We start from the raw sequence: 69746 nt of genomic DNA on the forward strand, positions 1-69746 counted from the left end.
TAATTATGTTTATTTTGCAAAATTCAAAAAATAAAATTCAAAAAATGATAAAAATTTGTCGTCAAATAAAATGCAAATTGTGCAGTTGTACGCAAACACTTCCTTTCCAAGACTAAGAAGAAACACTTGATTTTACGCACAATTAGGAAGAAAAAGAGATTAAAAATTCATAAAAATAGAAAAAATTCATTTGAACACCTAAAATCAACAAATATTACTAAATTGCTCAATAACACTATCCCAAATATCACAATACATTTGAATGACACCAAACACCCAAGCTTCATCGGATTTCGCCATTTTCATCAATTCGCTAACGGTGAGATCGACTTCTGTAGTTCCAATTTGTTCTAGCTGAAATAAAGACATGAAGATATTGAAAGAAACATTTAAAGCCTTACCTTATCCTCACACGCTCTCAAAATATGGAAATGAAGGTGATGCATTTTGTGAAGTAAGTCGATTGACATGGAGCATCTTTCACATGAAATCACATTCACTACTAGCGGATCTTGGTTTTCTTTTTCAGAATTATCCGTTGAAGAATCAACTGTTAAATTAAGATCATACTCAGTTTTATCGAAAAATTGAAGAATATTTTGGGATTTTTCGAGGTTACAAATCTGGCACTTGGTTAGACAATGGTAGGAAGACTTTGAGATGAAAAGTCTCGTATACGTTCCAATCCATCTTCTGAGTTTCAAATCTACCCGGGTACTCTTCTGAATCAGATCTTCGCATCGTGCGTTGTTCTTCTCAATTTCAGCGGTTGCATGGGTGTAACTCCAGTCTGGAATTAGAAATTTTAAAAAAACTTGTAGATTTAAAAATGATGAATTGAAACCTACCATTTTTGTCACGAAGACTCTTCACATAATTTCTTGTCAAGGCCTGTACAAGGCAGATATTGAGAAGGGTGTGGAGAGCTTTTTGTCTGGGTTCTTTGAGAAAATCCGAGTCGGAATTTTTTGTGATGGGTTCTGGAATGAAAAATTTTGTTAACTTTGGAGAGGGTATCAACATAAATTGCATGGCTGGAAAGCTGATATATCGAAGATTCTGATTTTTCATTAGTTTTCCAGGAAGTCGTTTAACATCATCCTTGTGAAGGCCGGCTTCATTTTTTTTTTTTAATTTAAAAAAAAAAGTGATTTTCAAATTTTGGCCCCCAATTATTAGACAGAACATATTCAGAATCCCCAAAGTCGACTCTTCAATCATTTAGGTCCCCAGAAAGAAAAATGAAAGCGTCCCTCAAGAACAAACCTTCCGTCAAAAAACATCTTGGGTTCTTGAACCACTCCATCGCAGATGCGCAAAAAACTTCATTCAGCGGAATCTCCGGTTCCAGCACCACCCCGTAACGAGAACTCTTCATAACTCGAACGGAGACTCGGAAGTATTGATGTTTAATCTGCTCGTACCATCCGGAATACTGCAAAAATGTATATTTTGGATTATTTTTCAAGAAAATAACCTACCGTGGTAGTGCTCGTATAGACTAATTTTCCAGTATTCTTTGCTCTCAATGGTGTAAACTTTCGTAGAAGTGTCTGATTGTCAACCTTCCAAATCGGGCAGTCCCATTTCAAAATGTCTGATTGCAAGACCAGATATGCATCTTTCTGAAAATGATGAGATATTGGTTTCAGTAGAGCGCATTATCAAACTCACAGGTAGAATTCCATCAGCCGGTCCAAACATATCCAGTCGTCTCCTCTCCTCTCCTGAAACCCCCGGTCCTACTGGAAAATTCAAAGCAGATGGGCGGGTCTCAGATGTTCTCAGAATCGAATATACAACTTCCCCAGTCTTCTTACTGTATCTCACATCATCATCATCCGAGATACTATCAGCACTTTTCCGTTTCTTGCTCTTTATCTTCCGCTTCTTATTCATCACTTTCAACTGATCAATTTTAATAGTGAACTTTGGAAGTAACGGTTCCTCTGCAGTGACTTTTCTCATATTTTTCGCACAATCCGTGTCAGAAAGTTCCATGATTTTGAGAAATGAGCAACTCATTTTAATGTCTCGCTCGGCTCGGATCTTGTCAGCAAGAGAGAATTCAGGATGATCTGAAAGTTTGGGAAAATTAAATAAGAACTAGACGCCTGCCTTATTTGACAGTACCGCTCAAAAGTATATTAGACTTTATCAGTTGAAATAGTCTATCTTTGAGATTGTGCCATGGTAAAACTAACTGTCCCACAAAATAACTTTTATGGATCAAACAGACCAAGAGTAGAACTTTATTTTTGTAGTTGACAACTTTTTTATACGGACATTCCCAATTTCAGTGCAAAATAGTGCAATTTTTGAGTTATCCCTTTAAAATGACCATAACTCTCTAGGGAGTGCTCGTACAAAAAAGTAATCAACTACAAAAATGAAGCTCGACTTTTTATCTGTGTAACAAATTAGAAATCTACTTGATGGGACAATCAGTGTTACCGTAACACCCTCTCAAAGTTGGACACTTCCAACTAAAAACGGCCAAAGTTTACAACCTTTTGACCGGTACTGTAGACTCCTGTCTTCTATACTTACCTGAAATGAATTCAGTCTGATCTTTAGACTTTGCCATCGCTTTCCTGACATTTCCATCCTTTTCATTCTTCACTTCGAAGCCAACTCCAGGAATGTATACGCTTTTCGCCACAGTCTCTTTTTCGACTTTCTCCGGCTTTTCTGCAGGTTTTCCTCCTTCAACAAATCGATCTTCCTCATCAGCCATATCAAAATCAAACACATCGTAATTTGAGTCATTTTTCTTTTTCGAATCTTCAAGTAACATTAACGCTGCCTTTTGTTTGTAGATTGGAACTTTCTTCGGTTGAACGTAGTTCTTGATGAACTCTTCCTCATCCATCTTCAAGTTGTTGGTTGGAATTTTGGAAGAAGAAGGTTTTGGAGGGCTCGGAGCTGAAAATTAAACCATTTTTAAATCTAAATTGGTACCAAAAACTTACTTTTTGCTTTGGGTACCTCTTTGGGCTTGACAGTTGAGCCAATCCCGAGAATTTCGTCGAAAGATAAGTGGTGTTGTGGAGAGTCTGGTGGTGTGAACTGGAAGAAAAACCATATGAGAAAGTATGTTTGAAGACATGGGTGATTTTGACGGAATTTGACGGATTTTGACAAATTTTGAGGAAAAATAAAGGCTTTGGATAAATTTTTGAGTGAAAAATGTCATTTTTAAAGTTCGGGGATGATTGGGTCATTATGTGATAAATGATCGGAAAACTTCAATTTTCGAAATCTTATTTTTTGATTTAAATTGGAAAGCTGTCAGTGCCTACCGTAATCCTAATGGTCGCGTTTACCCAGTAACCTAACAGTATTTTTGAACACACTGTGTTACGGGACAACACTTAAAAATCCGAGATTTTCCACCTCAATCGAGCGTAACAAACAGGGAAGCGCCCGTATCAAACAGGTGTTAACAACAAAAATGTAGTAATTTGAATGATCTATCTACCTTACAAAAATTGGAAATTTCTAACTATTTCTAATGAAGTTAGATACTCCCGAAGGTAGCCACTTTCCAACTTTTGAAAATATGGTTCCGTACAAAAATGACCACAACTCTCTAGGGACTGGCCGTACAAAAAAGTCGTCAACTACAAACATGGAGCTCTATCTTTGTTCTAAATGATTCATTAAAAATTTTACTTAGCGAGACAATTTGAATTACTATGGCATCTTCTCAAAGTTGGACAATTTCAACCGAAAACGGCAAAAGTTCGTATCTTTTTGCCCAGTACAGTATTTGACCCTGTTGAATCAACATTAGTCATTACCCCCTATCCCAAACTCTAAAACTCACAGCAATAGGACTGAGACACCTCTCCTCTCGAGACCCATCTGAACTCGGGCTCAACTCCTTTTCTGAAAACGATATGCCAAACATATTATCCACGTCATCATTCCCTTCATCATAATCAAATCTTGAATTTGAACTCTCAACCGATCTCTCACGATCAGCTGAAGATTTTCCTTCCGGGGAGACAGAGACGACGTCCACTGGTGGTGTGGATTCTCTCTTTCTCTCTTTGACAACTTCCATTGGTTCAGGCTGTACCAGTTGGGGAGATGGTGACTTGGTAGTGATAGATGGGTTGTTGGCTAGTGACAGCGGTACTGTAGGTTCGGATTCTTTCGGCACGTCGATTGGAGGGGCGACAGGAATAGTGGGATTCCAGAGACCAGGTTGTGGTAGCATCATATTCATAGCTTTCTGATTCAACATTGCAAAATTTTGAATGACCGCCGGATTCCAGAAAGCGCCCATCCCATTCGGATATACCGCCTGTAACATGAAAATTGTACATATATTTAAAATAACAATTATTTAATTTACATTCTGCAGGAACTGAAATGGGGTGGCGGAGGAAGAGGGTCCGGTTCCAGGCATAAACATTGACATGGGGAAATTTGGATGAGGGAATTGGAGCGGATTTGTGTTTGCATTCTGGTTGTTATTATTATTTTGCATTTGTGGGATCTGAAAATTGATTTGATTAGCAAGAGAGAAAAAATTACAAGTTGGGGTGGTCAATGGAGGATCAATATTGGGTAGTTATGCGCGCGGTATATAATTTTTTGGTATGTCACAGATGGCTGGTAGGACTACCTTAGAAATTAATGTGGTAAAAAATTTACTTATATCGATCGTGCCAGAAAGAGAGTACACATCTTGTTTGTGAATAAAAATGTAAATGAAGAGATATCCTCATTGCACACAGAAGACAACAATTATTTTGTCGGTATGACGTACATAATGTGTACATCATACTCACACCTTAATTGCCGATACTCTGCGCAACCCGATGGCTCTCGATGCACCTGACAGATGTATGGTTAGATAGATAAGGATCTACTAGGGGGAGTTGTCCCTCACGGGAAGTTGTGGTTGGATTGAAGTTCGCCCCCTCTCTTTAAATCACGTTGGTAGGCGGAGCTTCGCCAAAAGTGTCGATAATTTTGTTCCGCAGTCATTTTTTGAATAACTTTCTTCGTTGTAGAGATTTCCAAAAAGTTCTTTTTCGATTGTTTTTGAAAAATTAATACGGATGTGGCGACTCGGAGGGGGTGTGTTCAGAGTATTCAGACCAAAGTAGTGGGCACAAAACCGAGAGCAACTTTTTCCTCTAAAATAAATGGCTTGAGAAATTCTCTATTTTCGCCGTTTTCTACTTCTTACGGCACCAGCTTTGAACATTTCCGAGGGATTTTCTGGACATAAGGTCTTTAAAAACCTGGCTATCGAGACATGTAAAAATTATTTGGATATCTGGAAAAATTAGATTTACAGCCATAAAAGTTTGAGATCAACTTTTTTTCTCGAATTTTTTACTTTCCTCTCAATATCTCGAGTTGTATTGAACCGATAGCTTTGAAATTTGGTACAGTTATGTAACTTGGCATGGGGAAGATGGCTAAAAAATCAGATTTGAAATAAGATCTGTTTGCTTCGAGTTACACTCAAATAACCTCAAAAATGAGCAAATGTAAAAATTACGTAAAAATCACGTGACGTAATGGATAATGGAATTTTAAATCCCAGTTTTTTTTTTCATTTCTTAAATTATTTCTCTCATTTCTTAATTTATTTATGCAGAATGGTCCGTGAAGCTAAACTTAAGTTTATATGGGTTAGACAAAGCAAATAGGACATCATTTTTGTAGTTGACCATTTTTTGTAAGAGACCTACCTGAAAAGTTACAGGTCATCAAAGTAATTTCTACCTGAAATCGACTAATTTCAATGCAAATTATCGAAATTTTGGAGATTTTCACTTTGACAATCTATAACTTGAAAGATAGCGTTCCTACAAAAAAATATCCTCGAGTCGAAGAAAAATGACGGGTTTTTCGATCGAACACATGAAAAATTGCGAAACCAACGGGTATTTATTGTTTCGAACTCAGAGGCTTAAATTCTTGGTAATAAAGTCAACTTTCACTTGCCACTTATTAAAAACCAACTTTTGAATGTAAAACTTGCTAAGCACTGGGCTCGAGGCGCAGCCGAGTCTGGCGGAGCGAGCCGTTAGGCTCGGGACGCTAGTCATTATGAAATATTGTGCAGTCCTCAAAGTATTCTCTTTCAAGCAATTCAAGAATTTGGCCTTCGGGACTTTCGAGTACGTAGATTCCGAATATGAAATCAAATTCTGTTAAATCCCTTTGTGAGCCAAGTTATGATCCCACAAACTTTTCCAATGGATTAATTTTCCCGCGAAATTTCCGAATCGTCTACCGAAACACACCGTAAAACACTGCAATAGAGGCGCACCTAGCGGTGCCTGTTCGCAACGGTATATCTCGGTTCTCAAAGGAAATATCAAAAAGCTGAAAACTGGCAAAATATGTATAGCTTAATATTCATAAAATATTTCTTCAGTTAAAAAAATTGTCATATCTTCAAAGACAGCCGAGATAGGATGCTTCAATCTCTTGGTAGCGGGTGCGCCTCGATTACGGGTTTTACGGTATCCCCTTTTTATCAACGACCAAAGGTGTAGGGAAAGTTTGATGGGTCATTACTTGGCTTACAGAAAGATTTAGCAGAGTTTTGTTCCAGATTCGGAATCTATGGACTCGATAGTATCAGGAACCATCTTCGAGGACTTCCCGTTGTAAGTTTTTGAAAAACTTATCATCCCATTAATTCTCACGTAACCCTGGTCCAGAAAAACTCTTACTGTTGTTCTCCCAGTATCCCCGTGAACCAAGTTATCTGATCAAAACTAGTATAAAATTCTAAAATTTTCAAAATTTCAATCAGTTTATCAAAGTTCAGAATAATCATCTGAACAATTCAATTAGTAGAAGCAGTTTGGAATAAAACGTAAATCGGTATGACAACGACATTGTCCGCTTTACCGTATTATGACGGATCCATTGATATGTGAGTTCACCAAAATTCAATCAGGTACTTAACCGATTTTCAGCCGTGAATGTCGAGAAATGTTGCCAGATCTCGGTGATTTTTTAATACGGAATGTGGCACAAGAAGTAGATAAAAGTGATGGTAAAGGACAAGTATATTGTATATTAACGACGGCAGTGACGCCGGAACAAGCGTCAGATAACTCAAAAATGCTACCAAAGGAGTACTCATTAAGGGTTAGTTTGTATTATACTTCAAGGACCGGGGCCGGGTCTGGCCTTGTCAGCAAAATTAAAGTTCGGCCTAAAAACCCGGATAATTGGAGCCAAAATTCAAAATTCGAAAAGTTTATAATTTTTTGCGAAAAAGTCAAATTTTCGATTATGATCCAGAATTAGAAGAAATTCGGAAAAATCATTAAAAATTGAAAAAATGACGAAAATTTTTGGAAAAATTTGATATTTTTTGAAGTCGCGCCTTAATAAGTTGGGTTTCTATAGAGTGAGAATCGGTTCATGTTTCTTCGAATTGTAAACTAGACAATCTGAAACTAGGGCCTCATAATCTCAACTGTGTCTGTGTTTCACAGTTTCGAGACCTCCTGGTTTTTTTCGCCAAGCAAATAACGTATGTTTTGCAACTATGATATTTCGCAACTCGCCGTTTTGTAACCGCATCAGACTTTATTTGGTCATTTGGTCACCAACCGTGTTTTGTCAACGTCTACCGTAATCTTTAACGGTTCTTGAATTCCATAATCTTTCAGATTAAGGGATATTTTTTAGGTGCGAAATGACTGGTTCCGAAATGTCGCCTCTGTACCTCTGTAAGATCTGCTAAAAGTTTGGGGAAAAAAGAGAATCTTGAATGCTCGAAGTGTTTATTAACAAAAAAATCAGGGACTAGATGGGGATGCATACGTACGGAAGGATGCAGATGCGGCTCTCGACAGCTTCACGATGCACACGGCGTCCGCGGTGCCCAGCTTTGTTGATGGCTCCTGGTCCCTCCGACGGCTCGGCCGATGGCTGGCTGGACATTGGCCAATTGCGGGCCTCCAGCCCTTCAACGACTCCAACGGCGAGGAAGGCGATGACGATCTGAAAGTGTAAACTATGGTTGAAACCCTGAGAAAAAAGTAACTCACGAGAACCAAGAATTTCGAAGAGAACATTTTTCTCCGATTAAGAATGATAATATTCTTTGCCTGTGAGGCCTGATATTTATAGATAGCGTTATGCTAATCGAATAGAAAAAATGCGGGGGAGCAGGTTGTAAAATTTTATGGGATATGCATAAAAATAAAAATCGAAAAATGGGGGAGGGGGTTGGTGATTCATCTGGGAGATCAACCATCAAGAAATCAATAGATCTGAAAAGAGAAAATGTTTCCTGTGAATCGTCATCACACAGTTTTGTTGAGAAAGTGCGCTCTACTGATAAACGCGGTGGGAAGGGTTACGATTGGGGTTGGCACAAGTCTCCTTTTGGCAATCTGTACAGGTACCTATTAGTGCAGTACAGTTGCGCTCCATGGAAATCCTCAACCTGTATTTTTTTCTCTCTGCGCTTCTTGCGGTTCCCTTCAGTTTTGGTAGGGCGCGGTTGCTAGTACCGTGACCTGCTAAAAAACGTGAACTGGTAGAAACGCACGCGACGCGACCGCAACGTGTCGTTCAGGTCCTAATTGACAAAAGGCACTACCGTATACCCAGGGGTTTGGCTCCGAGACGTTTCAAAACCGGGAAACTGGACAGTTTGAGACACATTCCGAATACCGAACTTTTTTCAACTCACCTTTTCCCAATTTCCCTTTTTCCAGCTAGAATGCACAACTCGTCTAAAATCCTACGCCATCAATCTCAACGGAGGCATCTACTCAGTTCAAGGAAGTACCACAGACGCCTTTCCGACACTCGAAGCTCTCTGTGAATCCTATATCCAAACGAAACAACCCCTCCCAGCTGGTGGAATGCTTTTGAAAGGGGTCATCCATAAACCATGGCAACTGTTTCTCTGTGATGTTGAACTTCCAGAGCCAGAGATTTTGTTGGGAAGTGGAGAGTTTGGAAAAGTGGTGAAAGGGAAATTTCTAAAACCAGGAGTTGGCCCTATTGACGTCGCAATCAAGATGGCAACGGATTTGAAAAATGCTGAAATTGTGAGTCGATCCATTTCTCAAGGAAACTATAAAAATTCATATTTCCAGACATCTGAAATCTACACGGAAGCACGTGTGATGCGTGCACTCATTCACCCGAATATCATCCGTTTGGAGGGTGTTGTCGTCGAGAAGATTCCAGTGATGCTTGTGATTGAGTTCATGGAAGGAAGTAGTCTTTTGGATGCTCTTCTAAAGAAACGAGTTCCCAATGAGATGCGTTTTCCGATTTGTATGGCAGTCTTGTATGCAGTCCTGCACATGCACATCAATTCGTACATCCATCGGGATATTGCAGCACGGAATGGGATGGTCTCTCATGATTGTCGGACTGTGAAACTGATAGATTTCGGTCTGGCAAAACATGGAACTCAGTTTATTGTGAGTTTCTCTAGTCCTTATTTTTCTAGAAATCCATACTTGTCAAGGCCCGGACCTTAAGCCAGGCTCGAAGGCGCGAGTACTTAATTGGCGCCATAATTTAAAATTATAAAATTTGAATTTTTTGATTTTTTACGCGAAAAATCTAATTTTCGACTATGATTCAGAATTAGAATTGGGTCATTTTTTGAAGCCGGACCTTCGGGCTTTTTTAGGCCGGGCCTTGTCAAGTACAGTACCGGACAAAAAGGTATAAACTTTGGCTGTTTTCAGTGGAAAATGACCAACTTTGAGAGTGTGCCATAGTAATTATGATTGTCACACCAAGAAAAATTTTAATGGATCATATAGATTAAACGTAGAGCTCCATTCTTGTAGTTGACAAATTTTTGTACGGACACTCCCTAGCAAGTTACATATCGACAAAGTAATTTTTTCCTCAAATCGAACAATTTCAGTGCAAAATAGTGCGATTTTTGAGCTGTCGTCTTAAAATGGCCATAACTGTCTAGGGAGCGTCCGTACAAAAAAGTTGTCAACTGCAAAAATGAAGCTCTACGTTCAATCTATATAATCCATTAAAAGTTTTCTTGGTGTGACAATCAGAATTACTATGGCACACTCTCAAAGTTGGTCATTTTCCACTGAAAACAGCCAAAGTTCATACCTTTTTGTCCGGTACTGTATGTGGTAATTTGATTTTCAGCTCAACAATATCGGAAAGATTCCTGTCAAACGACTACCTCCAGAAGTGTTGAGAACCAAGAGATTCTCTACGAAGAGTGACACTTGGGCACTTGCGATTTGTTTCTAGGAGATATTTCACGACGGAGCAGAGATCTTCTCCAACGTTGTCCCATCTATCGATTCGAAACCCGACACCACCCCTGTTGAGAAAGAACCGGAAAAAACCATCAAAAACGTCGCAAAGTAAGAACACGAAGGCGTCGATGACTCGGAAGAGAGTCAAGATGGTTGGTAAGTCCGCCTCTCCAGCTACTCCCGTCGCGGCGACTCCTGTCAGCAAACCGAAAAAAGACAAAAACGACCAGCCACTTCTTGTGATCACTCAAAATGTGGAGTTTCTTCCGAAAGAATTCATTCCAATGTTCAATCTGATGACCGAGAAAAAGGGAAGAAAACGGATTGAGTTGGCTGCGATGGCTTATACTGTGGAGACGGTCATCATGCCGACACTTCCACCAGCTGTTCAGGCTGAGTTGAAAGTTCATGTTGATGTGAGTTGAATCTTACTAGGAAAGTCTTTGGAGACGTGGATTTCAATCGATCTATAAATTTGAGCATAGGTACTTTCGACTACAGGGAATCCATTTCTGCCATCAAAACCTGCTAAATGTCTCCGCGAGCCGAGTTATAAGCTCTCAAACTTTTCATATCGTTAAGCTTTATCAAATGGAATTCCAAATCGGCCGCATATACGCCACCGCGCGGTTCCATATGTGTTCTCCTGCGGTTTCCCTGTACTCGTACGTTGAAAAAATGAGAGCATCTTTGCGTATATGTACTATTTGCCAATTCAAAACTCCATGTGAAAATACTTAACCATGTAAAATTTTTGAGAGCTCATAGCTCGGCTCGTAGAGACATTTAGCAGGTTTTGACTGCAGAAATGGACTCCCCGTAGTCGAAAATACCTATGACCAAATTTGTATGTCGTTTGAAAGTGACATCTCCAAAGACTTCCTTGTTAGATGAACTACATCTAAACTTCACTTATTATAGAAACGTGTTCCATTCGACAAGAATTTCAAAGTCGACCTGCAAAATAACGACTCTGTCATCACAGTGCCCACAACTGCCCCTGCCGCCAATCCATCCACTCCGACGGCTGGAAGTGCACGTACTCCAGCTAGTGCTCGAACTCCTGCAACAGCCAAGTCGAAGACAGTGACAAGACGACGAAACAAGGGAATGAAGAGTGATCCGGGGAAGAGTAATGCGCAGAGTAGTGGAAGTGTTCCGGAGAAGAAGACGGATAAGAATAAGACGGCGAGAAGGAAAAAGTAGAGAGGTTTTGGAATAAAGATCACCGGTTTCCATTAATTCTTCTTTGCAACTGCGTTCTCCGAAACTGAAAAAAGTTGCATGAGAAAGAGACCCAGAGAAAACTGGAGCAGTTCTCAAAGCTTTTCCGTAGGGCGCAGTTGCACAATCTATTCTGTGAAAGTGAAAACTATAGCAACTGCGCTCTACCGTTACTTGCCGAATAGCTTTCCTGCCTGTATTAGCTGGAAATCGTTTTTACAACTGCGCCCTACCGAAACCCTCTAGAAATTTTTTTTCGCGTTCGGTAGAGCGCATCTGCCTGCGTATCTCACCTGAAGCGCTTTTTAAAAACAAAGTTAATAGTTTCTTGACAATTTTTATATTAAAAAAAAACAAATTGATTATTAAAAAATGAGGAAAAAAGATCCATAAGAAGCACCAAAAGAAAAGTACAAGAATTGGTCAAAAAGGCAAATTGAAATGAGAAAAGAAAACAAATATAAAGCAAGTATTGTGAGGCGGTCAACATTTCTTCGACTTTTTGAAAAAGTCGAAAAAAATTGAATAGAAAAGAATCCGTATGAAAATTGGGGGTGTGTAAAAGTAGAAAGAGAAATACAGAGATTTTTGAGAAGGGAAAATGAGAAAAAAAACAGAAAATTATTGCTAAATACTCGTTTCGAGCAGTGGTTTTAAGGTCAGTTTGAATGGTATTGAGCATAAACAGAAATTAATGAGCTTTTTTAGCGTACAATGGATTATTGGTTGTTGTCGTGGCTTGCTTGTAGATTGGGTTCTCGTTCTGAAATTAGGTTTTTTTCAGTTTTCAAGATTTTAGTTTTCAAGACTTGAAGAAAAAAGCCACTTACCGTATCCCACTTGGCCAAGAGTTTATCGTTATTAAACTTGGCAAACTCTGCTCTGTCATGAAGTACAGTAAGAAGTTTCCAGAGCAACAAGAGAAGAATTCCGAGGATGACAATTCCGGCGATGACACCCAAGACGATGGCAAGGACTGGAACTGGTGGAGGACAGTCTTTGTGTCTTCTCACCCAGACTGTCGCGTTGTCGGTGGCCTCATCATAATAGTAGAGGTAGTAGAATGTGCAATCATCGGCAGGGTCCACGAATTGGCAAGGTGTTGTTTCGTTGAGTGCTGGAAATTATTGAGATTCAAATTTCATTTTTTTAGAAAATAAAACTCACTTGGAAGCTCGTCCACTGGAATCGCCTTGAATTCACACTTGTCGCATTCTGTCTCATTATGTGGTCCGGTTTGCCATTGCTGACACATCACACAATTCTTGTACTCGACACACTTTGTTGGACAAGTTGGGCAGATCTCACACTTGGCACCAGAATATCTGTTACCATCTGGAGAGTCGAAGCAACGACACCGTCCACAGATACATTCTCCTTTTCCGTTGCAGATTTTTCCGTTGGCTGAGAGGCAGGAGTCCGTGGAGATCGGGCATTCGCATGATCTTCCAGTCCATCCTGGGGCGCAAATACACTTTCCACAGTTGCATTCTCCGTGTTCCGCACAGATCTTACGGTCGTGACGTGGGCAATTGAAGTTGTCACACTCGCAGAATTCTCCGGAAATTTGCTCTTCTGGGTTGGCACGTGGATTGCATTCGCATCGACCACAGTTACAGACTCCACGACCCTCACAGATAGCGGATTCGTTGGTTCTGCAAAAATGAAGAGTTGATTGGAGTGGTGGGTATAATACGGTAGAGTACTATACCAGCATAAATGAATTTGCTGGTAAAATCATCGTTATTCCAGATTTTTCCAGAATTCCAAATGGTAACAGTAGCAACCGTGCTCTGTCGCACTAGCCTTGTGTCATGGAGTCAGTTTGGAGATGTGGGACGTGACCTATATCATTGGAAAGCTGAGAAAACGCTGATTCTAAATATATATTCTGTTTTTGTCCACGAGGCATGGTATTCGAGAAAAACAAGGTCAAAGTGTGGACCGCTGGCAAGTTGCGCGTGAAACTTGACAGCGGTCCAAACGTTGACCTTTTTTTCTCGAATACCAGGCCTTGAGGGCAAAAACTAAATATATTTAAAATCAGCATTTTCTTAGCTTTTCAATGATATAGGTCATGTCCCATAACTTTACAATGACTCGGTGACCTTCCCTAGTCAGTCAAAAAACGTCCGAATTTGAACTGGTCTTATCAAACAAGACGTTTCAAAACGAGACATTTGGCAACCTTGGCATTTTGACATAAGGCATTTTAAAACAATGCCACTTCGCTACCAAAAGTGAAAAAATGTATCTTTTTTTCTCATTTTCTAGAGAGTTTCGCGCGATTAGTGCGGAAAAGTCATCGTTTCAAAATATCTGATGTCAAAATCTCAAAGTTTCAAAATGTCTTGGTTTACAAACTTCTGGTTTCAAAAGGTCGCAGAATACGCTTCTTTTTGAGAACTGTGTTAAACATTGTATCGTATCCTATGAAGTCCGTGAGAACTAGCCTATTATCGGTTCACGAACCCTTGCCGGGAACGTTAAAGGCGCATGGAATTTGTTCGGATGGGTCTCGTAGTTGAAAGCATTAAGAACTGTATTAGAGCATTTAAGTTACAACCGCGCCCCACCTCAAACGAGAGAGTATCGGCGAGAGACGCAGAGTATTTTCTGGCGCGAAACAGATTTTCACTATTTTTGACCTATTTTCACAAGTTTTTATAATCTTTTTTGCCAACTTCCGAGAGAAAATTATGAAAAATAGATCAAAAATGTTGAAAATCAGTTTCGCGCCACAACAAAACTCTGCGTCTCTCCTCGATACTCTCTCGTTTGCGGTGGAGCGCAGTTGTAAGAAAGGTTGGGCTGCTAATAGTAAAATACAGTTCTTAATGCTTTCAACTACGAGACCCATCCGAACAAATTCCATGCGCCTTTAACACCCCCCGGCAAAGCTTCGTGAACGGATAATAGCTTCCCCAAACTTCCAACAAATCAAAACCTCACCTCTTGCACTTCTCATTCAACGCAGCCGTCGACATTCCAGGTCGATTACATTCACAATACTTTCCAACATTTCCTCCCTTGCATCGACACACTCCACAAACCATATCTCCTCCGTGACACTCTGCAGCATTCGTCACTATTCTGTCTTGTCGTTCACAGTCACAATCACAAAGTACTTTCACGTTGACAATCAGTGTCTCATCTAATCCAGATGGTCCGATACGGAGGACAAAGTCACGTTTATCGATACAATGCGTGTTTTCGAGAGTGACTTCGAATTGAACCTCGTCTCCAACTCGGATTCCCTCACAGACATTGGTATCTTTCAGTGTGGTTCCGCTAGAAAATGTTAAATTTTAATTCGTCTGAAATTTTTAAAGAAAAACTCACTCAAGGCACATGGATCTGTAGGTCAATTTGAGTCCCTCCGAAGCATTTGCATTATCAACCATAATAATTTTCTCACTAATCTTCAAGTACTCCTTTTCAATCAAATCCACAATATTTCTGGAGTCATTAGCCAAGACTCCAACAGAAGACGAAACATCTGGAAGAGCATTCGACAATTGAGTATATAGATCTTGGTTGTTTTTGGTGACGGCAAAGATGACATTCGCCTTTCTGTCCTTGATCATTTGATGGAGAAGAGCAATTGAGGGGTAGTCCTGGTTGAGGGTCTCAGTGTAGTATCCTTCTCTATCCAAGTGACATGAACCGTCATTTGGCTCAACGACTCCTGCAAGACGACCGTCTCCGGCGAAATGGAATCCGGCGTCAGTGGAGAAGACGATCATTTTACGAGCACGTTCACGCCATCCGATGGTTTTCTGGAAAAGAATGAACTCAGTAACGTTTTTCACAAATTTTCTACTAGCACGTCAATACTTGAAAGCATCGCTTTATAAGCATACAGTACCGTGCAGTAAGATATACAATTTGGACTTTTTCAGTTGGAAATGATCAACTTTGAGAGGGTGTTACGGTAACACTGATTGCCCCACAAGGTCAAATATGTGTAAACCATACAGAAAAAAGGTAGAGCTTCATTTTTGTAGTTGACAACTTTTTTCTACGGGCACATCCTAAGAAGTTACAGGCAGTCAAAGTAAAAAGTTCAAAAATCACACCTTTTAGCACCGAAAAACAACAAACTGCGAGAAATTTCTTTGACGATTGATAACTTCTTAGGATGTGCTCGTACAAAAAAGTTGTCAACTACAAAAATGAAGCTCTACTTGTGATCTATACACTCCATAAACAATAGATATTGTGAGACTACCTGTGAGGCCGTCTCAGACTCTCGAAGTTGACCATTTTCAACTAAAGACTGCAAGTGACGCATTCCTTATGGCCATTACTGTACTTCAAAGCTTTAAAAACTCACATTACAAGCCAATGCCTGGACAACAGCATCAAATCCTCCTTCCGGTGCATCCAAGTTTCCAGAAATCTCAGCCTTATCAACCTCTGCCTTGAACTTCGCCGTATTCGTTGTCAACGACATTTGATGCTTGAATCCATATGGTTCAGCACATGGAGTTGGGCATGGAGACAGTTGTTTCTCGATTCTTGGGTCGATGAATGGCATCAACTTCTTGTCAATGAAGGAACCGAATCCAAGACGGAAGTTTTTGGTGACAGTTCTCATGCGTTCAGCCAATAAATCTCCCAACTCGGAGAGCTTCTGTTTGTCGTCTTTCATGGAATAGGACAAATCCATCAAGTAGTAAAGATCGACTGGATAGTCGACGGCTTGGCGGTAGGTCACGTTGAAACGCACACGGGATTCTAGAAAAGAATATAAAGCTATTTTACCAGCTCAGAGTGCTCTTTGTCACCGTATTTTTGTCGGTTTCGGCAGAGCGCAGTTACAGCAAAAAAATTTAAATACTCACTTGGTCTAATCTCGACATACATCTGTTGTGGCTTGATTTGAACAGCTTCTTCCTCGGACTCAACTTCTCCTTGATCGGATAATTTACTGTCTTCCGTAATATCCAATTTGGTAGTTGGATCCTCGATATAACTATCTGGACATCCATGTTCCATTAATTTCGATCGGCTGTCACATCGGGCGTATGGCTTCTTCTCATCAAACATCTAGAAACTTTTTTTGTTGATTACTTCAGCATCCTATACAAAAACTCACCGGTGCACCACACCACGCGCACGACTCATGGAACTGAATACAGGCGGAGCATGTGTAATTGTCACGTGACAGACTGTAGCATGGGAATTCGGACTTTTCGACAACTTTTCCGGTGACTTCGCCAGTTTTCCAATCGCCAGCTGCCAGGGCGAGAGGGATTAGGAGAGCTGCAAAGAGCAGCAGAGATGTTGAAGGTGGCATCGAATGCCGGATGGTTGGTGTAGGTATTACTGGAAAAAAAGTGACATAAGGTATACATATTATATGAAAATAAAAGATGAGGAGGAAGAGAGAATCTTAAAAAACTGAAAATTTGGGTCTTGTTAGAAATTAGAATAGAATACGGTACCTAACGGAACTGGAGCAAATGTTTTTTGTTTAGGAGGCGGGGCTTCAAACTCGGATTAAAAATTTTAAGTTTGCTAAGCCTCACTTCTTCTTAATTCGTCAAATCCACTAAAAAATTTACAAAAATTTGAAAAATTCAGAGTTTCACAAGCAAGCTGCCAAAAATTGTCACAACTAAAAAAATAGTTTCGAAGGGGTTTACGGTTTTTGGGTTTACGGTACTAATTAATAACTCAAGGTACCGTAAAACGTGAAAAAGAGGCACTCGTTGAGTTTGGAGCATCATATCTCGACGGGGCTCAAACGTATTAGCTCGGCACAGTTGTTACAACCGCGCTCTACCGAAACCGAAAAAATTGTGAGCGAAATTGAGAGACTCAGAGAAAAAGAGACATTTTTAAAGGCCATTTCGGTGGAGCGCGGTTGTAAGAACTGGGCCGAGTTATTATAAACTTTTTTTCAACTAATGCAATATTTAATGAATATCGATTAATATTTTGATAGTAGGAACTCATATACACCGCTTTGAGCTGGCTCAACAGGATTCAGGATAGCAGCACAACCGCGCTCTACCGAAATGTTTTTCTTACAATTAGAGCGCAGTTGCTAAAAAAGAGTTAAACTATAAACTATTAGAAGGAGGTGATACAAAACAAGTTATTTGAGAATTCAAGTTTCTTACACATTAAAGTTATTTTTTCAGCAGGAGCAACCTAAGTCAGACGAGTGTAATGTTCTAATTGTGCACCCGTCTTCAATATTTGCTCAGAAAGTGAGCAAGGTGTCAATGAACGTGTGAGAAAACGAGGGGGACTAATAGTAGGGTTAGTCATTCAGAAACGAGACGAGAAAAAAAAGAAAAAAGTTCCAAAAACGGTGATTTTTTATTCATGAGCTTTGGGACCACTGCTACTGGATGTCTGTCTGTGAGCTGGTGAATCCGGATTTCTTGGAACAAAAATTCCAGAAGCTTCTACTACTGTAAAACCTGTAATAGAGGCGCACCTGTTAGCAAGAGTTTGAAGCATCATCACCCTATCTTGATTTTCTTTAAAAGTATGGAAATGTTTTCAACTGAAGAAATATTCTATGAATATTAAGCTATATTTTGTCAGTTTAAAGTTCTTTGATATTTCCTTTGGGAACCGAGATATACCGCCTCAAACAGGCACCGCTAATTGCGTCTCTATTACAGCTTTTTCGGTATAATGAAAGCCACGCACACACACACACCCATCCCAAATAAAAAAAATCATATGCAAATCAAGAAAAAATCGATAAAAGTAACAAGGGTACCCCTGGGCCTGGAGGGATGGGTTCGGAACGTGGGCGGATCTGCCAAGTGCTCTCCCGCGGGCTCTTCTGCTCCAACACAACTGCCAATAGTCTTCTCCTCTTCTAACTGAGAAAAGAGAGAAAAGAGATAGTGTAGGCGATTGGAAAACGAGTGAAGAAGTGTAAAAGAGAGAGAGAGGGTTACACCTGCTGGGAGCATCTTCAAGAAACAGAAAGAGTAAAAAGATGGGCTCTCCAGCCAGCAGACATCAGAGACCGATGTGGAGAGAGGGGATGGATTACGAAATGGGGACGGGATCGAGAAGTGTCGAAATTCTGGAGATCATGGAACGTGGATGGGCAAGTTTTCAGATTGAATATGAATTGAGGTACAGTACTCATTGTTTTAATTTCAGAGATTACGGTTGCAGAGAAATATAGTCTTGGTGGAATCAGCAGCATCTCACTGACACAAGGGGAACTTCAGAAATTACGGATTCAGAAAACAAACTTCACCTATTTTCATCGAGAAACATAAAAAAGGGTTCTGAAATAATAAGAGTATGATATTTCTATGTTATCAGTCGGAATCTTTTGTAATTCAAATTGAAAAATAAGAATCTCCTGAAAAATTAGAGTAATAGTGCAGAAAATTAGAAAATTAGGATTTCTTACAACTGCGCTCCACCGAAATCTCCTTGAAAAAATGTCTCTTTTTCTCTGAGACTCTCAGATTCGTACACAATTTTCTCCGGTTTCGGTAGAGCGCGGGTGTAAGAATCGTGTCGTGTTAATAAGTTATCCATGATGAAAATTTTCGAGTAACGTACTCATATTTAGTATAATCTTTCATAATAACAGCTCAGTTTGATTCAGATTAATTCAGATTTAAAAGTTTTAAAAATTAAAAATTCCTAAATTCCTTGAATCAAGTGAAAATGTGAATCTTTAATTGAAAAACTGTTAAACTAGGCCATTTTCCAAATTTAAACTTATGATGTTATTCCTACAACACGGTTCTTACAACCACGCTCTACTGAACGTTTTGAAAATTGCGTGGGAAATTGAAATACGCACAGGTTTCGGTACACAGGTGAGTCGCGAACGACCCGTTACGGATGCACCGCAAGTCGCGCGCGGTCCGCATAGGAATCATATGTGGGTCCGTTTGCGATCAGTAACGGATCGGTTCGCGAACGGATTGAATGTAACGGCGAGCGCTTCCTCCCTTCTATTTTTGTTCTCATTTACTACAAAACCCCCGTTTTTCCAGTCAAACCATACAAAATGGATATTTTATTTTGTTTATTCTGAAAAACGATTACATTTGATACATAAATACATAATTACTACATAAATAAATACATAAAAATCACAAAAAATGGGATAGTTAGGTTCACAAAATTAAGTTCGAATCTGGGACGGAGACGGCGGATGACTTCTGATTTGACCGTTCTTGTACCCCTGAAATCGGAATATTGAGAGTACGGTACAATTTTGTAGCTCCTTTTACCGCATTATTCCATTTGAACTCTGCACCATTTCCCTCGTTAACTGCCGAAATTCTGAAAAAATTGATTAAAATATTATTTTGTATTGGCGATACTTACTTCCATTGTTAGTCGTTTATCCATTTTATGCAGCTGGCGGAGGCCCGAACGTCCATCTTTTCCTTCTGTCGCCGTTAATCATTTTCTGAAAAGTAATAAATTTAGTTCCATGGAAAGTCAAATGTATCGACGGCTTCCGATGCAATCCTCATGCGAGTAAAATTTTTTTAAGCAAGATTTTGAACGATCGCGAATGAAAAAAGCTCAAAATTAGAAAACAAACAAGAAAAATAAATAATTCAGCAAGAAAAAAATAGATGGAAGAGGGTGCAGTCTTTAGTCCCTCAGACCTCAGCCATCGGTAACGGATCCGTACGCGAATCCGTATACCATCCGCGCGCGAGTCAATTGCTTTTCCACGCTAAAGTGCAGAGCCGTATTCTATCCGTTCGCGATTTTTGGAAACGGACCGTACGCGACTGGCCAGTCGTGAAAATAGCCGTAACGGATCAGTTACGGACCAGAAACCTGGTCCATCCGCATACGGTTGAAGCGCACTTTACCTGTGGTAAAACGCGCAATTGTAGAAAACTTGCTGCACTGATAAATTAGATGGCCATTAATTTTCTACCGAAGAAACAATGAAAAACAGAAATTCAAAGTTCAAAAAACACGAAAATGTGATTTTCCATATAAATATCCAAAAATTAAAAAAAGGAATCCCAAAAATTCACAGTTCCCTAAAATCCCCACAGTAAAAACACAATCAGAACGATGACAGAAAAGAATTCCAATTTCAAAACCTTTCTTCAAAAAATAAAACAAAATGACTCATAGACATACTACATTCACCGCCCCCACCCTTCTCCTGGCCTCTATCCATCAAATCGATAACAATCTGATAAACCAAATTGGCCTGGCATAGAATTGAGAAGCCAAAACCAAAAAGAACACCAATTGAAGAAAAGAAAATAGGGGGGATCGGAGTGAGATGACAAGAAGAGACATCTGGTGCATACATATACTAGTACCCTCTCTCTTTCTCTCTCCTTCCAACTGCCCTTGTGTGTTTAATAGCGGAATGGGAAAAGAGAGAGTGTGCAATCGGATGAGAATCAGACACAATGAGAAAAGAAGGGGTCGACTGTGTTGGGGGATGGATGGATGGACGGAAGGGGGCCTGGTACTTTTGTTAGGGAGAGAGAAGCAGTTGGGTGGGAGAGAGAGAGGGGGATATAGAGATCTCTTGGCTACCGGTAACTTTCGATTTAGCCAGTAGGCAGGTTCCAGAATTGATATAATCTAGGATCTTCAGTTCCCGACCACACCCTTCTAGATCCTTGGAAAAGATAAGAACCTTTTTGAAAATTTACTTTTTGGGTAGTACTGGACCATTCTAATATGAGCCATACAAAATACTTAATTTTTGTAGTCGATAACTTAACCTTCCCTTAAAATTATGATAATCACAGTTTTCAGCTAGAAAAATGAAGTTTTACTTCAACTGATCGTAACTTTCCTATAATGCGCTGGATTGAGCTGTAACTTGGCATTTTGGTAGTTTCGGGTCTGGATAATGAGAATTTCAAGTTGTTACCTCCTAGATCCTAGCCGTTTTCGAGATCGAGATCAAAAACTTTCGTTTTTGTGCATTTATCCATTGCCATGGTAAACAAAACTTTTTTTCTTGGAAAAAACCCAACTCATTCCGAAATAGTATATGAAATTAATTAAGGAGGAATTTCTATTTTAGGCTTATCAATTTAAGGCTGTAAACTTTTTTAAACTGGTGAAAATGCGCTCCATCGAAACTTTTCTCAATTAACTGCTTTGCTATCTGACCGGACCACACACTCACCTCTTGAAACACATAGTAAAGCCATGGAACTATTAGAAAGCGCGCCGAAGGTGCGCCAGAAATCTCAATTTTTACGGTGTTAGAGCTATTTGACTCAGATTTATTGAACAAACTCTTAAAAAGCGTTTTTGAGGTTTCTGAGTAAAATTTAAATACTAGGAAATGCGCCCAAGGCGTGTCAGATCTACCTCAAAACTTTCAAAAACCGCGTCAGAGGAACGCCAGCCATCTTGCTATCTCACCGGACCACACACACCCCTTCAAACATCTACTAAACAACTATACATCAGAATCTAAAAAATATTTGAAAATGACAGAGAAGGAGAGAAAAGTCTCTGGAGAGTTATCATCACTCAACATACATACTTTGATGGGGGTTTGTTGAATAAAAGGGAAAAATGCCGACTTTCTTTTGGTAGTTTTTTATGGGTGGGAAGGAAGGGAGAGATGGGAGGAGAATGATGAAATGTTTCTTAAAATCTGAGGAAGATGGAAGTTAATTAGAAAAAGGATTAGAGAAATGGAGAGATCGGAAATCAAGTTCTAGTTTTCCAAAGTTGGGATTCTAGTCCTCGATTTGAAATATTATCGAAAATTTAAGTTCTTACAACCGCGCTCTACCGAAACCGAAGAAAATCGTGTGCGAAATTGAGAGACTCAGAGAAAAAGAGACATTTTCAAGGGTATTTCGGTGGAGCGCAGTTGCAAGAACTGTGCAGAGCTAATAGACACTATTTAAATTAGAACCAATCATTTTAACGAAATTTCTAGAAATAAAAAGCTATAGAATTCCACAAACAATCAATTCGTGTCGATGTCACCTCCAAAACCTGGCGTTATTAGCTAATATATCATAACTTTCACCTCATTTTCACTTTTCTCCGTTGATTTCCACCCTAATCGGTGGATTTCTGGTTTTTTCGAATGATATGCGATGGGAATTACTGTTTCCTCGATGATTACACATAAATTTTCGGGAAAAGTCTCGAAATACTGGTAAGAACCCTATTATTAGATGGTAATTTATTCATGTTCAATAAATATGAAAACCCGGAAACTATGCGGCTCTTTTGCAAAAACCACGCGCGCGCGTTGCAAAAAGGGGCGTGGCCACGGAAAACCGATTATTTTTGCAGTTCTTTTACCACATTTTAACTCAATTCTGGTCTTTTTGCACGACTTTTTTTTGATTTTTTGATTTCTCACGCTCCAATTATTCATTTTCTCTAAAATTACAGATAAATCACTCAATATCGGGTAATTTTAACCGCTTTCATCATGAAAATCACCTGGATTTTCGTATTACTGGCCATTTTGTGCTGCGGGTTTGCGACAGCGGCGACCGATGACAACGAGTTTGCCGAGTTTGAAGATGAATTCATTGAGAATTCTGTGACGGATGCTCCACCAACACAACAGGAGGATAGACGGCCGGTGCCACCAATTGTTGAACAGGTAAATTTTTTGAAATATTTTTTCGCGAAAATAAAAAATACAGGAATAAAAGATAGGTAACACCCTGTTTCAATAGTTTTCCAAGTGTTTTATGCAATTTTTCTGGGAAAATTCAATTTTATAGCTTTTTATACACCATTTTTGCACAATTCCTCGCTCAAAGCCATCTAAAATCTTTTTCTCAGAGAGATGACTTTGATGACGATGATTTCGGAGTTGTCGACGAAGAAGACCACGAAGAAGTGGAGAAAGTGAAGGAGACTGATCCTGATGAGCCAACTCCAGTTCAATCTCTGAAATTCACTGACGTCCCAGCTCATTTCCGTTCAAACTGGGCATCATATCAAGTCGAAGGACTCGTTGTACTCGTTATTCTCATCTATCTTGTCAATTATATCATCGGAAAGACTACAAACTCTTCTATCGCTCACGTCGTTTTTGAAATGTGTCGGCCGACTCTCGAGGAGCAATTTTCTGTGGTAAGTTGGAATTCTAGAATTCTGCTCTCGTTTTGATAATCTAGCTTTTGAATTTAACAAGAAAAACCTCATGTACTTGTTGTTTCTTAGGTCGGAGACGATGGAATCACCGAATTGGACAAACACGAGACCCAATTGAGAAGAGACACCGACTCCACGTTCTCCGCATGGTGCAGTGGACGTATCAATGTGAACTCGATGTTTTTACAGGTAATTTGATGGTATTAGTAACAGTTTCGGCATGAAATAACCATACTTGTAGACCGGGCGGAAACGGGCCGGCGCGTAGCTCGCTACAACCTGGGTTTTATGGGCTGAAAATTATACGAAAATGTAGATCTTAGCGAGCTCTATGACTGTGACCTAATGCGGGACGGATAGCGGATAGGCCGGAAAAAGTGCAAAAAACGCGAAAGTGGCTTAAAAAATCATTCTAGCCCGGCCCGTAATAGGTTTCAGACATAGAGCTCGCCGAGATCTACATTTTGGTATATTTTTCAGTTTATAGAATTGCGTTTTAAGCGAGCTACACGCCGGCCCGATTTGCAAGTATGGAAATAACGAGAAAAATTGCAAAATTTCGAATTTTTCTTTAACTAGCCACATTTTCTCCGTTCCAGATGAAAATGCTGAAGCGCCAAGATCTCGTCTCTCGTGTCATGGACATTTTCGATCCATCCTATGACAAAATGACGATTAAAATCCAGTTGGAGGGTGGAAACGACGTCGATCCACTGATTTTCGCTGTCGGAGAGAAGAAAATCGCCTCGAAAAATTTTAAAGAGATGTTCGACCTGAACAGTTACGTATCCGAGAGAAAGCAGGCGGCTCAACAATTGAATCTTCCTGCCACGTGGCAACTCTACGCCGATCAGAATGAGGTTCTCTTCTCGATTCTGGAGCCAGGAGTGGTGTCGTTGTTGAAGAAACACGAGGAGGCCATCGAGTTCATTCACATCTCCGATCAATACACAGGACCAAAACCAGCGGAGGGAGAGAGTTACACGAGACTTCCAGACCCACAACGATTCATGTTTGTCTCGTTGAATTTGAAGAATTTGGGACAGGATGAAGAGTCGGCAACGGAGATTTTGAATTTGGTATTCTATTTGATTGATAAGGTGAAGAAGATGAAGTTGAGTAAAGATGCCAAACAGAAGGCGGAGAAGAGAAGAAAGGATTTCGAGGAGGCATTCTTGAAGCAGACTCATCAATTCAGACAAGAAGCTGCTCAGGCTAGAAGAGAGGAGAAGACGAGAGAGAGAAAACAAAAATTGATGGATGAGAACGATCCGGATAGACAGAAACGTCTGGAAGCGAAGGAAATCAAGAGAGAGGCGAAGGCCAAGCAGCCAAAGATGAAGCAGCTCAAAGTGAAGTAAATTATGGATTATGTGAAGGAATTGTGCTGGAAATTTGTTTTTCAATTCGAAAATCTAGTTACTTTTCTTGCAAATTACCTGCCTCTATAGTCTATAGTCAGTTCCTCCGTCTCCAACTTTCTTTAATTTATATAGCTTGAATTTATGTAACTTGATAATCATCTCAATGGTTTTAGTTTCTTAATTTTCCACATTCCCTTCCATTATTCTTCTCAATACTGTCAGCCAATCAGCTCAATTAGGTCCTTTTTTGTCTTTATTATTATCTTCTCAAGTCATCATCATTGTTACCATTTCTTTCTCCACAAAATTCGATCTTTATTCAAATTTTTCTCTGTGAATTGTTTCTTGTATATATTTGCATGTATTCCATTCCACAGAGGAATTATGCAAAATAGCGGGGAGGAATCCACTCGAAAAGTGAATATATTTGATAGTATATATATACATGTTCTCTTTTAATAAATTAAATAAGTTATTTTTACTCGAAATAGGGAATTTACTAGATGTTAGCTTCGAACTGAACGATAATTACCCTCTTTCATGTGAATTTTACTCGAATTCTTACTTTTAGTGAAAAAATGTCGAAAGTGAACAACTTTCGACGTTACAATCCACTTATCAATGAGTGGATTATTGTAGCGGTGAACCGGATCAATCGACCATGGCAGGGAGCAAAGACAACGGTCTCTAAGAATTCAGAAGACACGACGTCTTCTGATTCAAGAGCACCACCAGAAAAGAACCAGTTGGCTCCTGGAGGTGTGAGGTCTTCTGGAGCAGTCAATGAGGAATATCAGAGCACTTTTGTGTTCGAAAACGACTTTCCGTCGTTTACAGAGTTTGAGAAGTGTGCCGGGGAGGAGGGTTTGTTAGGACTTTTTGGAAAGGGATCAGAGTTTTCATATTTTTAGAAAATGATGATTTATTCAAACAGCAAGAAGTTCGAGGTGTTTGTAAAGTGATTTGCTATCATCCGGATAGTAAATTGACGTTGGCAACGATGGATTTGAAAGAGGTAAAGGGTGGAAACGCGCTCTATTGAGAATTTGCTCTGAAGCATGGAAAACAGCAAATTTTGAGAATTTTAAAAAATCTGCAAAAAGTGAGAAGAAAATGCGCTCCATTGAGAAATCTAGAACAGGATTTACCGAAACGTCCGCCTTACAATAGAGCGCGAAAAGCAAGTTTGTCCATTGCGAACTTTAAGAATTCAAAAAAGTCTGGAGAAAGTGGCCGGAGCCTGTTTTGCAATGTGGAAAAAGCTTGAAAAAAATGCGCTCCATTGAGAAAGCTGAATACAATAGAGCGCATTTCCACCGTTTTTTTCCAGGTCCGAACCGTAATCGATATTTGGAACCAGCAATATGTGGAGCTGTGCCCAAAATACGATTGGGTTCAAATATTCGAAAATCGTGGTGCCGTAGTCGGTTGCTCGAATATGCACCCACATGGACAGCTGTGGGCGTCCAATTATCTTCCGAGTATTCCGTTGAAAAAGCATCAAAGTCAGAAAGTAAGAAAAAACTGAAAAAAAAACAACTTTTTAGAAAAAAATCTCTCCCAGAAATACTTTGAAAAACACGGCGGAAAAGTGATGCTAATGGACTATTTGGATCAGGAAATTGCGAAAAATGAGAGAATCATAATGAGAAATGAGCACTGGACATGGCTGGTTCCGTATTGGGCGTTCTGGCCGTATGAGACAATGCTTCTGCCGAATCGGCACGTGGAACGCTTCACTGATTTGGAGGAGGTATGTAAACTCACTTGGCTTCACTAATGGGTGATGCTGCTTAGCTCACCCGGTAAAGCTTTTGACTCTCGTGCGAACACTCCCGAGTTCGGTTCCTCTCCGCATTCTTAGTTTTTTTTCTATTTTACTTTACTTTTTTTCTCGATTTCCAGACCGAAAAGCAATCGCTCTCTTCAATTCTCCGAGATCTTCTCATCAAATACGATAACATTTTCGAATGCTCATTCCCCTATATGATGGGTTGGTCCGGCGCACCAACTGGCTCGTTTCTTCAACAAGATTGCTCATTTTGGCAGCTCCATTTGTCATTCTTCCCACCACTGCTCCGTTCGGCAACTGTTCCGAAATTCCTTGCTGGTTATGAAGTGTTCGCTGAGAAACAGAGGGATATCTCACCGGAAATCGCGGCGAAGACGTTGAGAGAGATGGATGGGGTGCATTATTCGAAGAGGAATTGAATTTTATAACAAAATGAAAATTTAAGAAAAGTAGCAACAACAAGAACAAAAACAATTACAAAAGTAAATAATTTAATTCATTTCTCCCTAATAAACCGTGCTTGCACAAAAATCCGTGGCGCCTTTAAATTCTTCTGATGATTGATCGTCATTCGGTGTAAATACTCCTTCCGAACACATCTGAATCCAGAATTCTCAAAAAATCCGGTCAACTCGTCCAAATCGAAATAATAGGCGCGAGTGCCGTCTTGTCGAACATAAAATCGATCGGAAATCCGTGCTTCTCGACCGAAACGAATCATTGCGTGGTCGTTGATACCGTAGTCGCGGACTACAACTGAGCCACCGATCTGGAAAAATAAAAATTGTTCGACTAGTTTTCAGTATAATTGAGCATTTTTATTGGGAAAAAATTGGAAAAAAGCTGAAATTTTCGAAAATTATTAGCTCCGCGCAGTTCTTACAACTGCGCTCCACCGAAATGCCCTTGAAAAACATCACTTTTTCTCTCAGTCTCTCAATTTCGCACACTATTTTCTTCAGTTTCGGTAGAGCGCGATTGTAAGAAGCGTGTCGTGCTAATAGTACAAATTTTGCGCATTTTTCTGAGATTTTGTGCTTAAAATTGGTGTTTATAGCTGAAATATTTGCTACACAAATCCAAAAAATACTAACCTTCACCAAATTTCTCATATTTTCAGCAGCAATCTGCATTTTGTCCGGATGAATTGCAGATAATACAAAAATTAGTGTAGCCAGATCGACTTGTTCGTCAAATGGAGATGAAACTGATGGGATCGACAAATCTACGACAGAAGTGGTGACAGGGAGCTGAAAAGAACATTTTTCAGATTGATTTCACTGAAAAATATTGGAAAATGTTTCATTTTTCGCAGTTCTCACCTTCAGCTCTTTCGCCCTCTCCTCCAACAATCTCACTGCATTATCCGAAAAATCGAATGCAAATAATTTCAGTTTTGGAATTTCAGCGACTAATGGGAACAACATGTTACCGACACCACATCCTGCTTCCAAATATGAGATTTCTTGCTGAAGAAAAGAAAATTTAGAGGGAAATCAACATAAAAACTAGAAAAAACCTCGAAATCAATATCGGGACAAATGATTTTTAAATCTTCTGCACTCCAATTCCGGTCTTTGAAGAAGTTATTCTTGTTTCGATTATAGAATTTATCCCAATTCTTTCGTGCTTCAATTTCCAACTTTTTCTGCTTGAAATCGCTTATATTTGTCTGAAAAATTAAAAAGTTATAGATTTTGAGAATTTTAATAAAAAGTTGACCTGTTTCGCCAGCTTTTCATGATCATCTTCAGTCAATTCTCTTGAATTTTGACTCGAAAAACTATAGAATCCTTCTTCCGTCATTTTTGATGAATGGGAGAGCTGAAAAGAGGTAAATTATGATTTCAATAGAATGATTATATTATTGGACGTGTTTTAAGAACAAAAAATGAGTTAAACGTAAATATCCGACACTAACTGGGGGTTATGCAAACGCGCCCCGTTGCACCACCCACACACCCATATTTTTAATTATCAAAAAAACCCCACACATAGGGAGCTGCCGCACCCTCTTGTTTCAGTGCCTCGGTGGCTCAGTGGATGAGGGTGCGGCTGGTAGTCAGTAGGTGTTGGGTTCGAACCCATGCTACCGAAATTTTTGTTGTTGATATTTTTAAACATTAACTCTCAGTTTTTCAGTAAGTTAGGAACATTTTTTCTGCTTTTAAAGCCTGTCGGATGTCTTTGGAAATTATTATTTCGAGAGATTTTTACTTTGTGCCTTTATTGAAGTTTCTTCTAAAATTTTTGATATTTTCTTGGTGTTTTTTCTATATATGCAGGATTTCTGACCCAGTGTCAACTGGTTACGAAACTTGGGGGACTTTAGCTTTATAATTCTATAAATATAGTCAAAAAATTTAAATTTCGCGCCTGTTTTTAGAGTTCAAAAGAGCGTGTTTGCATAACCCCCAGTTAGTGTCGGATATTTACGTTAGAGTCAAAAAATGAAATATTTTAGTGGGAAATTCAAAAGAAACACGGCAAAAAATTAAATAAAAGTTGGTTGAAAAATGAAATAAAAACAACGACACTCCGATATTCCGCTGGTTTTTGCGCGGTAATTTAAATTGCAGTTTTCAATTAAAGAGGTTTTCCTCCATGGTTTAGCTGACAGAAACCATCGAATGGAGGCCAAATTTGTGTTAGAGTTGAGTACAAAACTAAAAATTGAAAACAACCACGGAACCTTTAAAATCGCATAATGCAATGAATTGCTTAGTTTGTACATATAGAACGGTGAAAAGTTTCTAGTAGCTCTCGAAATGGGACGTCCTACTTTTTTCCGGGAATTTTGTAAAACTGTCAGTTTCTGTCGGTGAATATTGAAACTTTCACAGAATCTGAAGACATAGCTAGGGACGCGATTCCCAAAGTTTCAAAAGAAAACGTTTATTTTTAACCGTTTTATGACAATCCGGGGCGCGCGGGACGGGGACGCGGGACGTCCCAACTCGTCCCATTTCGAGCGCTAGTTTCTAGAGTATCAGCTTACATAATATAATGTTAACCTCCCCCAACGACACTCCGGTATCCCAAACATCCTTATCTTATCTTACCCACAGTAACCACAGTACACCCCACTATCTCTCATGATATTTTGATCTCGCAGTCTACGTGACTTTTAACACTTTCCGTACTAACCTACAAGAATAAAAAACACTATCTTATCATATCAGAGGCACTAATTGTCATCATTTTCGTCAGCCGTTTTAGAAAGGAGGAGTGTTGGTCAGTATATATATTTGGATTGCTTTGAGTTTGTGATTGTGCTCTGCTTGTATTTTTTCCTTGACACTTTTCAGTTCTAACCATTTCATACACAGTTTTTTTCAGAAAAAAATGCCAAAAATAGCTATCGTCCAAGCTGGAACAGTCCTTTATGACAAGGTGGCAACCCTTGAAAAAGTCAAGAAATATGTCGTAGAGGCATCTGAAAACGGAGCGGAACTTGTCCTTTTCCCAGAAGCTTTCATTGGTGGATACCCGAAATGGAATAATTTTGGAATCACAATGGGAACGAGGACGCCGGAAGGGAGGAAGGAATTCAAAAGGTTTGATTTTTCCTTGAGTTTTATTTACAGTTTTTGTATTCTAGATACTTTGAAAACGCCATTGAAGAGCACGGTGAGGAATCCAAGTCGATTGAATCTCTTGCCTCACAGAAAAACATCCATATCGTGATAGGAGTAGTCGAACGAGAGGCGTCTACTCTCTACTGTTCTGTACTCTTCTACTCACCTGATGGTTATCTCGGAAAACACAGAAAACTGCTGCCAACTGCTCTGGAAAGATGTGTATGGGGACAGGGCGATGGGTCGACTATGCCAGTTTTCAATACAAGTGTTGGAAAGATTGGAAGTGCGATTTGTTGGGAGAATTACATGCCATTGTATAGAATGACACTGTATAATAAAGGTGAGCATTGGGAAGATGAAGATTGATTGTTTCGAGAATGTTTTCAGAAGTTCAAATCTACTTGGCTCCAACTGTTGATGATAGAGATGTCTGGTTATCCACAATGAGAACAATTGCATTGGAAGGAAGGTGGGGGTTTTGAATTGAGAGTATGAGAATGGTTGTACAGCAGAGCTGTGCGGAATTCCTTCCTTCGACTTCCTTCTTCCTTCTTCCGGGTTTTTTCCACTTCCTCATCCTTCTTACTTCTTCCTTTAAAAAACTCCACTTCCTTCTTCCTTCTTCCCTTTTCGAAAAGTTTACTTCCGCACAGCTCTGTTGTACAGATTCATAGCATACTTATCAACCGGGTCAAAAAGGGCCGACACGGGCCGGCGCGTAACTTGCTTCAAACTGAGTTTTATGGGTTGAAAAATATACGAAAATGTAGATCTCGGCGAGTTCTAGATCTCTGACTTACTACTGGCTAGAGGCCTGGTCGTTGATGTGTCACGGGCCGGTATAAAGTACCAAAAAACGCGAAAATGGGCAAGAAAGTCATTCTAGCCCGGTTCGTGGCAGATCATGGATTAGGCACCCGGCCCTTAAATGCATAGTTGTCAAGGCCCGGGCCGGCCCGGCAAGGCCCGCGCCGGGCCGGTAGAAAATTTTCAAGGCCCGGCTTCAAAAAATGTCCCTTTTTTTCCTAATTTTTTTCGAAATTTTTTCAATTTTTGTATCGAAAATGTGACCAGTTTTTACTATTTTTCAGATTTTCTTCTAATTCTGAATCATAGTCGAAAATTTGACTTTTTCCCAAAAAAATTCAAAAAATTTGAAAAAAATTGAAAAAAATTGAAAAAATTTGAAAATTTGACTTTTGCGCCAATTTGCCCGGGCCTTCGGGCCGGGCCTTGACAACTATGCTTAAATGTCACAGATTTAGATCTCACCGAGATCTACACTTTGGTATATTTTTCATCTCATAAAACTCAGTTTGAAACGAGTTGCGCGCCGGACCTTGTCCGTCCATGTCGGTCCGTTTCAACCCGGTTGACAAGTATGATTCATAAGAAATTTTACACTTTTCTAGTTTTCTGTTGAAAGTGCAAAATTTTAAGAGTGAAATTCTCGAGAATGTTGACTTTTGTAATGACCAAACCCAAAGCTTCACTTTTCTACTTGATAAATTTTTTGTACCGTTATTTCCTGAAGAGCTATTTTTGCCAAAGTTAGTTATTTCCTGAAGTTACACAGGAAAACTGTTTATCGAAAGTTGGCTCTAGTTTTGTTCGCGATTACTCTTACAAAACGTTTCTAACTACTAAAATAAAGGTTTTGGTTAGATCTACGCAATCAATACTGTCAGATTATGTGTGAAAACAGGGCACATTCTTAAAATCCGTCATCTCTATCTGAAAACTACAAAATTCGACATCCTCTTGAACGATATTGTAGTTTTTGTTACTAGATAAGTAGTTTGGAATCAAACTGTAGTTTTGAGATCAAATGCGTTCTGAATTAGTCCAGCAGTTAGAATTTTAGGTTCCTGTTTAACGAGTTTTCAGTTTAAAATATTTTGATGAGTTACGGATCTTCCGTTGTAGCTATCTGATCCTTATCAACCTTTCGTGTCAATTATTGTACGACAGGTCGCGAACATAATTGATTTTATGACGCATCAAAAATCTCATATCCCAACTTCCAGGTGCTTCGTTGTGTCTGCCTGTCAATATCTCAAAAGCTCCGCCTACCCATCCGATCACCTCCTCCGTAAAGAACATGGAGATGACACTGTCTTGATCCGTGGTGGATCTTGTGCAGTGGACCCTCTTGGAACAGTCCTTGTTGAACCTGATTTCACTCAAGAAACTATTCGATACACAGAATTCGATCTCTCAGACATTGCACTTGGAAAAATGGATTTGGATGTAGTTGGCCACTACAGTAGACCAGACGTCTTCCAGTTGACAGTCAACGAGAATCAGATGAGTACAGTAACCCATAAGGAATGAATTTTTGAAAAATTGCAAATTTATTAACCATATAACTCTATAGTCTTGGAGTGAATGCACAATTCTGACTTTTTACAAATAAATCTTTGATCTTTTTTTTTGTTGAAAATTTGTTAGTTGGTGTGAGTGGGGCACTTCTTTTTGTGGGTTTTTTGTCGATCGCGAAAAAAGTAAAATTAAAGAAATTATTAGAGAAAGGAAAGGAAATAAGAGAAAAAGAAGCGATGACGTGGCAGGGAAAGGGGAAAAGGATCGATCGAAATTCGATGTGAAAAGAGAGAAAAAGAAATGAAGAAGGACTTAATAATAACGTGACCAGCTGGCAGTGGAGCTCGTATAATTGTGTGGACGGTAGCTGTTGAAGTGGCGGAGATTACTGTTACCGTAGTACGACCAGTACCATGGAGCGGATCTGGAAATTGTTCTTTGACTTTAATTGTACCGAAATTTCGAAATGTTTTATTTTTTTATTTTTCAAAGTCTTCTTCAAGTTTTAAAAAACTGTTGCTTAACCAGTAATGTCATGACTACGACCAAAAAAAACTTACGTTGTTCCCAGATACTTTGTGTTGTACATGTATGAGCTCAAACTTTTCGGACGACTTGCGATATCAAAGTGGGTCTCGCTGGCAAGGTAGGAGTAGCCGGAGTAACTGAAACAGGTAGATGTATGGTGATGTTTTGAAGGGTTATCGGATTGGTGCTGTCCCAAATTAGGACTGCGCCAAATTCAATTCGTTCAAATCAGAACCGGTTGAAAGAATGCTAAACGTTATATTTAAGCCATTAGACCTAGATTTGGCGGTTTTGAACTGTACCAATTCTGATCAGTCCGGTTCCGACTTGGGTAGTTCTGATTAGGGGCCGTCGAATTTTCATGTCTCTAATTATCTTCAGCTCGTCAAGACGCTTTAATTGACTATAATCATGTCTATATTCGAAAAAATGGGTCCCACCACAAGGCGCATGGACTAAAATTTTCTGACAAGTTTGAAATCTCCGTGTGTGTATTAGTCTATACACCGATTTTCAGCTCAAAATCTCTCAATGTCGTAAAATCTGGCGATCGGTGTAGCGGACTTGGCGTTTGCACAGATTCGGCGCCACCGTAACCCCAAAATTTGAATGTTGAGTTAAAAAACTCCAAGAAAAAGCTTATAGGGGTGTTTAGATGTGCGGAATCTTAAAATGCGGGATGGCTAGCCCATTTCGAGTAATTACGCGGCAGTTTGCTTTTATTTTGAAACCTTTGTTTATCAAATTTCAGTCTTTTATGCTTCCCACTCACCCTCTTCTCGTCGTGATCGGCCGTGATTCTGCAGCTAACTGTGGTGGTGTGTAGACTGGTGTGAGTCCGTAATTTCTATCGAATGAGTATGGTCGTCTGTAGTCTCCCTCTCGTCCGTATACATATCTGAAATTCAAAGTTCCCTTCAAAACATCTTTCTCTCGTATTCTTTATGAGCCAAAAAATCAGAATGTGGTGCTGTTCCAAGTTTCTAACAACATGCCATTTGACATGACACCTCACAACGGCCCGAATTGTTACACAAAGTTTAGAGGGGTCGGGGAGAGAGCGATGGGGATTACGAACAGAAAAAAAGAAGAAGATGAAAAGATGAACTTGTCAAAAAGAGGATGGCAGAAACCGAATGGCATGTAGCCTCTGAGAAAGTTTCTCAGAGAAACTGAACAGATCAAAGCTCACTTATAAATCGGGTAGCTCCAAGTTCTGAGTCCAAAAGTGTCATATTTTCGGAACGGTTCGATTTCCGATCGATAATGAATATTTGTGTGATACGGAGCGGTGACGGCGGCCAATGGAGTTCTCGAACGATGAAGATTCCCATCGTTGACGTGTTCGACAGAGGCGATGTCACGGACTGGAGTGTAACTACGACGGACGTGAGACGCGTAACGCTTCTCGTTGTCCACTGGCGTGTTCTCTCTGGACCATCTTGACAGGTATTTTTCCCTGGAAAACGGAGATATAGTTGGAACATACTGAGTGGTTGTGCTGACAAACCTAGAAATCGAGCTGAGATCGACAGATCTGCTGCGGTTGAAACGGTAATTGTGATATTCTGGCATGACTTCCAAACTTTCGTCGAGTTCTTCTTCGGTTAATCTGGAAATTGGGAAAATGTGGAAAATTGTCGAGAGAGTGAGAAAAAATTATTTCAAAACAAAAAAGCTTATGAAGCCATCTGCATCTTTCGTAATTTGCATCTGGGTTCACATAGGTCATTGTTTGAATTCAGTGAGAGTTTAGAACTCAATTTATTTCTAGTCAGTATGAAAAGTTTTTGCAACCGCTCTCTATCGAAACTGGGAGACTGAGAGACGCATATTAAACACAGTCATCCAGAGGATTTCGGTAGAGCGCAGTTGTAAGCCCAATGCTGCGCTAATAATTACAAAGGAAATTCGAAAAGGTGTTCAATATTATATCCAAAAATCCATTTGAAAACTCAACCTTTAGAAAAAAAGATAAAAATAATAAAACGGCCAGGCTCAAAATTCTTACCCCGTCAGTGTTACCTCCTTTTATTGATATCAATAAATCGACTACATTTGTTTGCTAATAATGATGCTCTTCATCCATATCCGGTCAGTATGGAATTCTTACAGTACCGCTCAAAACATGATTAACTTTGACAGTTTTAGTGGAAAATGACCAACTTGGGCAATGTATAAGGAATCACGTGATTGTCCGCCAAATTGGATTTTGTATGTGCTGGACAGAGCAAAAATAGCAAATCATTTTTGTAGTTGACCATTTTTTTGTAGGGAGACTTCCTTGAAAGTTACAGGTCATCAAAGCTATTTCTCCCTGAAACCGACTAATTTCAGTTCACATTACCGAATTTTTTGAGCTGTTCACTTTGACAATCTGTAACTTTTAAGATAGAAACCTACAGAAAATGGTTAACTACAAAAGTAATAAGCTACTTTTGTTCTGTTCAGCCCATACAAAATTAAACTTGTCGGACAATCAAGTGACACCAAAACAACCTATCAAACTCGGTAATTTTTAACTGAAAACAGCCAAATTTGATAACTTTTTGAGCGGTACTGTATCATTTTGTATCTTAAACAATTTATTCTCAATTCCCTCCAATCCACTTCTATCTTAACTTTCTAACAATTAATCCCATCTCCTCCAATCCAATAGATATATTTATCAATAAGTCTTGTGTTGTTATCTTTATCCTCCAGCCAGTCAACTAAGCTCCCACTCTCTCTCCCCCTCTTCACTTGTTTACCACCCCCCTTTACTTTCTTCTATCCCTTATCCCTTATCTCATTACCTCTCAACACAAGGTGCCGCTGCAAGACCTAACGTGTACTTTCGGGCTAACTGCTCCCACGATTGTCCACGTGAATCGTCAAGAAGCCGTTTCGCCGCCGCAAGTGCGTTGGCTCTGAAATTGGTGAATTCAGGTTTTAGAGAGTTTTGAGAAAAGTGAAACTTCAAGTATCACAGAAATCAGAAATGTGACGAGAATTTCAATTCAAACCGCCCGTATTACCTAGTTGGTTCCGATTCAAACCGATGACCAATCGGATTTTTATCTTCTGGTAAAGGTGGTAATAGAGGAGCATCTTCGAATATTGGATCTAGTTTTACAGATGATGCCACCATTATTTTTGTGAAGTTATAGGATTAAATGACCAGGAATAAAGTGAGGGAATATAGTTTTTATCTCAAGATTTCTTTGAGTAACAGAGTAACTTTTCTGGGGTGGGATGGTATTGAGAGGAGGGTTTGAGACACTCCGAGCTCTTTTTTCTGTTTGCGGATAAAGGGAGAGAGATAGTGCAGGGGAGATAAGAGACACGGTCATTGTATGTGTTGTATGTACTTTTTTTGCAACAAATGGAGTTTCGAAATTGAAATTGATACGACGGGTAACAAAAGAAATCGGATGTAATATCACTTGTCTGCGGCTCTGCGGGGGATGTTTATCTGGTCATTAGGACTTTTAACATCTTGTTGGCGGAGCAGTGAGTCAGGCAGATTTCAACTTTCTAGAGAATGTAGGCTTACAGTACCACTCGAAAATTTTCCAGCTATCAATTTCGATGGACTGTCATAATTTTCTATAGTCAACCCAAAGAGTAGTACTCCTATTTCAATAATATCAAAAACAACGAAGCACTAAACAAGGAATCCACACCTTTAAACGGGCATGTCATAATGTTTTATTATTCCAAGGACTTTACTTTTGTAATGTTCTTAAAAAAAGCATAAAGCTGCATTTTTGTAATTGACATTTATTTTGAAAACGTGCTTTCTAGAAAAGTAAATCCAGGGTCCTCATCTTTACACAATTTTATTTTGCATGAAAGCGATTCTGGTCGTAGACATAATTGTTCTCTAGGGTAAGTCAACACAAAAATTAGCCAAATACAATAAGAAAGATCTAGACGTGTTCCAAAATACAGTACAAAATACATTGACAGTTGGAACTATCATAGTTAGCTTTTAGAGTTCGTCACTTGTAATAGAAACTGGGGAAAAATGTTGTTATCTGAACCTAGTACAGTATCCAAGAGCACATAACAAACTAGCTATTGTTTAATAGAAAAACTGATCAATATGGAAAACAAGGAGTACTACCTACTAAGTCCTTGGGGTTACGTAACCTCAGAGAAATTTAAAGGTACAGTAACTAAGAGAGAGAGAGAGTAAAAAAACAGTTCTTATTATCGGTTAGTTGAAAAGCATGAAGCCTTGCAGTTTTGAACTTTAACGGTCTGGAAACAGTGCAGACACACACAGGAATAAACAAAAACAAAACTTGTTTTCCGCTATAAGTTCATTTCGAAAAAGCTTCAGTTATGTAGGAAGATTCTGGAAACTTATATAAAACGAAAGAAAAAGGAAAAAGAGCCGTGGCATTGCGTCCATCGAGAGTTGGCACACCGGGGCACATGGCTGATAATGGATCAACAACAACAGGGGCTCTCTGAGCACCAGAATTCCCGTCGCTTCTCTCCTCTTCCTCCTTCTTCTTGTCCCCCTCCTTCCCCCCCCCCCCCCAACCAACACAACACAAAAACGCCTGAAATTCTGTCAATGAGAGAGCATTAAGATCAGAGAGACTGCCGACGAAACGCAGACGGAGAAATTCTTTAAACTCCTGCTTGAGGCCTTCGCACATCCCCCGCGTTTGGTCGATGGAAGTGGAGGAGAAGAAGACAATGATGATATGAAGGGGGATAGAAGGAAGAAGAGAGGAAGATTTTGATAGGTTCTCAGGTGCCAATGCGATTAGTAGTGCCGAGATCATTCGGGGTGCCAATTTGAAAAGAAGATGATGAAGGAATAAAAAAATGAGTAGGAGAGGCATGAAGAAACAGATGTGGGTAGTATATGCAAAGTGGGTGCACACAGATGTTTGGTTGGAATCTGAATCCGGGGTTTAAGTTTTGAAGAAGTGGAATATGTTTAGACACGAATAAGAAGGAAAATGAGTTGATTTTTGAATCTTCAATGTTGTAACAATGGCCTCAAAGTTGGTGTCCATTGATGTTGTGATAGTCCAGGTGTCCAAAAATCAAGTTCGAATTTTGAAAAACCTTCAGATCTGCTAAACTAGACTTGCAAAATATCGGCCCAAAGCCAAAAAATGAGCACAATTGTTCTCAAAACTTTCAAAATTTTCATCAAAAAAGTCAAAAACCCTATGTACGCTTTGTTTTATCGATATGTAAAAACATAGAAAACATTTCAAAAAACAATCAAATTCTCGAATTTTTGTACTGTGACCTGGGCCGAGCCGGGCTAGTGAAAAGTCTCAAATCGGCCCAGCCCGGCCGGCCCGCCCTTTGAAAGTCTGGCTAAAACCGCCATATTTCCACAGAAGCCTTCCAACAATCGGTCTACAAAATCACTCAAAAAATTAATTATTACGTGAATCGACCTCGCCCTTTTTTTGTGATAAGATCCACCCTAGTGACCTTTTCGTGATGATGTGTCGATAATAGATTTGACAAAAATCAGTCTCAAAATTTGAATAGCTACAACATGTCTGAAAAAAGGCCTGCAAGGCCTAACTGTCTGAAAAAAGACCTGCAAGGCCTACCTGAAAGAAGTCCTGTAATTCATCATACCCCTGTTCATAATTCCAAGGTAAGTACCTCACCTGTTCACCTGTTTTTACCTAACTACCTTTTTACCGTACACCTCTTTACCGTAAGCCTAGTTACCCGTACACCTGTATACCGTACGTCTATCTATTTGGAAAAAAATTGAAATGAAAAAATGAAATTATCCTGTTTTTGGATATTTTAACGAAATTCTGATACATGAACAGAAATTATCCTGTTTTTGGTTATTTTTATGAAATTTTGATATATTCTAGATCGGGAGGATTCAAACCCGCGTCTACTGAGGTATCCCTCAGCCCGGATAAGTATAGACCTCACGCAGCGTAACTGACCGTGTCTAACCGGACCCGACACAGATAAGAATGGTGGGGGAAGTTAATCGAAATGAAATTATCCTGTTTTTGGATATTTTTATGAAATTCTGATATATGAACAGAAATTATCCTGTTTTTGGTTATTTTTATGAAATTTTGATATATTCTAGATCGGGAGGATTCAAACCCGCGTCTACTGAGGTATCCCTCAGCCCGGATAAGTATAGACCTCACGCAGCGTAACTGACCGTGTCTAACCGGACCCGACACAGATAAGAATGGTGGGGGAAGTTAATCGAAATGAAATTATCCTGTTTTTGGATATTTTTATGAAATTCTGATATATGAACAGAAATTATCCTGTTTTTGGTTATTTTTATGAAATTTTAATATATTCTAGATCGGGAGGATTCAAACCCGCGTCTACTGAGGTATCCCTCAGCCCGGATAAGTATAGACCTCACGCAGCGTAACTGACCGTGTCTAACCGGACCCGACACAGATAAGAATGGTGGGGGAAGTTAATCGAAATGAAATTATCCTGTTTTTGGATATTTTTATGAAATTCTGATATATGAACAGAAATTATCCTGTTTTTGGTTATTTTTATGAAATTTTAATATATTCTAGATCGGGAGGATTCAAACCCGCGTCTACTGAGGTATCCCTCAGCCCGGATAAGTATAGACCTCACGCAGCGTAACTGACCGTGTCTAACCGGACCCGACACAGATAAGAATGGTGGGGGAAGTTAATCGAAATGAAATTATCCTGTTTTTGGATATTTTTATGAAATTCTGATATATAAAAAAAATTGTCCTGTTTTTGGTTATTTTTATGAAATTTTGATATATTCTAGATCGGGAGGATTCAAACCCGCGTCTACTGAGGTATCCCTCAGCCCGGATAAGTATAGACCTCACGCAGCGTAACTGACCGTGTCTAACCGGACCCGACACAGATAAGAATGGTGGGGGAAGTTAATCGAAATGAAATTATCCTGTTTTTGGATATTTTTATGAAATTCTGATATATAAAAAAAAATTGTCCTGTTTTTGGTTATTTTTATGAAATTTTGATATATTCTAGATCGGGAGGATTCAAACCCGCGTCTACTGAGGTATCCCTCAGCCCGGATAAGTATAGACCTCACGCAGCGTAACTGACCGTGTCTAACCGGACCCGACGCAGATAAGAATGGTGGGGGAAGTTAATCGAAATGAAATTATCCTGTTTTTGGATATTTTTATGAAATTCTGATATATAAAAAAAAATTGTCCTGTTTTTGGTTGTTTTTATGAAATTCTGATATATTCTAGATCGGGAGGATTCAAACCCGCGTCTACTGAAGTAAACCTCAGCCCGGATAAGTATAGACCTCACGCAGCGTAACTGACCGTGTCTAACCGGAACCGACACAGATAAGAATGGTGGGGGAAGTCAAAGTGAAGGGCAAAAAGTATCCTGATTTTAGAGGTTCGAACTCACGTTTATCAAAATGATCCGCACGGGATTCTTCTCGATTGATTGCTTTCTTGTGAACCGATTTTTGCACTCGACCATTACTCATCCATCACGACGGTTTGTTTTCTCTGTCCACTTTACTTCAGCACTGAAAAAGAAAACACTAATTTGTAAATTCAGTGAGTATATAGAGAATAGAGAAGAGAGAGAGAGAGAGAGACGAGAAAAATCATGTTTATGGGGATATCTCAAAGATGGCCAAAAATGAGAAAATAGAAAAGTCACCATCCAGTACAGAGAGTTGGTGGACGACTGAGCCAAGAAGATGAGGTGAGGAGACTGAGTGTCAGTGGGCGGAGTCTAGTAGACATCAACCGGTCTGATAGTATAGATCATAAAAAGTGATTTCTCATGAAGATAAGTGAGCAGGTGGTTTGTGTTAACGGTCATGTGACAATAGGCAAATTCAAACGATAGTGAAATTGGATGAAATGAGACTACCGCCATCTACGGAATGACAGGTGTTTCTTCTAATGCGACCGTTCGAGGTTCCAAGTTTCCCACAAAGACCGATTTCCAAGGGAGATAAGGAGGCAGATGGGAATATGTGAAGACAAAAGTCCTTGTTAATTTATTTTCGTACATTCTAGCCACAACCCCATTTTCTACAAATTTCAAAAAAGTACCAAATTTCACAATTAATCGATTTTCTTAGTTCTATTTTAGTTACCCTCATAGTCTTACAAAACGAGTTTTTCCTGACCCATATTATTACTAGTTTGAGAATTGTCTGGGACATTTGTCTTCACATATTTCCATCTGCCTCCTTATCTCCTTAGGAAATCGGTCTTTGTGGGAAACTTGGAACCTCGAACGGTCGCGTTAGAGGAAACACCTGTCATTCCCCAGATGGCGGTCGTCTCATCTAATCCTATGTCACATTCTTTTGAATTTTTCTATTGTCTCATTACCGTTAACGCAAATCACCTGCTCACTTATCTTTATGAGAAATCATTTTTATGATCTATTTTATCAGACCACCAGATGGCAGATGTCTACTAGACTCCGCCTACTGACACCCAGTCTCCTTACCTCATTTTCTTGGCTCATTGTCAGTCGTCCACCAACTCTCTGTACTGGATGGTGACTTTTCTATTTTTCTGTTTGATCATCTTTGAGATATCCCCATAACCATGATTTATCTCGTACTTATATTCCCAGTTTGCTCACCAAGTTTACAAGTTAATGTTTTCTTTTTCAGTGTTAAAGCACAACGAGCAGAATAGGAACCAACCGTCGTGAAGACACCGGAATGGTCGAGAGCAATATACGACTGACAGGAGGGCAATGGATCGAGAAGAATCCCGTGCGGATCATTTTGATAAACGTGAGTTCGAACCTCTAGAATCAGGATACTTTGTCGCTTTTCACTTTGACTTCCCCCACCATTCTTATCTGTGTCGGTTCCGGTTAGACACGGTCAGTTACGCTGCGTGAGGTCTATACTTATCCGGGCTGAGGGATACCTCAGTAGACGCGGGTTTGAATCCTCCCGATCTAGAACATATCAAAATTTCATAAAAATATCCAAAAAAAGGATGATTTCTTTTCAATTAACTTCCCCCACCATTCTTATCTGTGTCGGGTCCGGTTAGACACGGTCAGTTACGCTGCGTGAGGTCTATACTTATCCGGGCTGAGGGATACCTCAGTAGACGCGGGTTTGAATCCTCCCGATCTAGAATATATCAAAATTTCATAAAAACATCCAAAAACAGGATAATTTCTTTTCATATATCAGAATTTCATAAAAATATCCAAAAACAGGATAATTTCATTTCGATTAACTTCCCCCACCATTCTTATCTGTGTCGGGTCCGGTTAGACACGGTCAGTTACGCTGCGTGAGGTCTATACTTATCCGGGCTGAGGGATACCTCAGTAGACGCGGGTTTGAATCCTCCCGATCTAGAACATATCAAAATTTCATAAAAATATCCAAAAAAAGGATGATTTCTTTTCAATTAACTTCCCCCACCATTCTTATCTGTGTCGGGTCCGGTTAGACACGGTCAGTTACGCTGCGTGAGGTCTATATTTATCCGGGCTGAGGGATACCTCAGTAGACGCGGGTTTGAATCCTCCCGATCTAGAATATATCAGAATTTCATAAAAACATCCAAAAACAGGATAATTTCTTTTCATATATCAGAATTTCATAAAAATATCCAAAAACAGGATGATTTCTTTTCAATTAACTTCCCCCACCATTCTTATCTGTGTCGGGTCCGGTTAGACACGGTCAGTTACGCTGCGTGAGGTCTATACTTATCCGGGCTGAGGGATACCTCAGTAGACGCGGGTTTGAATCCTCCCGATCTAGAATATATCAAAATTTCATAAAAACATCCAAAAACAGGATAATTTCTTTTCATATATCAGAATTTCATAAAAATATCCAAAAACAGGATGATTTCTTTTCAATTAACTTCCCCCACCATTCTTATCTGTGTCGGGTCCGGTTAGACACGGTCAGTTACGCTGCGTGAGGTCTATACTTATCCGGGCTGAGGGATACCTCAGTAGACGCGGGTTTGAATCCTCCCGATCTAGAATATATCAGAATTTCATAAAAACATCCAAAAACAGGATAATTTCTTTTCATATATCAGAATTTCATAAAAATATCCAAAAACAGGATAATTTCATTTCGATTAACTTCCCCCACCATTCTTATCTGTGTCGGGTCCGGTTAGACACGGTCAGTTACGCTGCGTGAGGTCTATACTTATCCGGGCTGAGGGATACCTCAGTAGACGCGGGTTTGAATCCTCCCGATCTAGAATATATCAGAATTTCATAAAAACATCCAAAAACAGGATAATTTCTTTTCATATATCAGAATTTCATAAAAATATCCAAAAACAGGATAATTTCATTTCGATTAACTTCCCCCACCATTCTTATCTGTGTCGGGTCCGGTTAGACACGGTCAGTTACGCTGCGTGAGGTCTATACTTATCCGGGCTGAGGGATACCTCAGTAGACGCGGGTTTGAATCCTCCCGATCTAGAATATATCAAAATTTCATAAAAACATCCAAAAACAGGATAATTTCTTTTCATATATCAGAATTTCATAAAAATATCCAAAAACAGGATAATTTCATTTCGATTAACTTCCCCCACCATTCTTATCTGTGTCGGGTCCGGTTAGACACGGTCAGTTACGCTGCGTGAGGTCTATACTTATCCGGGCTGAGGGATACCTCAGTAGACGCGGGTTTGAATCCTCCCGATCTAGAATATATCAAAATTTCATAAAAACATCCAAAAACAGGATAATTTCTTTTCATATATCAGAATTTCATAAAAATATCCAAAAACAGGATAATTTCATTTCGATTAACTTCCCCCACCATTCTTATCTGTGTCGGGTCCGGTTAGACACGGTCAGTTACGCTGCGTGAGGTCTATACTTATCCGGGCTGAGGGATACCTCAGTAGACGCGGGTTTGAATCCTCCCGATCTAGAATATATCAAAATTTCATAAAAACATCCAAAAACAGGATAATTTCTTTTCATATATCAGAATTTCATAAAAATATCCAAAAACAGGATGATTTCTTTTCAGTCGTCGTGGTATCAGGTCGTATGTTGGTTGCGTTGACATAAAACGTAATAATGGCAATTAATCATTGAAACAATAATAATCCCAAAAACTTATTTTTTGCAATTTTTTTTCGAAATAGGTAGACGTACGGTAACGTACGGGTAACTAGGCTTACGGTAAAGAAGTGTACGGTAAAGAGGTAGTTAGGTAAAAACAGGTGAACAGGGTAGGTACTTACCTGAGAATTATGAACAGGGGTATGTTGAATTACAGGACTTTTTTCAGGTAGGCCTTGCAGGCCTTTTTTTCAGATAGGTAAACAGGTGTTCCTTGCGACGTCACCCGTAGGGTGGGAGGATTACTTCTAGAAACGGGGAGGGAAAGTTCTTCCTCCATTCTACTTGTAGCCTTCATCTACTTCTACTAATATTTCTTGGCCAACTAACATTTATTCGACTTTATCAACTACAGTGAGTTTGAATACCAGTGGAGAGCATTAAAATGTTGCATTCCCCACATATTTTGGTTAGGGCTTCCATCTGGGAAGGGTAAAATTTGGGGACCCGCTACCCGCCCGGGGTGCACCCCCCGTCCCCTTTTCGCGTGGCCGCACTATGAAAATAAAAAAAATTACGCGCAAATTCGAAATGTTTCCGATAAAATTTCTCGTCTTGTTTATGAACTTTGTTGAGAAAATCTTGACAATGACTGACAAAAATGCTTCAAAGACAATTTAATCCTGCTTCCTGGATAAACGGACAAAACGTAAGACAGATTGCCACAATCATATATGAACAAAAATACAAGATTTCAGATTCAACACTCCATGCTAGAATTGTCAACACTCCTGGACGATGCCACTGAAATGTTACGACGACAGCCATCTCTTCTTGAAATCAAGGCGCCTTCAGCAGTCGTCGGAGATCTACATGGACAATATGAAGATTTGATAAGAATTCTGATGATCTTCGAAAAGACAAGAGGAAAGAAAGTGCCTGACTTCACAGAAAGAAAGTTAGTTTATCATTCCATCACCGTTACAATTTCTTATGTTTCAGATCCATGTTCTTCGGTGATTACGTGGATCGTGGAACGTATTCCCTTGAATGTATTGTTCTACTCCTGCTGTTCGATAAATGAAGTGTTGTTACACGCTACAAGGATGACCTGTAAAGCGCAGGGTGGCATTTCGCAAAAATGAGCCTCCAAAAATAAAAAAACACTCTTCTTCAGTATACGTGGTCATATTGATTTCCCGATTTGGATTGCGAACTTTCTTTGGCCAAACGAAAGAATCCTATAAACACAAAAAATCAAAATTGAAAAAATTTATAAACCAGAAATTCATAGAAGTTCTTATTGCCTAAGTGAAACATAAGTAGTCGGGAATCTTCCAGATCTCGGATCAATCGACGAGTTATCCGGTTGACTAATGACATGCCCTATCAACCAATCCTCTCCAATACGGTCCTCAACAAGTACACATTGTCCTTCTCGAATCTGAAAAACGGTTCTATTCTTCTTTTACTAAAAAGAAAAGGTTACCTGAATTTCATCAGAATGCTTCGGCTCAAAATCATAGAGAACTCGACAAATAGTCGGGCTATTTGAAGTTGACTCATTGAATGTTGTAGTAGTTCTGGCACCGCCACTTGATGACGTGTTGGTGGTTGCAGTGGAGTAGAAGCCGTCGTCAGAAATCTGAGGGATTCAATTATTGAAAAAAGTATTTTAAGAACTACTGAGCAATACCTTCTCATACTCCTCATAATCATTGCTTCCATGTGGCGACGGGTAGGCTGTTGATGCTTCAAGTGAGAGACTTGGCGGTGGCAGACTATTGTTTTCACCGGTTAGTGGAATCGTCAGAATCGTCATAGCCAGACCCGACTTATCTTTTATCTTGTGTTGAAACCTTGCCAATCTATGGAAGCCTCGATTTTGACCACCATCCACTATATTTATGGAGTCGTTGATTTTGTAGTAAAGGTATTCGATGAATTCTAGCACGCTCTGAAATTCAGGAGATAAAACTCGAAGCATCTCTGTAAATCCCTCACAATCTGTTTCGAATTTGAAACCATTACATCTGCAGTCTGATTGTTGTACATCCGTTTCAGCTCTGAATCCAAGACACCCGACACTCGTTCCAGATTCTGACGACGTCGAGTGGAAGACATCACCTCTCCGAAATTCTCAGCCTGGAAAAGTTAAATTTTGTTTAGAATTCTTATGATATTGTTTTATTCCTTTTTTTGTCCTTCTCTGTTCGATATTCCGTTGTCGAGACCATTCTCAGAAAGTCCGATAAGTCATGATACTTAGTAAACATTCGTTTGATTAAAAAAATGTTTTTGTATTTTTTTCTGAATGTTTATTTTTCATGATTCTTCATTTCTTTCATTTCCTTTTCATGTTTCTTTAGGTATTACAGTATCTTGGAGAGGCGAGATCAAAAGTCTATAAAAGCGGAATCTGACCTTACTCCTTCCCCACCAGCAGGATCCATCCCTCTCACATGGAACTCTCTCTCAACGAGCGCACCGACCAAACACCTCATCAGACTCCGCCCCAAAATGTTGAAACCACCAATGGAAGCCTTCAATTGTTGTTCTCGCAACTCTTTCACGTTTACCCCATTCTCTATTAAATCATATTTTTTTCGAACTCCCCATTTTCGTCCAACTATAGATTGATGAACTTCACTGACCCATTCCTTATTTTTCACTTTTCTTCAAAAGACAACAGATGTTCGCAAGACCAGATTTTATAGATTCATCATTTTGCGAACCGCACATTTCTCGAATTCGATATAAATGCTAATAAGCTATTGCGAATCACCCACTATTTTTTTCTAAAATTTTGTTCTTTTTTCCTTCTTTTTTAGTGAACACAGGAATCCTAAAAGGGTACACACAATTGCTGTCATTTTAAAATTTTATTAATCTGCTTTCGTTATTTTTATCGTCACCACAAAACTCTACAGTTCATTATCAGTTAGAACTTTTCTTTGTCGAAAAAAGATATAATACTGTGAATTTTTTCTTTCCGTCAACTGTCAAAATTCTACTTTCTATTTTGGTTTCAAAAGAGAAAAAGGTGATCAAGATCTTTTTAAATTAGATTTTTAAAGTTTTAATTAAAATCTGTTTAATAGATGCGAAAAAAGAAAAACGGGTTTTGAATAAGATAGGTTTTCATTTTCCTTTGATCTACCATCATGTGGCGGCGCTTGATTAATTGAAATCTTCAATATTGCATAAATTTGGTTGACCTCATTTCTGTCGGCTTTATGAAGAAGGGGAAGGGAAACTGTAGAGGAAGCTGGTTTATAAGAAATGGTTTGCCAACCTAGCACAAAACTGTGGTCTCGTGATTTTGAAGAGTCTTTTTTCAAAGACGTTCGCTCGAATTTTTTTCTAGAAAACAAATAAAGAAGGTAGGAACCGAGCAAACGTTCTGGAGCTTTTTAGCAAATGGTCATGATACGGTGGGTAGTTCTTAACTGTGTTTTAATAACCAAGGAACAATTTCAAAAAAGCTGAAGCTCTGTTTTTGTGGATTTCGTTTAGTTTTAACATCGATAATGTACTAATGCTTTGAGATTACTGTAGTCATGGAGAAATATGATGGATTCTGTGCCAACACCGCCTCGTCAAAATACAATGCTAACACGACCTACAGTAATCTCCAAAGTTCGGTTTCATTTTGAAACAACTCTCACTTTTCGTTACTTCGAAAAACTGTTCTTCTCTGCAACTTCATTTTGCTAAAAAAAAATAACCTGCCAACCCTTATAATATTGTCTCAACTCTCACTTTCACCCCTCTTCGGAATGTAATCGTCTCTTTTTTTGCACTTTTTTTCCTTTTCCTTCTTTCAGAATAGTCGTCCTTTGAAACTTCCATTCATCTCCCCGCATGAAAAAGTTCTTTTTCATGCAAGAGGAGGAAACTGAGAGAAGAAGCGTTTTCGGGAGCCGCCTATCAAAAAAAAACGAATGCTTCTTCTTTTTCTCTGAACCTCTTATGAGGTCCACGGCTTTTCTTCAAATGTTTCAAGTCGACGTGGACCAGCTCTTTTTTTGTACTTTGATCTCTTAAAGGACGGCATTCTCAATTCTGGCGAGGGGAAGCAACAGAGAACATGCCAAAGTGAGAGGAGCTTGATGAGCTCCAACTACTGTTTGCTAGGTTTTGCCAGTGATGAAAACCTTGAAACGTTTCTGATTTTACTGTATTAGAAATTTTTGACCATTGGCTAGGAATTCCGTCCGCTCTCATCAACACTGGTACAAATCCGATTCAGGATTAGGTTTAGCGGATCTGATTAGTCCTAGTTGTAACATTTAGGCTTCACCTAGCTTCTTTCAATGTGATTAATTTTTTTACTTACTTGGTAATACCGTGCCTTATATTATCAGTTTCAGCAACGAAGCCAATAATACTTCCAAACCATGTCAATCAGAGGAGTTGCGTAAAAGGACGAATGTCAGGTTCGAACTGTCAGCCAAAAGTCATTTTCACGATTTTTCTAACTTCGACCGATTTTCTTTTTTTGTATTCTAAACATGGTTGAGCGGAATGCGGATTTTGAAATGTTGGAAAGGGAAATTCCACTCAACTCTGATTCTGAAGCAACCCCGCCCACTATCATCTGCAAATTAGAAGTAATTTTCCAAAAATTGGAGGTCATTTCTATGAACTGAACACCAAGCACTCGTCTTTCGCATGCAAATTTTCCTAATAGTAGACGTGTCATAACTGTTTTTTTGAATTATAATCTCCTAGAAAAGGTCTTGTTACTAACCCCTCGTGGAGATGTGAATGAGGTAATAGAAAACGTGGTGCAAAAATAGGCGGAGTCTCATAGAGTAGGCGGAGCCTCGATGAATGATAGGAACCCGGTATAAAAACTGAGTTATAGACGTTGATTTCAAATCGAGAAGGTGTTTACAATTCGATATCGAAAAGTTTCATTGCTGGAGACAAAAGCGCTTAAAATGTGTGGTGTCAAGCCGAAGCCACTTTTTCCTCGGTTTTTTGAACTTTTCTTTTCTTTTCATATCCTCTATAATCTATATCGACCTCATCTTCTGATTGGCCTTCTCTCACCCTTTTTTGTACCTTTCCGACCATTACTCTCACTTCTCACCCAAATTCTCTGTTACAATCTAAATTTTTTCAGAAAACTAGAGGTAATTTCTGTGTCGTGGACATCTACCGTCGCGTACACCTACCGTCATCTATCGTCTACCGTCTACCATCTATCGTCTACCGTCATCTACCGTCTAGCAACATGCAAGTTTTGGAATAAATGTTTGGAAATTCTTAATTAAAGTATTCCAGCGCCACCATCTCACCATGCTCTCCTACAGTAAAATCGAACCCGAGCATATGGATGAAGTCGTCAAAAAGATTAATTGCGGGTTAGTTTATGAAATGAAACTCACATGTAAATCTATCAATGTGATATGATTGACGGCAGAGGTGGAGGGTTGGATGGTTTGGATGTAGTCCTCGGGAACTGAATCAACAGCGAGTTCCAAGTTATTTGAGTGTCGTTCGAACATCTGAAAATTTTGGGGAATGTGTGGGGTTGTTAACGGGAATGAGTCATTATTCAGTAATTCACGTTTTCTGTCAAAATGGCATGGTTGCCAAATGTCATGGTTCTGAAACTTTCCGGAGCCTAACGAGGGAAGGTTATGGAGTTATGGCTCATGACCTATGTCGTTGGAAAGCTGGGAAATTGCTGATTTCAAATACATATTCAGTTTTTGCCCTTGAGACCTATTATTCGAGAAAAACGGTCAAAGTTTTGACCCCTGGTAAGTTATTACCTTCCTGACGTGTGAAATATATCAGTGTGCACGGGGTCCAACCTTTGACTCCGTTTTTCTCGAATACCAGACCTCGATGGCAATAACTGAATATATATTTGTAATCAGCGTTTTCTCAGCTTTCCAGTAATATAGGTCAAGTACTATAACTCCATGGTCATTTGGGAGCTTCCCTAGTAATATGGCTCAAGATACAAAAGTAGCCATCTTACAAAATTCTGGGTGATCCCTAACCTTCCAACATGATTGGACTGCCTGTCAGTGCCTGACACTTTTAATACCTGAACTTGTGACACCCCAACTCTATGACATCCCCTCACCTGTCTCAAATTGGGTCCCAAATTCTCAATCTTCCTCTTATACCTTCCCAACGCCGTCTGACAATGAGCCAATCTCTGTCTCTCCACTGATTCCATACTCTCTACTCCTTTCCTCAAAACATTCTCTGTCATTCTTCTCTGTTTCTCCAAATCCACAGTTTGCCACACATAATCGTCCTCACTTCGAATCATTTGCTCCTTGTATTTCTTCCTGCGGAGCGCATACTTCTCCGGCGCCATCTTCTCTCGTTCCGCCGCATTCTCCGTCTTCTCCAGTTCTTTCGACAGAACATAGAGACTTCTCTTCATTTTCTGCGTCTCTTCTTTCTTATCCTTCAGTTTTCTGATCTCTCTTTCCACAAAGTTGTCAGCTGCCCGAATCGTTTTTTGCTGACTTGTGTGGATGGATCGAAGGGGTTGAATGATGTCTTCAGTGAGCGCCGAGCCCAGGTTACTGTGGATTGTGGCATGGATATCAAATTGCTCAGCAACATTTGTCCACCCTTTGTCGATTCCGCTGAAAATTTGAGAATTAGTTTTTTCATAGTTTTCAGAATGCCAACTTTCGATTCTGATTTTCAGTCTTTAGGCGCAAAATGTCTCGTTTTTCTGGGTTCCAAGATCGAGATAGGGTTTTTTCTTTCTTTTTTTTAAGACAGAAGTTGAGGGTCATTTTTACGCCTGACCCTTCAATAGTCGGTGTGGATTGCAGAAACAATTTGTACCGGAAATTTTTGCTCTATATTGGGGGCAGACGCTAAAAACCACATACTTGTCAAGCCCCGGATAATTTGTTACATTTTCGATGAAACATTGAAAAATGTCAAAAAAAAGTTGAAAAAGTTGGTCCTTAGTTTTGAAGCCGGGCCTTGACAAGTATGGTTTTATTTTCATTTTGTTTTCAAACTAGAAGTTGAGGGCCATTTTTCATGCCTGACTCTCCAAAAGTTTGTGTGTATTGCACAAAAAGTGTGCACCGGAAATTTGTGCTCTATTTTGGGGGCGGACCCTAAAAATCACGAAAAGCGGTATATTTTCCATTTTTCAAATTGGAGTACTTATTACTCAATATTTTGAAAACTTCAAACTGGAATTCTGATCATTTTGATCTCTCAGTCTAGCACCCCAAAATTTTCACTCACGACTCAACACTCTGTGTCAATTTGTGCAATCGAATCGAAATCTTTTTCAACGTCTTCGAATAGTGAAAATCGAGAGCCGCCTTCTCCTCGAAAGCCGCCACAACCTCCGCCAATAACTCGTTATTGTTGCGAATCACGTCTCTCAATTGACGGAAATTCGTCGGTGTCTGCAATAAAAGAATTACTTGTTTTATGTCTGTGCATGTTTACTATTTGTCTGTGAGCCGGCGGTGGCAGTTGTTGTTTACTTAGTGGCAAACATTAGTAGGACAAGTGCGCTCTATTGAGAATAGGTTACGGTTAGATTAGGTTGAAAGTTTCTGGCTAAATTGTCTCATTGCCGTAGAGATACAGTACCGTCCAGAAGGTTGTGAACTTTAAAGTAAATTTTTCAAAAAAGTTTGGAACTTTAAAACAAATTTCTCGTTGTCGCTGATTTTGCGTACGGTATTTATATCAAATTCCTAATTTCATTTTTGTACTTGACAGTTGGCATTTTTTGTACATGCTCTAATTGAAAAGTTACTGCAGCAAAATCCCACCATTTCGAACTGAAGTAGTATTTTTTGCACTTCTTTTCAACGGAATTTTTAAAGTCCAAAAAGTTGAAAAACTCACCGCAAACTTGTCGACCAGCGTAGTGTTCGACATAGTTGGGAGGTCAACCAATCCATTTAAACTATTCTGTCGACTCAATGAGCTATTCAGTTGGAATACACTTCGAGATATACTCCTCCTCAGTTTTGACATGCGAGCATTCATTTTGGTTGATCTGGAAATAGAAAGGGGTATAAGTAAAGGAATGAATATGTTTTAAAAATAGGAGAGAACACAAGTAGGTAATTGGTCATTCATATGGTGTGTATAATTATAATTAGTAACCAGTACATTTTCAAGTAAGAAACCTTATAAGGAGGCCAAGTGTGAAAGTTTTTTCTAAAAAAAATGCTCCGAAAGTCACTGACCTCACCGGAAACAGATCGAAGGCTCTCACAATTCGCAAGAAAGCGAAAAAATGAAGTTAGAGAGAATTTTAGTGCATTACTTTACACAACGTATAAGTTTTCATGGGGGCTTGCCACCTGCTGGACATTATTCGTCATCGAAACGACGACGCAACGAATAGAGAATATGAGAACTTTTTTTTAAAAAGATTTTTCATATAATTTTTCCGATTTCTATCAAAAAAGAGAGGCGTCGGACAATGCAAATGCGCACTATTGTACACTAACAGCTATTACAACTGTGCTTCACCGAAATCTTCTTGAATTTCAATGGAGCGCAGTTGCAAAAACTGTGCTGCGCTAATAGAAGAATTCTAGAACAACGCAAGTGCGCCCTATTGTTCACTTCAAATTTTATTGTGAAAACTGAATATGCATAAACGAACCTAGGAACATCATTTTCCTATACATATGTATTTTTGAGATAAAATCAGTATGTAGAAAATTAATTTCGATCGGAGAGAGGTCATTGCTATCGGACACATCGATTAAGGTCACAACAAGGGGAGAAGAAAAAGAGAGAAATAGATAAATTGTTGAAAAATTTGTGGGAAATTAGAAAAAGAAAGATAAATGGGGCAAGTAGGAATTTACAGCCAGCAAAAAGACAACAGGCAATAAGAAAACTAGAAAAATCAATTGGGTAAGCATGAGTCAACATCATTTCCTTTTTTTTCAACTTCTGCCGCCTCTCATACTTTTGTTGATAAAAAAAGTAGAATGGTCGATATAAAAAAAGTCATAAGTTTGATGGAAGGGGAGACAAAGTTTCCGACGACGAGATGAGATATGACATGTTTGTTCACTTATATAAATGTATCTTCTACCAGTGAAAACCAAACAACGCATGATGATAGTTAGTTGGAATTGGAAAAGGGGATAGTAGAAAGTAGATCAGGAATGGGAATTTTTGGATTTAAAAAAGTTAGCTTGAAATGTGAAATTCTGAACTTGAATCTATTCAAAGGTGTTCAAGTTTTTGGTTTTTTGTGAAATTTTTTCTCTACGTCTCTCCATTTCACACACTATTTTCCGTAGTTTTTTGGAGCATTGCCTTTGAAGATAACAGGTTTTTCCTAATTTTTTAATTTTTTAATCCAATAGCAGGTAGTATCTGAACTTGTGAACCTTGATATGGTTTCTATGGGAAAATTATATAAAATAGGTTCAAAAATATGAATTCGGTATTAGCACTGTAATTTTTTTGTAACTGCGCTCTACCGGAATTTAAATTTAAAAAAAAATTTCAAGCACAATGCGGTTTTCCCCAGACTTGCAAATGCTCATTTTTTCACGAAATGTTTCGAAAATTTTTGAAAATTTTATCAAAGATAGTCAAAAATCCTATTTACGCTTGAGTTTTTTATCGGAATTTGAAAACATAGTTGGAAATTTGACTTTTTTGCAAATGAATCAAAAAAATTTAGAAAAAATTCAAATTTTCAATTTATTGTACTGAGACCCGGCTCGTTGTTATTCTGGTTTTCCCAATCGTGCTCTACCGAAACTGAAAAAAATGAGTGAGAAATAGAGAGACGCAGAGATAACAGACATTTTAAAGAGGATTTTGATAAAGCGCAGTTGAAAAACTTTTATAATTATCACTCTCGTTTTTTTAAAATCGGCAACATGAGTTTACTCGCATTTTCTCAACAAAACTTTGAAAAACTTTGAAAAACCAATTCCAATTTATTTTACAAGCTTACATTCCACAAATTTCCTAGAACTAAGGTTCTACTATTACATAACAGAATCACTTTTCCTGGTAACAAAAACTAATTTCAATCGAATTCTCTTTCTTTTGTTCTGTCTAGAAATCTATTACCCAGCAGAATCTAGTACGACGTAAAAAAAGTTCTGAAGCTGGTTCAGTGATGGAACAAACATTCATGACTAACATATCGTACTACGACTTGAATAGGAATGAAAAACTGTGTATTCAGAAGATAGATGGGAAAAGACCAACAAAAAATGGTAGGAGATATTATAGATTTCTACCAAACATTTTAAATGTAAAAACTGTTCCAAATGTGACCTCGATAGCGGCATTATATAAGTATTATGATATTTCAAAGTGCGGTAAACCGGGTATAATAAGAGCAGACGGGTGTTCATAGTGTAAACAAAATGCAAAAAAAAGAGACCGAAGCTCATCCTGTTCTCCTCCAAAAACTATCGTTCAAAATCCTCAGAAGCTGATTCGAAACACGGAAATTGGAAATTGGAAACCCTGGGTGTCTTGGGTTGGCGCTGACTTGATGAATAGTAAGTGTATGGTCGGAGAGGGGGGTTGTCGCAAGAGAGTGCGTTCTTCTAAACACGTCTGTGTCTCTACACCGATTCACACTCTCTCTCTCCTCACATCATTTCATTTTCCTTCTCTCCGGCAAAGAATAGCGGCTTGAGCGGTGGTTGACGGACCGGGGGCCACCCGCCCGTCGTCTCTCATGAAATAACTGTTAGTTAATTCGGGTTGGAGAGAGAGAGGAGGCGGTTCAATCGGAAACTGTTCACGATGATCTTCTTTGTCAACAACATCATCAGTCCCCCGCCGTTATTATTATTGTTAAACGGTCATTATCTGTACAATCTGTTCATGAGATAGGCATTGCTAATGGAATGATTGGAATAAAAAAGAAATGGAGTCGTGTAATTGGATCATTGTTCTGAGAAATAGCTAATTGGATCATTTTCCGATCATCAAAAGTACAAAATCATTGTTCACATAAAACATCCGGCCAGAGAATCAAACTCTTATCGCGATACGAGGGACTGACAGTTTTGGAAGAGCTGCTTTCAAATAATGTTAAAAATAATACTTGATTTTTTCCTTTTTTAAGTTGTCAATTTTCAGAGAATCAATTTTTAATACCCACAATCTCCCGCTCTTTTCCAAATGCCGTAAATACTGAAACATAACGGCACCTGTATTATAGAAATCATGAATATGATTATCCCGGTGTTTTTTTCTTGGTTCTGATTGAAGGAGCGTGATTGGTAATTTTTTGATCAGCGAATAGAACGTCTAAAAAAGTTTTTTCCTTCAATTTTAATGAATTTTTGAAACCACAAAATTTCTCTCGGAGACAGTTGAAAAATATAACGGCATGCCGTTATAATACAGTATTTACGGTACATATCCGACACAGCTGAAAAGGGCGTGGCTTTTTAAAAGTTTCACCCAATGATTGATAATGACTCCCAATAAACTTCCCCTATGAATCATACCTGACTGCCGTTTGTCAGCAATTAAAACTACTGTTATTATAACAGTGAGACGTTATTATTATTAACCGCCCATTCAATTTCTAGTGATAGTTAACTAATATTCATGGGATATAAGATGTGAATAACTATGAATGTCCGGCAGAAGTAGAATATAGAGATAGGGGAAGAGCTTTCTACAATGAACAGATGTTCAGAGGGGATGGAATAAATAATAAGAATGGGGTTTGGGGTTTGGATAGAAATACTTCAGTAAGATACATTACAATAAATAGAAGTACACTGGACAAATGGGTTAGAAATGCTGAAAAATTAGAGAAAAATGCTGAAACTTCGTGAAATATTGTGATTTATAAGTTTTGATGAATTATGCCAGTTGATATCAAATGGGAAACTACTGTGAAAAAAATAATGTTTGCCCAGGGATTATCAAAAAAATAATTGCTGGCTGAAACGCAAGTGCGGCAGGGAATTGTGGGCGGAGCTTATACTGCAAGTTTCTTAAAATTCATTGTTGCTTGTTAAAACTCTGCTAGAATTTGAACAGCTCCACTTGCAGTTTAAACTCCGCCCACAACTCTCAGCCTCACTTACGTTTCAGACCGCGATTTTTTTTTGATAATCCCTGGGCACACATTATTTTTTCACAGTACACCATCACTCCAAATCGTTAAAAAAGTGTTTGGAAACACTTACTCAGCCAGCATCTTCTTTGTTTGTATTTTAGAAAAAATTCTAGCGAAAGTCTTGGAAAAAGATACTTCAAAATCACAAGACTGCAACTTTCTGCTCGGTTGGCAAATCACTTCTCATCCATCTACCAATCGCTTTTAGACCTCCCTTAAAGTTATCTAACTTCTTTCTATTTCATTGATTACTTCCTTCTGAAAGATTTTTACTAGCTGGAGCTGTGAATGGAGGGTATCAAAAATGCACTATACCATGGAAAAACTAAAAATGTGAGGATTCTAATGATGTTTTCAAGTTTCGCTAAAAAAAGAACTAGTTACGATAGTACCTTTTAATTGAGTGATTCATTCAATGAATAATAATACTGCTCATTTCCAGAACGGAATACGAATCGAAGAGAAATTACTACATGTGTAATTTCCACACTGGCGGAAAAGAGGGTCATTGCACTTTCGTCGGAACATTATCATCGGTCAACGAACATTTCAGTGTTCACACGTAAGATTCCAGTTTTTTCCATTTTCTGATTCCCAAATTTTCAGCGGCGTTTACCTCTATCACTGTTGGGCTTGTGAGAGCTACTTCAGCGAGAGATGTTATTTGATAGGACATTTGGGGAAAAAACGATGTGACATACGAGTGAGTCATTTCTAATCAGCCGACAGTTACAAAAAATATTATTTCAGAATTCGTATCTAATTGAAAATAGATATGAAGACGAAGAGTTTCACAGGAAAGCGCGCAACGTCTTCATCAGAGCAATTTCTAAAGAGGAGTACTCTGAAGCGGCGGAGAGAACGAACCTCCTGAAAAATAATGATTTCCTTCCATCGTATTTTGCAAGGGAACCTCCTTACAAAACAGCAAGAAGAGCTCATTACCCGGAATTTGTAAAAAGAGCACAGCTCCGATCGCGAACAACAGAAATGGCTCTAGCTGCTCAACGCCACCGTGAGATAGATCCTGCAGAGCATCGGAGAATCCATCAAGACCAGCAGCCAATGGACACCTCTCCAATTGAACCGGATTTCTCGGAAAACGGACTCCAACCTCCAGACTACCACCCAGCCAACAGAAATTTGTCGAGCGGTTTCTTTTCTAGCGAGCAGACTCTACGATTGAAGCCCATCCAACGAAATGTTCATCGCTCCCAATCTGTCACTTTGAATCACGCGGTGATTGAAGAAGTTTCACTGAATGTTCACTTGGATGAGAGACCAGTTGAGCAATCGGCTTCAATCAACAATGTGACCATATCTCAGGCTCTTCAAGATAGTCTTTCCAACTCGAACGAAATGGGACCTGAATTTGGAAGACTACGTGAAATAGTGAGAATGATTGTAAGGGAAGAAGTCAATCAAACAACTACAAACCAGCATAAAAGTTTGGTAGAAGACCGTCCACCACCAAATGCAACTTCAGTTGAACCTGTTCCTGTTGTGACTCCGACATCAGGTCAAAGTGTTCAACCGAATCCTACTTCCGTCCAACAATTCTCTGATGAGCATCTTATATCAGCTCAAAGCATTGCTCAGATACCACTCCCAGCTCCAAAACCTGTTCCACAACAACCAGCTCAGAACCATCAAAACACCCATCTAACTCAACCACCGCTGATCTATTCTCAAGACCCGATTCCAGCTTCTCAACAACCGCCTACAGGACACCTACCCCCTTTCCATCCTCTTCGTATTATGGAAAGAACTAAACAGCTCCAATACACGCAGCCTGCTTCAGTTGTCCTTTCCCTCCCTCATCCACCAGGTACTTTCCCTGTTAGAGTCAAAGTTCCTGGCTCAATAATTGATATTGATAAATGATATAATTCCAGCCCCACCACCGACTAACTGGTTTGTTCCAGTTCAACAATACTCTGCTGAGCCTCCTGTACCACCTCAAAATGCTGCTCCTCAGCCACCAGTCTCCACTCCAATACCTGTTCCACATCAACCATCTCAGAACCACCAAAATCCACGATCAACAGATCAGCCGATCTATTCTCAAAACCCAATTAATGTTGCTCAGCAACCGGCGCCATTTGCTCCAGTCGTTACTCCTCTTTCTAATGCACCAGGTACTTTTTCTATTAGAGTCACGGTTCCTATCCCAACAATTGATATGATTTCAGCACCACCACCGACTAACTCGTTCGTTCCAGTTCAACCTGCTCCTGTTGAGCCACCTGTCTCACCTCAAAATGTTGCTCAGGCACCAGTCCCCGCTCCAAGACCTGTTCCACAGCAGCCATCTCAGAACTTTCAAAACCTCCACTCAACAGCCTCGCCGATCTATTCTCAGAACCCGATTCCCGTCTCTCAGGAGCCTGCTACAACAGTACGCGGACCTGATCCAGCTGCTGCTCCTCTCCCTCATGCACCGGGTATTTTCCTGTTAGAGTTACAATTCCTCCCCAACAATTGATATGATTTCAGCACCACCACCGACTAACTCGTCCATTCCAGTTCAACATGGTCCTGTTGAGACTCCGGCACCAGCTCAAAGTGTTCAGCCGAATCCAACTTCAGTCGAACTAAATTCTTCTGAGCCTCATGTATCAGCTCCAAGCATTGCTCAGATACCACTCCCCGCTCCAAAACCTGTTCCACAGCCACAGGCTCAGAACCATCAAAATCCACACTCAACAGAGTCGCCAATCTATTCTGAATACCCTGTTCCGGTTTCTCAGCAACCGTCTACAGTACATCCCCAAAGGATTATGGAAAGAGCTCAACAGCACCGTCTCGTGCCTCCTACTCCAGATGTCGCTTCACTCCCTCATGCACCAGGTACTTTTTCTGTTAGAGCCACAGTTCGTGTCCCAACAATTGATATGATTTCAGCACCACCACCAACTAATTCGACCGTTCCAGTTCAACCTGCTCCTGTTGAGACTCCGGCATCAGCTCGAAGTGTTCAACCGAATCCAATTTCAGTCCAACTGTACTCTGTTGAGCCTCTTGTACCACCTCGAAATGTTGATCAGCCACCAGTCCCCGCTCCAAAACCTGTTCCGCAGCCACATGCTCAGAACCATCAAAACACCCATCTAACTCAACCATCGCTGATCTATTCTCAAGACCCGATTTCAGCTTCTCAGCAACCGTCTACAGGACACCTCCCCCTTTTCCATCCTCTTCGTATTATGGAAAGAATTCAACAACACCGTTTTGCGCCACCTACTCCAGTTGCTGCTCATCTCCCTCATCCACCAGGTACTTTCCCTGTCAGAATCACAGTTCCACTCCTAACAATTGATATGATTTCAGCGCCGCCGCCGACTAACTCGCCCGTTTCCTGCTCTTCTCCTCAACCTGCAACCACTTTTGATGCTCCAATCGCTGCTTATCCGCCTCCACCTCCACCTGCAGAACCAATTGAGGAAATCCCACTACCACAGAGTCCCCAGAGATTTTCTCCACGGCCGTTTCCTCCAATACCAGTGCGACCGTTCTCTCCGTCATTGTATTTTGTTCCACTGGATCTCTGGAACCAAGTTCCTGCACCAACATCCCCGTCAAACGACAGTTCTACTCTACAAGCCCAATCTCCTCCTCCCATAAATTCTATACAGTCTCCACCACGTTCTCCAGAGGACGACGATAACGACTCTGTAAACGAAGAAATCGCTGAGAGCTACCGAAGAGCTTCAAGAAAAAGAAACCGAAGCTACGGAAGCTACGAGGACGATCCAAGAGATCCAACGTGGTCCCCGAGTCAGAAGACACGCCAAAGATCTCGTTCACGATCTGAAAGAACCTCTGGTCGCGAGAGAAGCAAGAGTCGTCGTAGATATGAAGACGATCCGACTTATATTCCACGTGAAGGAGAACCTCGAAGACCGAGGAGGAAATTCTACCGAACTCGTTCGAACTCTAGACATGGAGAGCGGCTAGTGGAGCAGGTCGTCCATGAACCTATACCAGAAGCTATGGAACAGAGAGACGTGTCCCCGGAGCCGGAGCAAGTTGATGGATTACTTGGATCAAGGGAAAACCCAGTGGTGTTAAGTGACGATGAAGAGAGCATTCGAGATTCCTCTCCAGAGACGGATGTAGTTCGAGAACATGACGAATACCAACTAGGATCAAGAGAAATGTCAATTGATTCTAGATCAGATGAATCGTCACCAGAACCCGAGATTGTTGAAAATCGAGTTGAAGACCAACTAGGATCAAGAGAAATGTCCCTGGAGTCAAGTATGTCACCTGAACCTGAGCAAGATCCCGTTCGATCATCGCGTGAATTTACACTTGATTCAGTTCTTTCGGTTTGCCCCGGAACACCACAAGCCTCTCCAAAACCATCATGGCTAGACCAATTTTCTCGTCCTTCTCTTCCGCCATCTCCCTCGTCACAGAGAAGTGAGAGACCAGCTCAAATCAGTGAAAACTCTTATCGAGGTTAGTTATCTTTTGTATGAAAGGGTGTCGGGCAAGCCTGCGAAAAACCTTAGGTAACACTAGATCCGTTTTAAGATCAGTAGTTGTCTCTAAAGCTCCAAGAGCATGGGTGCTCTGCTGGACTGGGTACAAATCATTAATCAGTATAATTTTTAAAAAATGGGAGCGACATTAGAGCAACCTACTTAAAACCTTTCACTAGGATGCGTATCTAATAGAGTGTTGAGCGGAATTCCGCCTTAAAACTTTTACGCTTTTTGCCTTCCGCCATTTCAAAAACCGCATTTGCACTCAAACTCGATTAAGTTTGAGTTTCGCGCTAAATCTAGCGGGCGGCATTACTCATTTCAAGAACTCCCCTACAACCGTGATCCCCTTTTCAGCAAGAAATCTCGAGATAAGAAGCGGCGCAACCGCTCTTGCTTACTACTCAAATTCGTATAGACAGGGTGGTTTGCAAACGAGTCCGCAAGACTACCTTCAGCTGGATCGAGCCCAGAGAAATAATCAACAATAAATCATTGGGATGTTCCCTTCACACTGTTTCATATTTCACAAACGACCGCCTGAAATATTAGCGGCTCACGCCTTCTTACAACTGCGCCCCGCCGCAAACGAGAGAGTATCGGCGAGAGACGCAGAGTTTTTTCTGGCGCGAAGCAGATTTTCACCATTTTTGATCTATTTTTGCATAATTTTCTCTCGGAAATTGGCAAATTTTAAATTAAAACTTGTGAAAATAGATCAAAAATGATGAAAATCTCTTTCGTGCGAGAAAAAACTCTGCGTCTCTCGCCGATACTCTCTCGTTTGCGGCGGGGCGCAGTTGTAACGAAGTTGCTCCGCTAATATCGATCAACCTCATTTCTCCGTCTCCTGTGCTCTTCTGTAATCTAATTTTTAGGAATCCCTCACCTCATTTCAGTCCACTCTGTGTACTTTTTCCAAACTCTAATGGTTTTTCAAAATCATGTGAATTCTATTACTCGTTTGTGAACAACCCTAATTTTTTACTACATTTATTTCTATACCTATTGGAACTGTCCTGACTCTCTGTCCTGTTGCCTATCAAATTCTGAATTACCGTTGTCCTCCATTTAATCACAATTTAAGTTCCATTTGCTTATTAGTTATTTCCTCTCTACTTACTTAGTGTCCTCAGAATAAAGCTTGAAACAGAAATTTTCTAATGTACGTTTTTTTTTCATTTCAACGGGAAAAATCCCTCTTGCCTATCTATGCCTTTCCGTATTATTCTTTTTATTTCTACTGATTTTTCAATTGAAACGGTAAGTGTATTCCTTGCTCATTTCCCAAAAATCCAGAATTTTTCAGATGAGTCGGCGTATTCCTACTGTATGGAGCTGTTAGGCGGAGCTTGAGGTAAATTTTTTCCGTGTTAGGGAGTCACGCTTTGAATTTATCACGAGGCATAAAAAGCTGTTTTTCAGGTGAGAAAACAAAGAGGAATTGATGTGGACTCCGCCGGCTCTGATGAAAACATAAAAGTTTCTTGAAAGAGTGAATTGTATCAGGGAGGTTTAATAAAACTTCAAAAACGTATTTTTATTACCCATCCGCCGGTGGCTGCCCACTCGCTCAAAGTTCGGCCCGGGGTCGCGGAGTGGGTCTCGCTGCGGAATTTCGATTTACGGCGGCTCTCTACCGTACTTTACCCATAAAAAAGTTTTACACTACGATTGTCGCGCCGAGACCCACTCTGCGACCCCGGGCCGAACTTTGAGCGAGTGGTCAGCCACCGGCGGATGGGTAATAACACTAATAAAAAAATGGCATAACAAAAAAAAACTATGCTCATTAGTATTTACTACTTATTTTTTGTGGTCTAGACTACTCCATTATACGTTTTTCGTTCCAACATCCACAACTGATAAACTCATCATTGAAAAAAAAAGAGTGGCTCTCTTGTTTCACTGATAAGAAACAAAAAAATTGCACTGGTACTACCTTGCACCGGTTCTCTATTCCTCTCTTTCTTTTTTCTCACTTCTCTTCTTGACCCGACGGGGACACCAACTGCCGTAGGGAATAGGAAGATAGGAGACGGTTGGAACATCTTTTTAATCTACATCATTTTTCAATTGCACTTTTCTGGAAGTCAAGTTTTTCTTACGTTTAGTATAAGGCGGTAAGGTGGCATTCATCTTTCTTTTTTTAATACTACCGTAACCCGGAGCCAAAGCCGAAGCGAAATTTTTGCACATTTTTACTGGAGAGACCCTTCTGAAACAGTTAGCCTCTGAAAATTCAACTATCCTAACTAGTGGGACCACCAATTTTTGAGATTTTATTGCCTGAATTGAAAATCCTTCAAGGTTAAGCAAACTTAATATAGGCGAAAACTAATACTACTAAAAATGACAAATTGTTCGATGTTGTTAGAAAAAAACTCGTCTTAATTTTTATTAAGACTCTGTTTTCACCGAACATATTAAAAACTGATAAGAAAATTACATCGTTTGATTTTTTCTCACCATTAAAACAGAGCAACTGGCGCTTGAAGGGGAGAGAACAGAATTTTTTTCAACTTTACAACGATATGGAACGTCGAATTAGAGATACCTAAACGAACAAGCATGTTTCAAATAAAGTTCAGATTATCGAAATCTCAGAAACAATATTGTTTCAATTTGGTGTTCCGAGAAACAATAAGTATTTCATCAAGGTATTCAATCTTCTCAGTTTCACATTCCATTTGACTCTTTCTTCGACCATAAAAACTTTGTGGCGGTGGTCTGTTTCTTGTGAATTTATATATTTCGTTTTACGATCGACAATTCACATAAATTTTGCTTTCGAAGGGGGCAATACATTTTTCCTTTTTCCTTTTTTCAATTGATGAATTGATATAAACATGGTGTGGAGTCAATTTTTGTCTTTGTTCTATTGTTTTTGATAGTGGGTTTTTGATTTGGCAAGGAATGTTGGAAAATTTGAACTTCATTTGCTAGTTTAGTTCTGTTTCCAGAGAATGAAACCCAAACAACACATGTATGTTATATGTCTTACTTAGTCTATCTGAGTGTCCACCGAGTCCAAAAATTTCAAAAATTAGTTCTGAAACATACCGAACCACGTTTTTACGGCCTTCAGCTCATCTGTATGTCCAAATGTAGTTGAAATCCTAGAAATCTGAAACCTCTCTCCGTGTGCTCGTTGATTCCAGATGTCCTACATTCGCCACGTTTTTGGGTCGCCTCCCCATCTTCATTTTTCAGGATTCGCTGCTCGGACGGTGACTGTGGCTCCAAGCTTTCTTCCTTGCATCCTTGCCATCCTTGCCTATGCTTCACGTGCGCTCCAAATGCTTATTTGGCACCATTTCTTGCCATATATATTCTACACTATTAGTAGGTCGCCCCGAACTGCGACTTTCTCTACTTCAAGGTATTATTTATCTATGTTTGTTACACTCCTAATTACACTCTTCTTCTCTTCCTTGAAATTATTCTTCTGATCTCACGTTCTCGGCATTCCGAGTTTTTACCCCGTTTTGATTCTATGCACTTCCGACCAATCCCCACATATTCTCTTATTTCATCATGCACCACTCCATTCCGCTTGTTCTTCCAGCAACCGTACTCCTCCCCCTTCCTCTGATTCATCCATGTCTCACTCCCCCACCTAACACCAAAATTCTTCGAGAAGAAAGAGGAGTCAGCCATCCACTCTCCGATAGCTGACGTGTCCCTACAGAGAGTCGACTTTTCCTTGACTTGACCTTTCCCCTCTCTCTGATATTCTCTCCCCATTTTGTTGCTTTTTGGAGTTGAAACCCAAGGACATCAGATGCAATGGACACCTGTCACAAACTTTCTAAAAACATTGTCTAACTTTTTTTCTGTGGTTACGGTAATCTTATGTTTTGACAAGGTACAGTGACAGGTGCACCAACAAAAAATCCCACACACTCCTTCTTGACTCTCTGCCCTAAAACTTATATGGGGCTTGGTTTCTCCAGAAGCTCCGCCCACTTAGCATCGCATAGATTTGCTAAACTCTGTCGCAGAAAACAGAAAGGATGCAAGTGTGATGGTTGCAATGTCGCATGCTTTTTTACATGTATTTGCGGCACGGTTTCTTCAAAGCTCCGCCCACTTCCTACCGCATAGATTTGCTTAACGCTGCCGCAAAGAATATCACAAGTCTATTTTGTACAGGAAATTTTTTTGGTCGTCACTGAAACACTCTTTTGCCCCTGGGGAATCACACGCTTGAAGATCGTTGTTACCGCGGATTCACTGAGTTACAACTCGTTTAGATTTCGTCGTCTCGGCTCCAAATATTATTTTCACGGGTGGTAGGCTAACTGATCCCTTATGCAACTTACTTTTAACGACCCAATAAGTTTACGATGCCCCAGATCAATTGACTTTTTATACTCTTCTTTTCTCTCCTCCACTCCTCTTTCTTCTCCTTCTTTTCTGTATAATTTTTCTCTGTGAATTGACGCTCACCGTGCTATATCAGAGCAAACAAATGCAGTGCTTTCAATGTAGAACGTGGGAATTCTCATTTGAGGACATCTCTCTTTTTACCTTTTTTACTTTCTCCATATCACAAAACATGTGATGTAATTCAGGTCAAACTCAATTCGTCGGCTTTGTCGATCAGATCAACACACTCACGTCTTCAATTAGCACAAGCAGTGATCAAAAAATCAGTGAGTTATTATAATTTACATTGTGATTGCTCATATATGTGGACGATTTTATAAACTTTGATTGCTTCAGATTGACCCCCTGGAAGAGCAAGATGGCCAGCTGGATGGATACGAAAAACTACAATAATAACTTGGCGGAGGAGAATGCGTGAGTGTAATAACATACTTGTCATCGGGGACTTTTTCTCAAAAGTGTACCAAGTTAAGCTCAAAAGATAGATGTTTTCATACTTGTCAAAAATCGGGCCGGGCCGGAATTTCTCTCGGCCCGGCCCGGCCCGTCGGCCCGGATTCAAAAATATGTACACATTTTATAGCACAATTTTCTGAAATTTTTCGAAAATTTAGAGTAAAATGCTTAAATTATCATACATACATATTTACCTTTTTATTGAATTTTGAAGTTTTATTCGAAAACTTTTTTTTTCAAAAAATTTCCAAAAAAAACATCAAAATTTCCAAAAAAAACATCAAATTTTCAAAAATGTTTCAAAAAATATTTCAAAACTGGCCGGGCCGGGCCGAGTTTTTTCCTGACTTTGGCCCGGCCCGTGACAAGTATGGATATTTTGAATTGTCCTCAAATTGTCCAAATGAGCCTGCGTCCTTGTTTGGACTGAATGACAAATATGCTCAATAGTGTATTGCAAATTAGTTGTGGAATAATGGATTTAATAAAACCTGCAATAACGGTGCACACACTTAGATGAGATCAGAGCATCATATCCTGACCGAATTCGAAGCTAGGGAAATTGTTATATTACTGAAATATTCAGTAAATATCTATTAATAGTTTGTTAATTGACAACTTTTTAGTATCTCTTCTGGGAACCGAGATATACCACGGTTCTGAGTGCGCCATTTGCATATGTATGGTTTTATTTCAAACGTACTAGTGGCTTGAAAGTTAGAAAGGTATATGTAGATGTTTCTAAACTAAAGAGCAGCATTTACAGTCTAGTTTTTCTTTCAGAGGCAGTTTTCATGATTTGAAAAAATGGTTCGTCTGCACGTACAAAAAGCAACATGGGCGCAGGGAATGTGGATTCTACGGAACCCTGCCTGCGATAAACGAGCATTTTGCGGAACACACGTGAAAGCGAATTGATCTGCATATTGTTAAAATTCATTTTCAGAGAATGCTACGAATTTCGTTGTCGGAAATGCGACAACTTATTCGTGGGGCAGATGGAGTTTTCCAAGCACAAAGGAAAGGAAAAGTGCCTCGCGGTAAGGAATTATTAGAGTCCAATGAATATAGGTATATGGAATAATTACAGCAACAAGCAGATCTCATGATAGTCGAAAATGACTACAGGATGAAGAAAACCGATGAATTTCTTCGAAGTATTTATATACGAGCGGCGAATGAAGAGGAGGAGGGGAGAATTGGACAGAGCAAAGATAGTCGGTTCTACGATTGGGCGTTTGGGCCGAAGAATAGATATGGAATGTCATGGAGGCAATTCCGAATCTATCAAGAAACTGTTGCATATTATGGCCACTTTTCAAATGGATACTCGTTCTTCCCAGCTCCACCGGAATCAAGCAATGGTCACTTCACATTCCCGATTCTTCCCCCTCCACCTCCACCTTCAGCTGTTCCATCAACAGAGAGTGATCACTCGTCACGAGATCAGTCCACAGGAATCGATCCACTATATCTGACAGATGAATGGCATGTGTATCCAGAACCACCATCGGTGCCTTCAGAGACACGTCCAATATCGCCAGCCGTCGCCAAGGATTCTGTGGAATCGACACCAGGATACGGTACTCGTAACGGTAGTCCTCTTGGCTCGGAGCACCAAAGCTCACCGCAACATAATGATGATGTAAATGTGCTCGAGAAACGAACACTATCGATTCCTCAGTTTGGTACCTCTGAGATTGCACTGGAACAGAAGAGAAAGCGACCAGCTCCCGGATCATTGAGAGAGCTTCTTCAAAATGTTGCTGACAACGGGGCATCCTCTTCAACGGAACCGAGACCGCAGTCACCTATGGATCCGCCACACGGGACAGTACGCCGCTTGTCTATTGAACGTTTTCAGTGAGTGATAGTGTTTTCAGTTATTGGACTCTTCTGTAATCTTAGCAGATTCTACAACTTTGGGGGGGGGGGGGGGGGAATGAGCGCAGTGCTAATATTTAGCGGTTTTGTTTGGGAAAATTACTTCCAGGTTAAACATTATTTTCCAGCACAAATTGTATTGGTGTCACAGTCTCAAGCAGTACAAACCTTGTTTTCAGAGAACCTGCTGCCTCCGCTCCAAGAAAACGAATTCGTGGCACAACCAGCTATGACGATTGATGATCCTTTGAATTTTTCTTAAGATCTTTTTGCAATCCTCCCATTTTTCCATTTTCATACTCTCTTCATTTCTTCAAACTCTTCAAACTCTTGACACCTCTCTTACCTGACTCTTCTACTCATTCATTTTCTAAACACTTCACAACTCTCCTGCCAAGCAGGACCATCTGGTATTAATACGTTTTTTGACTCTCAATGAGATTATTAGGACGCAACTTAAGCATATCAACTTGCCTTCTTCCATTGCCGTGGCTTTTTCTTTCATTGCCGTGATATTTTTCCTACATTCCAAAGTTTCCTAAATCTCTGTTTTCTATGTGTCTTTCATTTTTCTTTTCCGTTTTTATGCATCGCGTTTTACTGTTTTGCAATAATAATGAAATATGTTTTCAGATCTGGTCCACGACTTCACTTCTCACCTGCGTTGCTCTTGAGCACTGGAGCTGCCACGCCATCATTGCACTCATCAGAATTCGGTGAGTTTTATTTAATTCAAATGTTAGGTATCGGAGAGAGAAACTTTAATATTTTCAGATAATTTGATTACATCGACTCCCCATCCATTTCGTCTGGTAGCTAAGGAAAAATGAGCTCGTAAGTGTTCCATATTCGTGTTCACCAGTAGGAACTGTCGTGCCTCGAGCGCGCTTGCATGGCCTCGCCACTCGGAAGCTTAATCTGTCGAGTCTGTTTAGAAGTGCATATAAAAATGATAAAACATTTATCCGCTTCGCGACCATTCTTTAGATGTCCTTTGAATGTTGCCGAATAAAAACTCCAAACGATTTATTGTCTCTCCACCACACTGTTAACCGATATTTTAAGCACACTGTTATACGACATAATAGAAAAAATTTCGTTTTTGCACCGTTGAGCACCTACCGTACTACCGTACCCGCGAGCCGGGAGCCAATAGAGTGTTTATGGGTTACTAAAGACCCGTAGTACATGTTTGTATAAAAATGCGAGCCCTAACTTCTTTACAGACTCTAGGCCCCTATGTACTATGACGATGCTCGAGTCTTACAGGGAACGCGTTATATATGAAGATAGTTTAGAAATAACCGAACAAAAATTAACATTATTCATTTTCCAGAAGCTCCCAAGAAATCCTTTTCCAATGCACCATACCTTTTGGAACAACAGATAAAGTATGCGAGTTCATTGGGAACACCTCCGAAATGAAAAAGCATAGGACTCAAGAGTAAGAAACGATTAACTATATTTGTATAATGTAGAATGTTTTAGCGAGCATTCTGTATTTGAGTGTATGCAATGTTGGGAGAAGTTTTGTTTAAAAAAGGACATTAAAAATCACCAAGAGAAGCAGTGGTTGAAATGTTATAGGGTTAGTGTTAAACTTGAATACATTCTAACTGTAGAAGTCTCATATTTGCAGGGAAAGTGGACCGCTTACATGGTAACGAGTGTAGTGAGCATTGACGACTACCCAGCTGTTAAGGGGATGTACCGGCAAGAATATGAAGGACCAAGAACTGTTTGGAAAGGACCAGTTGATGAAAGGGATAATAAACAATGGCAAAAAAAGAATACTGAAATGGATTCGGATATTTCCAGTTACAACAGAAGATTTGGAGCAACTCATTACACTCCAACATACAATGAGCCTTCCACAACTTCACAGACACCCGAGAACATCTACACTGGATCAAAAAGAAAAGTTCTTCTCACAACTCTACCGGTTCTTCCACAAGTTTCTCAAGCTGTCCCAATCGACATCGCCCCAGGACCTCTTCAAGCTCCACCTCCTTCATCAGATGATTCAATGGAAGTCAGCCCGGAACAGCCTGATTTCGAGATGTCTCCTGAGTACGATCCCGGAACTTACGATCCGATACCGGTGTCACCAACGTACGGCAGTCCTATGGATATCGTCGTATCTCCCGCTTCAACTCACAAAGATACAAGAGACGAATATCCGCCGATAGCGTCATCTCAACTTCTCACACCTT

At 39.7% G+C, this 69746-nt stretch overlaps 15 protein-coding genes across 15 annotated transcripts in view; 9 read left to right on the forward strand and 6 right to left on the reverse strand.

Moving 5' to 3' along the window:
- Positions 1-204: 204 nt before the first annotated feature.
- On the reverse strand, positions 205-4498 carry GCK72_008818 (uncharacterized protein; the record flags this gene model as incomplete). The annotated part of the gene is made up of 10 exons (XM_003107556.2): positions 205-354; positions 402-790; positions 849-980; positions 1267-1435; positions 1482-1625; positions 1675-2078; positions 2551-2925; positions 2973-3069; positions 3830-4312; positions 4364-4498. The coding sequence occupies 10 exons, from the start codon at positions 4496-4498 to the stop codon at positions 205-207; spliced, it is 2478 nt and encodes an 825-aa protein (XP_003107604.2).
- A 2368-nt stretch (positions 4499-6866) lies between these two features.
- GCK72_008819 (uncharacterized protein) lies at positions 6867-8010 on the forward strand (the record flags this gene model as incomplete). Its single annotated transcript, XM_053727063.1, has 3 exons — positions 6867-6916; positions 6960-7134; positions 7798-8010. The coding sequence occupies 3 exons, from the start codon at positions 6867-6869 to the stop codon at positions 8008-8010; spliced, it is 438 nt and encodes a 145-aa protein (XP_053586640.1).
- On the reverse strand, positions 7801-8072 carry GCK72_008820 (uncharacterized protein; the record flags this gene model as incomplete). Its single annotated transcript, XM_053727064.1, has 2 exons — positions 7801-7998; positions 8046-8072. 2 exons carry the CDS (start codon positions 8070-8072, stop codon positions 7801-7803), a joined length of 225 nt encoding a protein of 74 aa, XP_053586641.1.
- Positions 8073-8213: 141 nt separating this feature from the next.
- GCK72_008821 (uncharacterized protein) lies at positions 8214-10254 on the forward strand (the record flags this gene model as incomplete). The annotated part of the gene is made up of 4 exons (XM_053727065.1): positions 8214-8225; positions 8721-9059; positions 9108-9440; positions 10147-10254. The coding sequence occupies 4 exons, from the start codon at positions 8214-8216 to the stop codon at positions 10252-10254; spliced, it is 792 nt and encodes a 263-aa protein (XP_053586642.1).
- A 157-nt stretch (positions 10255-10411) lies between these two features.
- GCK72_008822 (uncharacterized protein) lies at positions 10412-11468 on the forward strand (the record flags this gene model as incomplete). Its single annotated transcript, XM_053727066.1, has 2 exons — positions 10412-10678; positions 11184-11468. 2 exons carry the CDS (start codon positions 10412-10414, stop codon positions 11466-11468), a joined length of 552 nt encoding a protein of 183 aa, XP_053586643.1.
- A 709-nt stretch (positions 11469-12177) lies between these two features.
- Positions 12178-16788, reverse strand: GCK72_008823 (uncharacterized protein; the record flags this gene model as incomplete). Its single annotated transcript, XM_003107616.2, has 8 exons — positions 12178-12249; positions 12317-12603; positions 12654-13141; positions 14439-14777; positions 14829-15265; positions 15823-16226; positions 16334-16538; positions 16588-16788. 8 exons carry the CDS (start codon positions 16786-16788, stop codon positions 12178-12180), a joined length of 2433 nt encoding a protein of 810 aa, XP_003107664.2.
- A 6108-nt stretch (positions 16789-22896) lies between these two features.
- Positions 22897-24934, forward strand: GCK72_008824 (uncharacterized protein; the record flags this gene model as incomplete). The annotated part of the gene is made up of 4 exons (XM_003107532.2): positions 22897-23073; positions 23259-23552; positions 23643-23762; positions 24173-24934. The coding sequence occupies 4 exons, from the start codon at positions 22897-22899 to the stop codon at positions 24932-24934; spliced, it is 1353 nt and encodes a 450-aa protein (XP_003107580.2).
- Positions 24935-25515: 581 nt separating this feature from the next.
- GCK72_008825 (uncharacterized protein) lies at positions 25516-27148 on the forward strand (the record flags this gene model as incomplete). The annotated part of the gene is made up of 5 exons (XM_003107587.2): positions 25516-25801; positions 25849-25952; positions 26268-26450; positions 26502-26690; positions 26843-27148. 5 exons carry the CDS (start codon positions 25516-25518, stop codon positions 27146-27148), a joined length of 1068 nt encoding a protein of 355 aa, XP_003107635.2.
- A 77-nt stretch (positions 27149-27225) lies between these two features.
- Positions 27226-28535, reverse strand: GCK72_008826 (uncharacterized protein; the record flags this gene model as incomplete). The annotated part of the gene is made up of 5 exons (XM_003107498.2): positions 27226-27498; positions 27824-27979; positions 28052-28198; positions 28249-28401; positions 28452-28535. The coding sequence occupies 5 exons, from the start codon at positions 28533-28535 to the stop codon at positions 27226-27228; spliced, it is 813 nt and encodes a 270-aa protein (XP_003107546.2).
- A 1539-nt stretch (positions 28536-30074) lies between these two features.
- GCK72_008827 (uncharacterized protein) lies at positions 30075-32644 on the forward strand (the record flags this gene model as incomplete). The annotated part of the gene is made up of 4 exons (XM_053727067.1): positions 30075-30286; positions 30331-30650; positions 30698-30779; positions 32338-32644. The coding sequence occupies 4 exons, from the start codon at positions 30075-30077 to the stop codon at positions 32642-32644; spliced, it is 921 nt and encodes a 306-aa protein (XP_053586644.1).
- A 300-nt stretch (positions 32645-32944) lies between these two features.
- Positions 32945-36290, reverse strand: GCK72_008828 (uncharacterized protein; the record flags this gene model as incomplete). Its single annotated transcript, XM_003107496.2, has 7 exons — positions 32945-33056; positions 33193-33297; positions 33933-34058; positions 34353-34619; positions 34671-34772; positions 35956-36069; positions 36178-36290. 7 exons carry the CDS (start codon positions 36288-36290, stop codon positions 32945-32947), a joined length of 939 nt encoding a protein of 312 aa, XP_003107544.1.
- An 8688-nt stretch (positions 36291-44978) lies between these two features.
- GCK72_008829 (uncharacterized protein) lies at positions 44979-45292 on the forward strand (the record flags this gene model as incomplete). Its single annotated transcript, XM_053727068.1, has 2 exons — positions 44979-45166; positions 45211-45292. 2 exons carry the CDS (start codon positions 44979-44981, stop codon positions 45290-45292), a joined length of 270 nt encoding a protein of 89 aa, XP_053586645.1.
- A 216-nt stretch (positions 45293-45508) lies between these two features.
- GCK72_008830 (uncharacterized protein) lies at positions 45509-52218 on the reverse strand (the record flags this gene model as incomplete). The annotated part of the gene is made up of 8 exons (XM_053727069.1): positions 45509-45652; positions 45698-45853; positions 45905-46165; positions 46213-46353; positions 49605-49724; positions 50315-50831; positions 51457-51623; positions 52075-52218. 8 exons carry the CDS (start codon positions 52216-52218, stop codon positions 45509-45511), a joined length of 1650 nt encoding a protein of 549 aa, XP_053586646.1.
- A 4566-nt stretch (positions 52219-56784) lies between these two features.
- GCK72_008831 (uncharacterized protein) lies at positions 56785-61292 on the forward strand (the record flags this gene model as incomplete). Its single annotated transcript, XM_053727070.1, has 7 exons — positions 56785-56873; positions 56918-57014; positions 57062-58139; positions 58207-58449; positions 58504-58755; positions 58808-60775; positions 61159-61292. 7 exons carry the CDS (start codon positions 56785-56787, stop codon positions 61290-61292), a joined length of 3861 nt encoding a protein of 1286 aa, XP_053586647.1.
- Positions 61293-65551: 4259 nt separating this feature from the next.
- Positions 65552-69746, forward strand: part of GCK72_008832 (uncharacterized protein) — a gene marked incomplete at both ends in the record, with an annotated part of 6302 nt that continues 2107 nt past the window's right edge. Inside the window, 7 exons of the mRNA XM_053727071.1 lie at positions 65552-65607; positions 66596-66689; positions 66740-67483; positions 68167-68249; positions 68870-68977; positions 69022-69121; positions 69173-69746. The exon at positions 69173-69746 is cut by the window's right edge and continues 244 nt beyond it. Coding sequence (XP_053586648.1) covers positions 65552-65607; positions 66596-66689; positions 66740-67483; positions 68167-68249; positions 68870-68977; positions 69022-69121; positions 69173-69746 — 1759 coding nt within the window. The remainder of the gene's footprint in view (positions 65608-66595; positions 66690-66739; positions 67484-68166; positions 68250-68869; positions 68978-69021; positions 69122-69172) is intronic.

This window comes from Caenorhabditis remanei, chromosome III (assembly GCF_010183535.1).
Source record: "Caenorhabditis remanei strain PX506 chromosome III, whole genome shotgun sequence".
NCBI classification, from domain to species: Eukaryota; Metazoa; Nematoda; class Chromadorea; order Rhabditida; family Rhabditidae; genus Caenorhabditis; species Caenorhabditis remanei.